The sequence below is a fragment of the Alligator mississippiensis genome, chromosome 1 (assembly GCF_030867095.1).
Source record: "Alligator mississippiensis isolate rAllMis1 chromosome 1, rAllMis1, whole genome shotgun sequence".
Taxonomy (NCBI): domain Eukaryota; kingdom Metazoa; phylum Chordata; order Crocodylia; family Alligatoridae; genus Alligator; species Alligator mississippiensis.
In genome coordinates this window covers 147,125,322-147,197,410 of record NC_081824.1, presented here as the reverse complement: position 1 = coordinate 147,197,410, position 72,089 = coordinate 147,125,322, and the positions used below count along the sequence as shown (strand labels likewise).

The window sequence follows — 72,089 nt, the reverse complement described above, 5'->3', positions numbered from 1 at the left end:
CTAATTTACCTCACTTCCATGAAGAGATGATGGGTTCCACAGAGATGGCCACATTTCACAGCTGTCAAAGCAGCCTTCCTTAAAAGCAGGAGTCGCATCGCTCTCAAGCATTTGTGAAGGATGCCCTTCATTTTCCAGCATTAACTTGCCCTCCTGATCACAGTCTAGACTCTAGGCTGTCATAAAATCCTAAGAGGCACTGAACATCCCTCTTCCCCACTGACCCTGCAGAGGGGAGCTCTCCTCTTCAGATCTGTCCCACGGAAAAGACCTGCACAAGATCTACTGAGATATAATCTGTTCCCTTCCTCTCTTACCAGTCCCTGCTCCACCACCAGTACAGGCTTTTCCCCTACAGTATACTTTCCATCACTTTATCCACCTAGTATTTAAATAATTCACAAAAGGGCTTTCATTATGTCTCTTGAGAGGCTACTCCACAGTCAAACAGGCTGCTTGGTTAGGGCATTTTTGTCAATATTCATTGTATTATTCATTGTACCATTATTCATTGTCATACCATTATTTATCTTCATTCCTCCTTGTACCACCATATCCTTCTCCCTCCCTGGCATTTACAGTATTCGGATGCTGAGAGAGACTGATATTGCATTGGGGTCCCACACATGCCGCATAGAAAAAGACTGTCACCTTCCTGTTCCTAGTAGGGATACAGAGGCATAACAATGCAGCCGGGTGCCCGGGACAGCTGCAATGCACATAGTGCACCACCATTGTGACCACGCAGCTGTGGTGGTACCCATTTGTTTCTGTTCTGCCCCCCACAAGTTGGCACCTATGGCAGCTGCCACTGTCACCTCACCCTGGTTACATCACTGTAGGGATATGTCTGCATATACAACTCCAAATAATACTGCATTTTGTTTCTGCTGTGTTTCATTACCAAAGCATATCCAATTACCTATCCAACATCACGAGTGGGTCAGAGTTTTCCTCCTCTCATCAAATATCTGTTTTCCTGTCAGCAAGTGCCCCATCTTTGATTTCATTTTGCTATGCTCTGCCTGCCTTTCTGCCTGCTCTTGGTTGGCTTTGTACTGTTTCTTTGTCTTCAGTGGGGTTTGAGTTACCTCCAAATTTAATATCATCTGTGGATCTAATGTGTAGTTTATCTCAGCCAGGCCTGGAGGCACCCCACTGGATCCATCCCTCAACCACTCCACATTCCCTTCATTGTAATTAGATTTTACAAGCTATCGGGTCTGTCAGATATAATTGGATTCCTGTGAACCTGTTCTGTGAGGAGCCTGATGTATTGGGAAGAGCCTCGAATGAAGTGCCAAGAAGTCTTACATTTTGATACCTGTTCTGGCAAGTCACTTAACCTCCCTTCCTCTGTTTCCCCATAGCTGAGGAAAAACAACAGCCACTGCAACATGGAGATAATTACGCCTACCTGACTCACAGAGGTGTTAAGGATTAACTGACTTTTTGACAAAATGTAACAGTATGTGCTGTTATTTTATTCCCTTGATTTCCATCAAGGTTTAGGGCTTTAATCCAGCAAAAGATTCCAACTTCATCAGTGTTTACTTAGACCCACAGGCCTCCCTGGGGTTACTCAAGTGTTTGACTTCAAGCACACGCATAGGTACTTTGTCAAAGCTGCACCTAGGCCCTTGAACCTTTTGTTCATAATTGTTCATTTTCCCTTTGGTTTAGAATTAGTTGTACTTGAAGAGCAAATTCACCACTTGCTCTTTTTAAAATCTGTTCTGCAGTCCCATTTCAACCTCTCTCCCTAGTTCTGCATACCCTTGGCTTTTGTACGTGTAATTGCCTATGATTTGTAATAAGTTCATTAGCCACTTCCTTTAACGCCCTGATGTGCATTTCATCTGGACTAGCTGGTTTATGTACCTTCAAGACTTTCTAAGCATGCCTGTTACTGCTTTTTCTCCACACAGCTTTGCGGATGATTAGAGATGAATGGTAATTATGGGGTGACCATTCACACATGTTGCAGATCACACAATGATTTGAAGAGTCTCTTACAAAAGGAATCACATGTGCACCCATTACACTTCCTTGGCAACTATTCCCAACTGTGTGTGTGCTTGATATGTTCCATAGCTCCAGTGAATTTGTGTATCTGATGTGAGCTTTGTCATGCCTTTGAGTCCTGGCCCTTATTGGCATGGCCTGTATTGGCCTCCTCCCATTGGGAATTCTGGATGCATCCTGATTCGGAATAATTACTTGCAGGCAAAGGCAGTGTATCTTCTGCAACACATTTTTATAAGATGCTGCATATGCCATCCTATTTGATTCGTGCTCATTGGCCCACAGGGCATAGGAAGGAGAGGTCAGTGCGGTAGACCAGGGCTGTCCAATGGGCACCTTGGGGGCTGCATGCAGTTCACAAGGGGTTAAATTGCAGCCTGCATGATTTATTGGCACAGCTGTCAGAGCCTCTGCATTGGCTCTGGAACTTGGGGTGTGAACTCTGCCATTGCTCGCTCTCTCCCCACCGCCTTACCCCCCACCCTAACAAATTTGGGGTCACCGTTGGCAACTAAAATCAGTGGCAGGGAACCGGGGGGAGCAGCAGCACTGGTCATGTCCTGGATTGTAGAGCCACAGCAACACAGCAGTTCTAGCTAGGGGTGCACTGATAGAGATTTTTTGCACCGATACTGATAGCAGATTTTTAAGGCGTCATATCAGCCAATACCAATCCGATTTCAGATATGCAGCTCAGCATCTTGAAGAGCAGTGTCCTGCTGGTAAGTCTGTTGTAGTGGAAGGGGTAGGGGCAGGAAAGGGGCATGGGGTGCAGATTGAGGCCCCCATGGTGAGGGAGGGAGTGGGGCTGTGACAGAGGCAGGGGAAAGGGCAGGGGCAGAGGCAGGAGCAGGGGCAGGCACTGCAAAGCTGGGGAAGAGTGTGGGATGGAGCTGCAAATGACTTGTCCAAGGGATGCGGGAGGGAGGGGGCAGCTCCCACTGCTATGCGTACCCCAGGAAGGCATGGGGAGCATGTGCCCCTGGATCTGTGCATATGGTGGGGAGGGCTGTCACTGCGGGCTGGGGTCAGGGTGGTGCCGGGCTGTTCCTGGCATGGGCCTGGGCTGGGCTGCACTCAGGGCAGGCAGTGGTGGCACTGGGAAGGGGGCTATGGGAGGGCTGCAGCCACCCCAAAATTTTCCATAGCCCCCACAACCTGCCCTCCCAGCTCCACTGCCACCCACCCCAAGCACAGCCCTGACCCAACCCCCTGCCAGGAAGAGCCTGGTGCCACCCCAGACCCAGCCCACAGCAGCAGCCTGCCCATGCCCCACACACAGATCTGGGGGCACATGCCCCTCCATGCCCTCCTGGGATGCGTGCAGTGGCAGGAGCTTCCCCACCCCCATGCCCCCCAGACAAGCTGCAGCTCCGTCCCATGCCCCACCTCATCCTGCCCCATCCTGGCTGTGCAGTGTCTGTCCCTGCCCCAGCCCCACTCCCTCCCACACCGTAGGAGCCTTGATCTGCTCTCCCATACACCACTTCCCTGCCCCCACCCCTTCCCTCACAACAGACTTACCAGCCAGACCTAACTGCTTTCCGCACTGCCAGGCTGCCCTTCTGGCCGCCTGCATGCTGTGTTGTGGCTGCACATGTGCATGGGGCATTTATTGGCCACATTATTGGTCACATCAGCCACAAAAAGGCAACTACTGATACAGACAATTTTCCTTATATCGGTGCCAATCTGATATGGGACCAATGTATTGGTGCACCTCTAGTTCTAACAATCCCATTGATAAGCTGCTGCCCCACCACTGGCAGGATGTTGTCTGGTCCAGAAGAAGTCCCATGGTCCAGATCTGGGCAGTGGGGCCAAATGCACTGAACCATGCAGGGCAATGTGTTTTTGTATTTCTGGCAAGTTTTTTTTTATGTGCTTCCCCCTTCACTTTTCCACACCACTTTCTGCAAAGCTCCAGTTCTGCAGATGTTCATACTATCTTTTATTAGGCCCTTTATGTTAAGCATGACTCCAGAGCTGGGCAACCTGTGATATGCATGCCATAAGTGGCACAGGCAGCCTCTGTGTGTGGTATGGGGCAGATTAGGGAGGGGGCAAGTAGCACAGTGCCAAACAGTGAATTGAGCAGAAAGCAGAGCAACAGATCAGGCAGGCAAAGGGGATGCAAATGGTCCATGCGGAGGGTGGGGGCACGTCTGCCACAATGGTTGGCCCCTATTGCATTATTTTATTGCCTCAGTCTTCCTCATGAGCAGAACATCACTGTTCTCTCTCCCTCTTTTATTGCTTAATGTAAATATAAAGTTGTTAGGAGGCCTGGCAAAGAGCCCTAAGCTAACCTGACTTCATACATTGAAGATATCAGGCTTATTTCATAGACATTTGAACCAGCTGATGCAGTAGAATGGATAACCGAGTTCCTGCTAATAATGAGACTTCGGTTCAAGTGGGATGATACTGACATAAGCAACCAGAAAAAGTTGGTGAGGGTGATATGTGTATTGCTGACTGAGAGTGGGTTCACCTGGCATTTGTGATACAGATTTGCAGCATCTTGCTGTGAGCTTGGTTGTTGCTGGCTGCTCGGGAGCAGTCATGGTCTACAACAGATTTCTGCTGCCTGACTACTGCAAGGTGCTTTGTTTTCGGATAAAACAGAAGCCAGAGCTGCTGCAGAATAATGCAGAATATCTTACCAAAAGTACTTAAGACTAAGATACACTTGCAACCTATGAGTTTCCAAGTAGAATTCAGGGTGTTAGCATTGATCTTTATGTGCCTAAAAGATTTAGGACTAGGCTACCCAAGGGACTGGTCCTCTTTCTCTCTTCGAAACAGCTGTCCCCATCCCCGTCCCCCCTAACCTGTCTCTCACTCACTGACTCCTCAATTTACATCTTCACTGACTGGCTTTCTTGCCTGCATATCAGCCTTTGGCTTCTTTACTATTCATTCCATCCAGGAAGAGCACACACCAACTGCAGATGCTTCCTCAGCCTGACAAAGGGTATTTATACCTGAAAGTTTGCTAAGAAGAATTTTTCCAACTATTTGAGTTGGTCTAATAAAAGATATCAGATTTACCCAAAGAACCTTGTCTGCCTATGCCCTTAGACCAACATGGCTACAACCTACACCCCTGAGAGCAGTAGAGTCATTTAGGAGGAAGCACATTCATTGCAAATGGCAAGGAATTGCCAGCAGAGCTCCCCCTAGGCTTTAGGTTTATTTTCTTCCCAACCTTCATTCAGCAGAGCCTGATTAGCTCCTCTTTCAGGCAAAGTTCATTTCTCCTCTGCCACATCTGGGGAGGCAATGGCTATGAGTTTATTACTGGTTTGTTGTATGCAGAAGGTGTATTGCTCTTTTTCTGGTGGGTGTTTATTAAGACAAGGGAAACTGCATTTTGTGGAATTTGCATGTTCTGATAATACATAATCTTGTTTATACCAAGGCTCCCAGAGCAAGTTCTGGGTGGTCTGAAGATTTCATATTTCAAAGGAAAATATCAAATGATAATGATTTCATGTGTGTCTTGCTACCTAAATGAGTAAACCTGCTCATGTGTGTAGGGTTTACAGACTCTAGCCTGTAATATGATTTACTCAGCCACCTTGGCTGCATTTAATTTCATGTCTGCCAGTTGAGAAGCATGAACAGCATTATTTATTACCCTGGTGAATCTAAGGCACATATACATAGTTATAAACTCCCGTTATATGGTGCTACTGGCTAGCACTGGAAATGATCCCACTGCTGAAAATTGGGTCTGCTTTAATTATGGTGTCACCTAGTTCAAAATTTAACTCAGCAATGTATTTACTTAATGCAGTTTGTCTTACTTTCTCACTCATGTTATTTGCTGTTTTATTCAATACAGTATCAACTAAGCGTAAATGCTGTTATGTCAGCATCGTGTCTGGGAGGGGGATGTCAGTGTGTTGCTGAACAACAGCTTGCATTGTGACAGGGAATTTGTTAATGTTTTGCTTGAAACACCTTTTTTCAGAGAACTATAACACAAGCATTCAACTTAATTATTCCCGAGATGAAGTTCAGCATATATCTGAGACAAGGAACGATTTATTTTTGAAGGAGAACCAACAAGTTCTTGTGAAACGTGTGCTTTCAACATTGTTCAAGATCCTGAATAACTCAACAGTCTATCTGTTAAGGCATAAAGGACTCAGTTATGTGCCTGTAAAGCAGAGCTACACTGCCTGAGTCACTTGCCTTTGAAGGCAAGGGTAAGCCTACAATGGGCGAGGGACAGTCAAGATTCAACAGGGTGCCCTGGAGCCCTTCATCTGTGAGCCAGTGACCGTACAGGGACAGAGCCACTCCCCTGCCCTGTTCTGACATGTTCCTGCTGAGGCCAGGCAGTTTTATGAACCCTGAGCCCCTCTGCCCTACGGCTCAGTTCTCCAGGAGCTGAAATCAATGAGAGCAACTTTTTTTGCAGCAACTGGACAAGGTCCTGGAGTACTAGCTGCCATGGCCTTCTACGTACAAAGTCTGGGGAAGGCTGTCTCTGCTCCCTCACCCTGCACAAAGACACCTGTGTAGGACCTAGGCCTTGGATTTCCTGCTCTGCCACAGATGATTGTGACCATGCTAAGTCTCTTAGCTGCTCTTCCCTACAGTTTCCCATCTATTAATAGGGCTGTCCATCTGGCACCCCATGACTGTGTCTGTCTTGGGGTAGTTGATTGTCTGTATTGGTTCTTTCCTCTCCTTAGTCTGGTTTTGTAGGTGTTAATTGATGGCAATTAACTACATTAGCTAGGTCCTATGTATTGAGCTGGTCCCTGAGTGAAACATGATTGACTGGTAACTGGTAACACAGTAGCTTAGCAGCCAGGCCTGCAGTACAGTAGTGTCTTCCCTCCCCGCCCCAAGACAGAGACAGTCAGTCCCACAAGTACCCATGGCACGAGTTTTGCCTGTTAGCAGCTAGGAATGCAGGGTCCCAGAACCCCCCTGCACTGATCTCCTCGACAGCTGGCAGGCGTCATGGCCTCAGCAGGGGCCACCATCCCTGCAGCTGTCACCCCACTGCACCTTAACGCAGTGTCACCCATGTCATGTTTTCGTGTCCATAGCTTGAGGGGCAGTTCCCCTCAACCCCCTGCACCAATCTTCTTGAAACTTGGCAGGCTTTGTGGCCTCAGCATAGGCTACCACCCCTGCAGTTTTCACCTTCCTGTGTTGTAATGTCTAGATGTGACATGAGTTTTACTTTAAAGAATTTGGGTCATAGTTCCCCCCAAATCCTTGCACCGATCTTCTTGAAACTTAGCAGGCTTCATGATCTCTGCAGATTGTACCACTCTGAAAATTTCATCCAAATCAGACAAAAAAACAACAAAGTTATAAATATTTTATTGTTTCCCCATTATACCCTATGGCCAGATCTCTGAGGCATCTCCGAAGCACTTCGGGAGCTCCAAACTGCTTCAGGAAACCGAACGAGGACAATGCTTCGACCCAGATGTGCTACTTTGGACCCCAAAGCATCCGAAGCGTCTCCAGATCTGAAGCTCTGTCGGAAGCCTCGCACAGCCCTATCAGATACTATAGTACCTACCAGTGGCTACAACAAGCACCATAGCGATGCTGGTAGCTCAGGATAAGAAAGAGTCCTAATAATGTGAAAATGAATTTCCTCCTGAACTGGCATGCTATGGGCCCAGTTCAACATACTGAGCTTCCTTGCAAGAGCTGGTGATTTCACAATCACCTGAATCAGGTACGTGACACAGGGGAACTACTGGTATTCTCTGCTTCAGGTCCCTGCTTTGTCATCGGCTGACCTGGCTCCTTCTGCAGATTTCAGCATGATTTTGGTTCTTGTTTGGACTGCTAGAGGCTTTATGAACCATATCATTTTGCAGTTATGGACATAACCTTTGTAAGCTAGAAATAGAACATACCTGAAATATGCCTGGGAGGGATCTTTTAGTGTTTTCCGATGACAGCATTTTGAGACACAAACAGCCAGAAAATCCTTGCTATAGAGTTAGATATGTTAGAAGGATCTGATGATGATACCTTCCTGAGCAGCAGACAGGAAGCTGCATGCCTCCAAACCATTAATTCCTGACAGATGAGATGTTACTTTTCCAATCTGGAAGAGTAATTGTGCCTTTTCAAATGCAAAGCAAATGAGGCCCCTGAAGAAAGGTACATGGTTTTCGGAAATTCATCACTTCCTTGTGAGCAAGATGCAACCGTGGAATGTTGTTTTGACATGTCAGGATTCAGGTAAGCAATGCAGATGCATCCTCCAGATTTCATTCATTTATCTTGCCACATAATTTATAAAGGTGGCCTAATCTAATGGAGCTGTGCAAGGGGAGAGGGTAGTGGAGGATAAGTCCCTGGCCCCACCTCCTGCATAGTTCTTCTGGGTTGTAGCTTGAGGCACAAAGCGATCAAGGCTGAATACCACAGGCTCCTCACTGAGACGAAATGGTGAAGGAGTGAATGGAGCCACGGCTCCTCCCTGTGTCCCTTTTCTTCCTATTGTGTACTGGCTAGTGGAGCTATGTTTTTCTTGTATTTTTCTTGTCCTTGTCAGGGTACTGTTGCTGCTTATTCCCACTAGGTGAAGAAGGTTGCTCATTGGCTTCAAATAGGTCACCAAAAGGTAGAAAAACATCAATCATGGATGAGCAGAAATTGGGCATTTGGGGTAGTGTTGTCAGATCTGACTGCATGCAGCTACTTAAGTATTCAGACACCAACAAAAACATCCTCAAACCCCATTGAAGCATCTGCTAGAAATCTTAAGAGCGTGCATGTTGTGGGTGTATGAACTTCACCGTATAAGTTTATACCAGCTTTGACTAGTGAATGCTAAGATTTGGCATCAGCATTATCCAGAGTGATCCTGCTGCCTCTGGGCAACTAGGGTAGCTTCATCACTGCAGTATCCTGCATCTCAAAGAGAGATGCAGGATGCTGCAGTGGTGAAACTACCCTCGTTCTTTGTGTAACCATGAAAGCAATAAACTCAAAGTGTAAGTTTATATCAGCTTCTAACCCTGGAAGTACTAAAGCACAGTGCAGTATGGGCTGTTACTATGCTGTGTGCGCATGATTAGATTTTGCTGCTATGTCACCGTAGCAGCACGCTATACCAGGGGAGTGTGCTGCTACGGTGATGTAGCTGGTGATCATGTGTAGACCTGTGTGATCACTGTGTTGCCATAGGGCAATGTGTAGACACACCCTAAAAGTATAAATAAAACTTGATTTAAACTTGGGTAAGGTAGGTTGCTCAGTATAAGAGCCTGTTTTCTGTGAAGGAACCCATTCCTTTTAAGGTTAAAAAAAGATTAGCCTGGACAGACACTTGAGAGAAAAGACCTGGATCTGTATGGAGAGGGCATCCCTATGGCTTTGATAGGAAAGAATTGGGAGCTTCAGGACAGGCAAATATGAAAAGGAGCTGGTTCTCTCTCAGAACCCCTTGCAGACTCCTTCTATGGGAGGGCACTGGCTTGTCAGAGGAGCTCAATTCCTCTGACTTCAGAAACGGGTGAGCAAAATCTAACTGTGCACACACAGCACAGTAACAGCCCATACTGCACTGTGCTTTAGTACTTGCAACGTTGCCGTACAGCAACGTGTGGATGTGCCCTCAGTATGCTGCAGCCAATACTGGGTGAGCTCAGTTTGAACACATCCTGGGAACTCTGAAGCTTGGATACTAGGCACTGATATTCACTGATATCCAGCTGCCAAATTTCTGGACTTGTGAGACAATGCACAAGCCAGATGACACAGCTCTGTGGGCCAGATCTGGCTCATGTGCCAGAGGTTGATCACTGGTGGTTTAGGCCATCCCAGAATGGACAATGTACCTAGTTGCCTTATGAATAACTTTACACAAAACCAGCAAAGCCTCTATTTGAACACTGACAAGTTCTTTGTGTAACCATGAAAGGAATTAACTTCTCTCCAAAATGTAGATATAGTATGTTGTTATATATGTTGTGCTCCCTCCTTGTCTGTGCTTCATTGTTGTGAAAATAGATCATCTGATCACAATCTGCAAGAAGAAAATGGCAGATGCAGAATGCAGAGAAACCTAAGAAGGGGACAATGTCACAATAAGATAACAGTAGGGAGATGGACGCTAGAGACATTTTCTGCCCTGTTGTTCAAGACGGCAGGGATTATGGCAGTGACATCCTCATGCTCTCTGTAAGTAAACGACTGTCCATCAAGGTATGAGGAGATGCAGTACAGCCTAACTCTAAGAAAAGGGGGAAAGGCAACAGGGAAAGCCTTTCAGATTTCTGCTAGGATGTCATCCTAAAAATACTTGGTCGGGAAAGGAAGCCGGTCTGCCCTTCCAGAAGGGACTGGCCAGGTCAGCGAGGAGGGAGCAGTGTGTGGCTGGTTGTACAGGCTCATGGCACAGGGAAATGCCAGGGAGGGAGAGGAAGGGAACATTTAACAAAGAGAAGAGAACGAATAGATAGCATGGGAGGAAGAGAATAGGAATGCAGAAAAGCCCCCTGTGATGGATAAGTTTTTTGAGTGAAAAACAAGCATGTGTCTGTATACAGTTCAGGGTGCAGGAAGGGGAACAAGCTTGAGGACATCCCTTAGTTAGTGGGGCTGTGAAGATTTATCCCTGCTGAGTGTTTGGGACATGGCACAGCAAGCTCCATGGGTCCTGATATATCCCTGGAAATGTTGATCCTTAGTTATTTCCTAACTGCATCAAAAGTCAAGAAAAATATGATACAGATTATAGTTGATTAGAACATAATAAAGAAAACAGTTCTAGTTTTCCTGAAGGAATTTTAGGGTCTGGGGGAATTTGGCTACATGGATAGCTTGAGGCCTTGACTTTACTTCCAAAAAGATGTATCTTTTTTACAGGGAGGTCATTTACCTGTGTGATTTGCTTTGAGGTAAGCCACCAATGAAGACAAGGCACTTTTAAGGTTACTGCAAGGTAAATCAGGCAAGATCAGCACTGTTCCCTGTTAGAATTGAGCTCAGCCATCTTACTCATGGGAAAAGGGAAGTGCCTTACTTTCACTGTGATTTTACCTCATTAGAGTTCAAATGCATTAGATAGCCTGAAGTTAAATGCATATATCAATGGGCTTGGTCTGAAGGGATGAGTGCAGAGATAGAAATGGATTCGTGGCTCCCCTGGGCTCTGGTTTGGGAGAAAGATTAGACTGGAGGCTGAATTGGAGACCTAGGGAGTCAGTGGCATTACATTGCCTGGACAGACCAGAGAGGCCAAGAAACAGAAATTAAATCACTGTGTCTTCCAACCTAAAGAGAGCTTTCTCCCAACCCCTAAAGCTGTCAGTCAGAGCCCCAGGAGAGTGCAAGGGATGTCCAAAACCATAGAGATGTTTGGCAGAACCATTGCTCTGAAATCCCAGCAGGAAAAGGAAAATTAGCTTCAGCTTAAAACCACCACAACGACATTCATACTGGAATCAGTAGCAAAGAGCCACGTGGAATTCCCTCATGCTCAATGTGCTCTCTGAATTCATGAGAATACAACCAGGACTAATGGTGAGGGCAGTGGGAGAAAAGCACTTTTACATTGCCCATAAAAGCATAGGCGATGCGTAGAGGGGGGCACAGGGGGCATATGCTCCCCCCCCCCAGATTGGCCTTTGCTAGCTGGGCAGTGGGGATGCTGAGTGAAGCACTGCCCAGTGTCCCCCAACTAAGATTGGTGCTGGTGGCACTGAAAGAAGTGCCAGTGGCCAGAGATGACCCGAACTGGGTGGAAGGCCAGGGCAAATCAGCCGGTGCGGGGCACCACCCCCGGGCAAAAAGAAGCTGGCAGCGAATTCAGTGAGGGGAGGGGATGCTGAGCAGCCAGACATGAAGCTGGCAGCAGCATGGAGTCACCATGCCACTCTGCCCGGCTCCACAGGGCCCCCCAAAGCATGAGGCCTGGGGCGCTCACCCTGATTCGCCCTGCCCAGGGATGGCCCTGCCGGTGGCACTTCTAGTTTTGCTGCCGGTGCTGTGATCAACCACTGGGGGACCTCCCCCCTGGTTGACTATCGGCTGGTGGTGCCCCCCTGACTCTGGAGGCACCAGACACTCATGCACAAAGGCAGCAAGTGGATGATTTTCATGGGGTTATTTGCTTGTTGAATGTGGACAGCAAGGTTCACTCTTCGGCAGTTGTATGAAAAAGTTGTCCATAAGGAAAAAAAACTAAATAGAATCATAGAAAATGAGGATTAGAAGGGCCCCATTTGTAAACATTGATGGCCAGTCCTGACCCAGTGCCCCTCACTCCCGACCTGCTGCCCCTCACCCCCATGCCCCAGCCCTCTAGTGTGTGGGGTAAGTGGGGGGGGAGCCCCAAGCAGCCTCTTGCAGGCTGGAACTCTACTAGCCTGTAAGGGAAAAGCCACGGTTTCCCACATTTTTCTCCTTTGAAGGAAAATCCATTTTTGAAGTTTGTTCACAACCCTTTCATATATTCTTGTGACTCACTTTTGGGTCACAACCCACGGGTTGATCTAGCCCAACCCTCTGCTCAAAGCAGGACCAGCCCCAACTGGATCATCCCAGCCAAGGCTTTGTCTAGCCGAGTCTTGAAAACCTCCAAGGATGGAGATTCAACAACTTTTCTGGGTAGCCTGTTCCAGTGCTTTACTACCCTCCTAGTAAGGAAGATTTTCCTAATATCTAACCTAGACTTCCCTTGCTGCAACTTGAGACCATTGCTCCTCATTCTGTCATCTGCCACCGCTGAGAACAGTCTAGTTCCACCCTCTTTCAAACCCCACTTCAGGAAGCTGAAGGCTGCTATTAAACCCCTCTCAGTTTTCTCTTCTCTAGACTAAATAAGCCCAGTTCCCCCAGCCTCTCCTCAGAAGTCATGTGCCCCATCCCCCCTCACCATTTTTATCACCCTCTGCTGGACTGTCTCCAATTTGTCCACATACTTTCTGAAGTGGAGGGCTGTGACAGGGGTGCCTCTTCTGGAGTCCGTCTATCGGTGACTCCGCCCTCCTGTTATGGGCCAACCGCCCACCTTCTTTCCTGCCATGCCTTGATCTTAATTAATTAATGGATGTTAATTAGTGGGAAGCTGCCCATTTATTGCCCCGAGGCCAGAGGGCTCCATCTGCAGCTCCTTTTCCTCCCCTACACCGCAGCCCAAGCCTCACGGATGATACTGACGTGGTTTGATCTGGGCCTCGTTGTAATTTGGCCCTCTCCTTGTCCTCCCTAGGCTTTCCACAGCCCTACCTCGTCTGTCTTGCTCTGTGCCTTCCTGGTGCTCAGGCTCTCTGTGGCCCGGTCTTGCACTGCGCCTCACCGGCACTCACTGCCCCCTCTCTCTGGGCTTCTCACCACCCCCTCTCTCTGGGGCTTCAACATGATTCAGTCCCTACCAGGGAATACTCCATCCCATAACAGCATCAGGAGCTGGTCATGCAGTCAGTCTTCTCCCCTTCGCTTGTTCCAGCAGAGCTCCCTTCCCCGTTGGCTGCCAGCAGAGAACTGCTCTCCTGGCCTCAGGCCTGGGATTTATGTGGGAGCCAGGTCCTGCCCCTTCCGGTTAGCTGACCAGGTGCAGGTGCGGCCAATTCCCTCCTTAACCAGTTGTCCCAACAACCAGCACCTGGGTTCCTGCCTCTGCTCTGAGAGTAGCAGGCACCTTAGTGTCCTGCTACACACCTTCCCCTCTTAAGGCCCTCACTCACCCGGGTGGGTTCTCTCATTTGTGGGTACCGCTTTGGTCCTGGGCTTCTCTCGGCCTTTCTTCAGTCCTGGGCTTCTCTCGGCCTTTCTTTGGTCACCTGGTAACTCAGGAGGTTTTCAGGCACCTCCTATTCGCCTTTTCCCCAAGGTCGCACCATGTGGGATTTGCTGGGAGTTACCCTGCCACAGGTAATCCCCCCACATTAGCCAGCCTTGGTAGGGTGCCACTTAGGCTTGTCTTTTCTCTACACTTTTAAATGATCGTGAGGATGGCCCCGGGCATGGAGTATTCTTCTGACCGAGATGGCAGGTGCATTACCGTAGTTATTGGGAGTCCGTCTCTCTGCCACCCTCTGTCCTTCTCTGTTCACCCTTTGTAAGATCTTGAACTTCCTTCTCCTGTTGCCTGACTGGCTGACCCTGACTGGAAGGTTCCAGACTGAGAGGGGTCACCCTGCCCCTTAGTAACAGGGTTAGGGTTCCTTGTTACACATCCCCCTCTCTTCTCTCTTGTCTGGGATCCCTCTGTTTCTCCTAGCCCCTCTTCTTCCTTGTATTGTCTTGAGAAGAAATCAGCATTTATATTCTGGGTTCCAGGGTGGTGCTTTACCTCAGATCAATATGGTTGCAGACTAAGGGCCCATCTTGTCAGTCTTGCATTGTCCGTTTTCATGCTCTACAACCAGCATAGGGTAGCATGATCGATCAGCGTGAACCACTGCCCTTATAAATAATATCAAAGTGTTTCAATAGCCCACTTAATTGCCAAACACTCCTTCTCTATCGTGGCGTAACTCCGTTCCGGTGGGTGTAATTTCCTACTTATGTAGGCTATAGGACACTCTTCTCCTCCTTCTCTGAACCAATACTGCTCTAATAGCCACATTTGATGCATCGGTCTGCACCAGGAAAGGTTTATTAAAATCCGGTGTATATAGGAGTGGTTGTAAGCATAGTGCATCCTTCACTGCTCGGATTGCCTTTTCCGCCTCCAGTGTCCATCTCACTTTGGTTGGAGCCCCTGCTTTTATCATCTCTGTCAAAGGTACTACTAAATCTGCTAAGTGAGTGCAACCGGTGGGTTGCGTGCGGGGTACGGGGACCCCAGCCCCAGTGAGGGGGCACTAGTGAAATCAGCCCCAAGAGAGGGGGCGGTGATGTGAGCCCCATTTAAGGGGGGAGGTGTGTGGCAGTGCACGGTGTGTGCCTGCCACTCGCAACCAGTGGGTTGCGTAGCCCCGGTGTGAGGGGGCAGTAGTGAGAGGCCCCGGTGGGAAGGGGACCACCGATGAGGAGCCCGAGAGGGGCGGTACATCGAGCCCTAGTAAAAGGCCAGCACAATGATAGGCCTCGAGGGGGCTTGGTCCTGCGGTAGCAGCCTGAAGGGGAGAGTACCCTCGACTGGCCCATGCTGGGGCCAGGACCAGGATAGTCAAAAGGGACGGGAGCCCACCGCGAGGGACGCCCAAGAGCCGGGGGCCTGGGGTCCCGACTGGCCTTGAAGTGGGCTAGGGCAAGAGGCTGAAGGTTCCGGGGGAACCACACCCGAGAGGGGAAGATAGCTTCGGGGGGGGTGAGGTAGCCCAGTTGACGGCGGAGTGGCCGCCTGAGTAGAGAAGACCATAGTGGGGTCTTGCATAGAAGATTCTGGGGCCCATTGCGGGGGCTGGTGAGGAAGAACACTGTAATGCCATCTGCGAGGCTTGGGCTGCGGTATTAGGGGAGGTCGGAGCCGCAGAGCGCCCCTGGGCATCGGGGCAGTACGAAGGGCAGCCTCCTGCTTAATTATCATCTTAATTGAACTAATCATCATCAAAGGCGTGGCGGGCAAGATGAGCAGGCGGTTGCCCAGAGACAGGAGGGCGGGCCACAAAGAGCTCGGCCCTGAGTAGGCCTGCTGTCACGGTGACAGGCAGGCGGGCCACAGAGTTCAGCCCCGGCAGGCCCCCTGTCACAGTGAGGTATAAACCTTCTATAATAACTGGCTAGCCCCCAAAAAGCCCTCACTTGTTTTTTAGTATGAGGTGCTTGATATCTTTGCAACACCTCCACCTTGCTCAACAACAGTCTCACCTGCCTGCTTCCTACTAGGAACCCCAGGTATTGGATTTATTTTTTTCCTATTGTACATTTCTTCAGGTTGGCTGTCAGCCCGGCCCTTCTCAAGTCTTGTACTACTGCTCTCAGTGCGGTGAGGTGTTCAGCCCAATTCTCAGTGTATATAATAATATCGTCAATGTATGCCATGGCATAACCCCCATGGGGAGCCAAAACTCTGTCTATTAACAGCTGAAACGTACCCACAGCTCCATATAACCCAAATGGCATGCGTCGGAACTGGAAGAGACCTCATGGGGTGGTGAATGCTGTCTTTTCTTGATCTTCAGGCGCTACTGGGACCTGCCAGTAACCTTTTGTCAGGTCTAAAGTGGAAATGTAGCGAGCTTGCCCGATGTTTTCCACCAGTTCGTCCACTCTCAGCATCGGATAGGCATCAAACTTAGCTACTGCGTTCACCTTCCAGAAATCAATACAGAGACGGATTTTTCCATCAGGCTTAGGCACTGCTATGATGGCGCTCCATCAGTCCCTGTGGGATTCACATACGATACCTTTCTCTAGCATCATTGCAATCTCTGCTTTTATGTGGCTTTGAAGTCACTGGGGAATCCGTCTTCAGTTCTCATGGACCACCTGGCCCAGAGGAGTTTTTATCCAGTGTACCACACCCCGAGCTTCCCCAGGAGCTCCCTGGAACACATCTCTATGCTCCCTTACTAGCTCAGCAGCCTGTCTTCTCTGTTCTTCTGACAGTCGCGGGGCCAGTTCTACGTCACCCAGTCCACCTCCCTCTGTCAGCATGGGTCCCAATTCTAATTCCTCGGGATGAGGGGCTAAGTACATACACTCCCGGTCTTCCCACTTCTTCAACATATTAACATGGTATACCTGCTTCTTTTTCTGCTTATCTGTCTGATACACCTCATAGTCCACGGGCCCCACTTGGCGTGTGACTTCATAGGGTCCCTGCCGCCAGGCAAGTAACTTACTCTCGCTGTCCGGCAATAGAACCAACATGCGGTCCCCCACGTTGAACTTCCTTTTCCAGGCACCTCGGTTGTAATGTCTCACTTGTCATTGCTGGGCTTCCCTGAGATTTCCTAAAACCTCATTCCAAGCTGCTTCCAGGCATTCCCGCAGTTGGATCACATATTAGATCACTTTCTGGTCTTTACTCTGCTGTTCTTCCCAACTCTCTTTAATCAGTTCCAGGACTCCCCTTGGTTGCCAGCCATATAATAATTCAATGGGTAAAAACCCAGTTGAGGCCTGGGGTGCCTCTCTTGCAGCAAACAACAAAGGTGGTATCATTTTATCCCAATTCTGAGGACTCTTGACCACAAACTTCTTTAGCATCTGTTTCAGTGTCCGATTAAAACGTTCCACAAGCCCGTCCATTTGGGGATGATACACGGCTGTCTTCAGGTGTTTAAACCCGAAAGCTTTACTTACTCCCTCAAACATGCGTGATGTAAAATTCATTCCCTGATCAGTCAGTAGTTCTCTCGGGAGTCCTACTCAGGTGAATATCTTCAAAAGTTCATTTACCACCTTTGGTGCGGACACTCTCTGCATCGGCATGGCTTCTGGGTACCTGGTTGCATAATCCAGTAAAACTAGTATGAACTGGTTTCCAGTGCTACTTCGGGGAAGTGGCCCCATGATATCCACCACCATCCTCTCAAAGGGAACCTCCACCAGAGGCATCAGAATTAAAAGAGACTTTGGGGGGTGCCTTGGGTTCACTTTTTGGCACACGGGACATGAAGCGCAATACCTCACCACTTTCCACAACAGTCCTGGCCAAAAAAATCTTGCCTGAATGCGGGCTTCAGTTTTGTCCTGGCCCAAATGTCCACCCATAGGGAGCTCATGAGCCACCTTCAATAAGGCCTGTCGATATCGCCGAGGTACCAACAACTGTACAACCTCCCCTCCTTCCAGCTTCCCTTGCTCAATTCAGTATAAGAGGTCGTTTCTTACCTCAAACCTTGGGGTTATCTTCATCAGCTCTGGTTTCAATACCTCGCCGTTTCATTGGGCTAGGTGTTCCTGCAGCGTATACCAAAAATCTGCCTCCTGACTCTTCTCCAACTGGAAATGTTTGTCTTCCCACAAATGTGCGACATCCACCCCTTGTTCAGCCTCTTCCTCGGGAGGAGATTGTTAGGTTTCACCCGCGAATCCCTCAGTGGTCTCCTCTCGCCCCACACCGGCTATCTCTTTTAACAACTTGGGCCAGTCACAGCCCAGTACTACTGGGTAGGGTAGATGCTCGCGACCCCAACTAGCATCTGGTGGGTCTTATTGCCTACTTGTAGGGCGACCCTCACCCTGTCGATTTCGAGGGAGTCCCCACACCAACATTGCACCATTGCACAATCCACTATTTCCCTGTCTTTTGCTGGTAACACGTTGCTCCGCACCATAGTCTGCAGTGAGCCCAAGTCCAGCGTAGCCAATACCCTTTTTCCCTCCATTGTCACTTCCACCAAAAATGCAGGTGGCCCGTCCCCCGCCTCAGAGTCAACTTGGGCTCCATAGCGCACATTCCTACCTGAATCTTTGGTCGGATATGGATGCTTCCGATCACGTTGGCTAACAGTGCCTGTTGTCTTGCGGCTTGATCCAGTAGGCCTTGTACTGTTTGATGTAGCTGATCCAAAACTTGTTGCCATGACTCTGGGTTTGGGATTAGCATCTGTTCTCATTTCTCTCTCCCCATGGACCCAAAGTTTCTTTTCTTCATACAGGCAAACCAGGATCCTATGATGCATACTGCCATATAAAACTTTCCCAGTCAATGCACCATTGTGACAGGGGTGCCTCTTCTGGAGTCCGTCTATCGGTGACTCCACCCTCCTGTTATGGGCCAACTGCCCACCTTCTCGTCTGCCACGCCTTGATCTTAATTAATTAATGGATGTTAATTAGCGGGAAGCTGCCCATTTATTGCCCCAGGGCCAGGGGGCGTTATCTGCGGCTCCTTTTCCTCCTCTACACCACAGCCCAAGCCTCACGGATGATACTGACGTGGTTTGATCTGGGCCTTGTTGTAATTTGGCCCTCTCCTTGTCCTCCCTGGGCTTTCCACAGCCCTATCTCACTCTCTTGCTCTGTGCCTTCCTGGTGCTTAGGATCTCTGTGGCCTGGTCTCGCACTGTGCCTCACCGGCACTTGCTGCCCCCTCTCTGGGGTGTCTCACTGCCCTCTTTCTCTGGGGCTTCTCGCTGCCCCCTCTCAGGGGCTTCTCGCTGCCCTTTCTCTCTAGGGCTTCTTACTGTCCCCTCTCTGGAGCTTCTTGCTGTCCTTCCTCTCTGGAGCTTCTCGATGCCCCCTCTCTGGGGCTGGGGTTCCCACGCTGCTGCAGGTCCCCTATGAGGCCTCTTCTATCCCCTAATAGTCTCACCCAAACCACCAATAAAAACAGCAACCACAAAACACAAGCCCCTGGGCTATAACAAAAAAAATCCAAGCCACCCAGCTAAAACATCGTTCAATTCCTACCAGGGAATACTCCATCCCATAACAGCATCAGGAGCTGGTCATGCAGTCAGGCCTCTCCCCTTCACTTGTTCCAGCAGAGCTCCCTTCCCCCTTGGCTGCCAGCAGGGAACTGCCCTCCTGGCCTCAGGCCTGGGATTTATGAGAGACCCAGGCCCTGCCCCTTCCGGTCAGCTGACCAGGCGCAGGTGCAGCCAATTCCCTCCTTAACCGATTGTCCCGGCAACCAGCACCTGGGTTCCTGCCTCTGCTCTGAGAGTACAGGCACCTTAGTGTCCTGCTACAGGGGCCCAAAACTGAACACAGTACTCCAGATGTGGCCTCACCAGTGCTGAATAGAGGGAAATAATCACTTTCCTTGATCTGTTGGCAACACTCCTATTATTGCAGCCCAGTATGCTGTCAGCCTTCTTTATACCAAGGGCACACTGTTGGCTCATATTCAGCTAATTGTCCACTGTACCCCCAGGTCCTTTTCTGCAGAGATTCTGTTTAGCCAGTTGGTACCTAGCTTGTACCAGTGCATGGGATTGTTCCATCCTAAGTGCAGGACTTCACACTTGTCCTTATTGAGTTCATTGAGGCCGCTTTTTTGGTCCAATCTTCCAATTTGTCAAGGTTTCTCTGAATCCTAGCTCTACCCTCTAGCATATCTATTATTCCCACCAGCTTGGTGTCATCTGTATTGAGCTACTGCACAGTTAATGCCTCATGTAGATGCACCCATTGAATACAGTGATCCAACCAGTTATGTGTCTACCTCACAGCATTCTTATCTAGTCTGTATTTCCTTAAATTGTTAATGAGAATGTCATGGAAACCAGTGTCAAAATCCTTGCTGAAGACAAAGTATATTACATTCGATTCTCCCCCTCCCCCCGCTCCCATGCACAGAGCTTGTCACTTTATCATACAAGGAAATCAGATTGGTCAGGCATGACTCACTGTTGGTGAATCTATGCTGACTGCTCCTGATTTAACATGTACTATCCAGGTCTTGCAGTCACTGAAAACAGGGTTCTTTAATGGGGAAATGTCAGACAACCTTGACTCTAGTTACTACTTCCACCTCCAATTCTACTCTGTGATTAAGTTAACTTTCACGAGACAACCATAGGATGTCTGAGGCAATCCGTCAAAAAAGTCTCCCAGGGTGTCCAGTATGCAGCAAGTTTGCCAGTCCTGTTCCATCTGCTAGTGGGACTACATGGTGACTTTATGTAAGTCATGCATACCAGTGTAGTGAGTGGTTCCTTGGGTCTCATTCCTCCTCCAGAGCTGAGTTCTGCCCTATTCTGGAGGTGTCAATGGCACATTTAGACTATGATGTGGGTTAGATTAGCCTAAAAAGTACAGTGAACAGGAAGGCCCTGACTGTACCTCCTTTTCTCTTGTGTCAGGCTGTATGAGAAAGGTGACACAGAGGTGGCTATTTACCTGCTTGGAAGGCCCTGTGCACCTGTGTTAGGGTATTTGATAGCAGTTCTATGCACTATAACTGGCATAAAGGATTGACTGTGCAGGGATCACTTCCTCCCTGTGTCCTCTCCCTCCAGGTACACCCACTGCAGGGCCAGGCAGAATCTGAAGTAAAAAAAAAAATGGGGAGATAGAGCAATGCTATATTCAAACAAGTAAAGCTCAGGGAGCAAAATCCAGGCTAAAAGTCCTGGACACACCACAGACTTCTGATACTTTAAGTAGTTTATATGACTTCTACTTCCAGCTAGTATCACTGTCTACTGCAGTGCTGTGTGTGGGCTATTTAGCTCTGCTGAGAAGCACAGCTAATCAAACACAGCACAGTGCTGAATGACTGTGGCCATATCATTTCTTGCTTGGCCTGTATCAGAACTAATTGGGGGGCAATTTTTCAAGTTTGGGATCAAGCTTCTACTTCAGAGAGTCCTCAGGGACACTGGGACACAGCCCTGAAATTCAGGACTGTCTTGGAAAACAAGGGATGATCTGTCACATTACGCTTACAGGTAGAAAACACATACTGTAGGCCAAATTCTGCCTGAGTTACATCTGGGAAACTCTGCTATAGGTAATATGGTTACATGAATGTAAAGAAGAGGAGAATTGGGCTAGCTGTGCATGGATTTAATTCCACATGGGTTTTTTCATTTACATTTTCTGTATTCCAAGCCAAATTTGCCAAATCAAATTCTAAATCCATGAGTCAGAACAGAACCGTAAGTGGCCCTACTACCGGCAGACATCCTCCACCCTCACCAGGGGCTTCAGATGTTTCCAAATCCTTTGGTGGGCATCCTACTTGTGGGCCCAAGCCCGGAGGCTTGGGGTTCAGATGCCCCCGAGTTTTGCTTGCCCTCAGCCATGTGGCTGCAGGAGCAAGCTAGGGAGGAGTCTCCCCTTTCCATAAAGTGGGTATAAAGCCAAAACCTTCCCACTCCAGCAGCTAAGTGGGAAGTTTACTCTATATTACCTTGGCAAGTACTATCCCTGTGCCAGGAGAGTGGTCTTCCCTGGGTGTGACTAAGAAGACCGCCTCAGTGGTCACAGTGTTTCCCTTGCCAGGTAAGCATAGGACTACGCTTGATCTGAGCCGACAAGAGTTTATTAGCAACTCTGCAGCCTGGATTTGAAGAAGCCGTGTCAATAGCAATGTCTACCGGGTAGCATGGGAGAGCTCAGCTAGCAGCAGAGAGCAAGTGAGTCCAGAGGAACCCCCAGCTGCTACCACGCTGAGAATAAACAGACTGTTTTCCCATTACAGAACTGTTTGTGTTGTGGACGTACTAGAGGACACATTTCCAGTCCATGGCCCTGCATGTTTACTTGCTGTGAAGGGATTGGACTCGGGGCAAAGGCAGCATGACCTGGTGATCTGAAGTGTTAACTGCTGTCATTAACTTCTACCTTTTCAGCCCTCAGATGGAGGCGTGAACCCCAGGGGACATTAAAAAGGCCCCAGAGATCTGCTGTGGAATGCTGCTGATCTCCTGCATGATTTTGTGATAGGCTGACGCTTCTGGTAGACCCTTTGCTAAGTACTTAACTCACAGCTGAATACAAGTGCCAACATTTATTGCCCTCCTTGTCTTGTTACACAACTGTTTTCCTCATAAAAGTAGACTACAGATTTCTCTGCCTTGTTATCCCACTCTCTCTCGCTCTCTTTTCATTTCTTCTGATAACATGTTGTCCTTTTTACCCTCTCCTTTCCCTCGTTGTTTTTTGTTAAACACAGAAGAGGCCTTTGCAGACAAATATATTAATCCACCACCACGCCCCTTCCCCTCACCCCTGTGCACACATGCGCATATTCACTGTCTTCAGGCTGTATTGAATTCATAGGCACAAACCAAGACCACACACACTCAGAAACCTGGGTCTATTTCCTTGTTCTTCTTTCTGTTTTTGTGAAAGTGGCCACAGAGACTAAGGGAAAGGCTGGGATGATCTCAAGGAAGACGGCATTCTTTTCAGCTTCCCATGGGTGACAAATGACTTAAATAAAAGTGCAGGGAGAATTGGGCTCCTTTAGCTAAGCATCCCTCCTGAGGTACATTCACTCCTAGGTTCCCAGGCCAGCTAAAGTTTGCTATATTAATCTGTGACATTTATTACACATCACTGAGAAAGGAAAGTCTTTTATCATCATTATATCATTGCCATGTCATCATTGCCATTATAGTTGTACAACCAAGGCAAAGCCCTTGATTTTGGAAAAAAAAAAACAGGTTGGAAATCACAAGAGAGAGGTTTCCTGTGTGTCCTGCTTTCAGCTGGGTGGAAACGTTGCAAGAAAAGTCTTTCATCCACTACCCTAACACAATGAATGAGGCTCCAGCCGGAAACCATAAGTGCAGAGCTGAACAAAAATAAGTGAAAATCAGGTCATGTTTGGAAAGGCACCAATATGTGGGAGAAAAGCAAAAATACAACTCACTGGACATCAAAACCCCAGCTCATATGGTTGATTATTTTTCTCAGAAGAGACCCAGCTAGCTAAGCCTACACAAAAGAAAACACTCGTTTCCTTTTATAGGAGCTTGATAATGAAAACCAAGAAGTATAAGTAATCTTTCCCATGAACCCCTCCCATACTAATGTATGGCTAGATTCTAGCTTTCACAGCCAGACACACCCCAGAGGGGGGCAGAGAGGCCATGCTGTGGTTGATTCATCCAGAGATGTTTCCCAGGACTCTTAATAAACACATTCTGCAACAACGGTGTTGTGCCTCCTGCTGCCAGACCTTTTTGAGGGGAGAGTGGCTGTAGTCTTAAATGGGATTACATCTAGACAGTGAATATGGGAAAGGTGTGGATGCTTCTCTTTCACCTGGTCCTGTGGGTAAAGGCTTCCCTAAATCACCATAGAGGCTTTTTGTGGGTGGAACAGACAGGAACAAGGAGAGGTCCGAGGAACCATCAACATATGGAAGTGGAGGTGCTCTATTCCAGTGGTGCTCAACCTTTTTGTACCCAGACCCATTTGTAAGCAACAATGGCCAGTCCCAGCCAGTGCCCATCACTCCCAACCTGCTGCCCCCACCCTCAAGCACCAGCCCCCCAGTGTATGGGGATGTGGGGCCCAAGCAACCCCTTGCAGGCTGGAACTCTGCCAGCCTGCAAGGAAAAAGCCACGGTTTCCTATTTCTTTCCTTCTTTAAAGGAGACTCCATTTTAAAGTTTATTGATCTATTTTTAAAGTTTGTTTATAACCCTTTCGTATATTCTTATGGCCCACTTTTGGATGGCAACAAATGGGTTGAGAAATACTTCTCTGTTCCATCCCTATGCACCAGAAGGGCATGGTGCTTACGCCACAAACTCCTAGGATCCTAGCATGGAAGGGGCCTCAGAGATTATCCAGCCCCACTAGAATTTACATCAGTCCTGAGGATAAACTAACAACTGTAGGGACATTTCCTTTTCCTTTCATGACTTGGTTGGGAGTATCCCCACCCCACCGAACCCTTCATTGCGGCAGAGTTCCCCAAAAGCCAGCCAAGTTCTTTGGGCCAAATACCAAGGGTATGATTTGGGCTTTATTGCAAAAGTAAATGACTCTAACCATTTTCATTTATAAAAGGAAATTACTTTAAAATATATCTAATGGAAGTTTCATACTTATTTTTGGTCTCTGTCAGAGATCTTTTTCTAATCTATAACTGTTGATTCTCAAGGATTTGATTATTGATAATGAGCTGGCATTTACTTGCTTAGCATGCAAAAGCTGCCTTATTAAAACAAAGCTTGGATTTAAAGAGATAGTTACTTATTTTATCTAGATATTAAATGTTCATTAAAAACATATTTATGATGACCAATTATATGCTGACCTCTTCAAGTAACCCTGAGTCATACAACTATATTTTTATTTAGGCACATAGTCTGAATGAAATCAACAGGACTTCTCATTTGGGGAAGGGTTGGAGGATCTGGCCCTTAGGGAACTGTTTTTATGACTTTGTTGTTAACTCATGACATATGTTTTCAATGACCAAATGGAATTAATTCAGCACACAATAGTTTTTTAATTAACCTCTGTACATCAGATGCATATCCAGGAATCTTAATTTAAAGCATCAACATCTAGGCATCTAATCATCAGAATCACATTCTGCCTTGTAGCAACTAACTCTGTGCACATGGAAATAACTAATGGTGGGTTGATTTAGTTGGAAGATGACCCCCTTATCATGAGAAGTGGGAAAGACATAAGGACTATATACATCAGGAAATGGCATCAGCATAACTTCAGTTTTCTTTTAAAGTACCAGTTTCCTGCTGGCACACAGCATTTTTTAAACAAATTGGCATCCTGAGGTTCAGTAAGTAATTTTCCTTGAAACCAGAGTGGTTTCACATTTCAATGAAGCTGTTAGCTTTAAGGTCCCTATTGATGTATTCCTACCTGCCTCACCTCTTACAGTCCTCCCACTCCTGTCCCACACCTGGATCAGCCAGTATTTCTTCCTGTTAGCTCTTCATTGCTATAGAGTCATCCTGGAACCCATTAATTGCAGATGGGTAGTGAGAACACCTCTTGGTACAGGCAATAGCGAGGGCCCATATGTAGTGTAGCAGCCTTGCCCCTTACTTGCTACTCTGTGGCATTCCCCCTTACCCTCTTCAAGACTTGACTGCTCTTCTTGGAGAGGCACTTGCTCTGTCCCATCCAGAGAAGAATCACTGGAAGGCAGTGACACTGCAGACATCCACAAGACACTGTCAGTGCAAGTGAAGACCTGGGGCACTCCTGAAGCTGTTGAATAAAAAAAAAGGCTCCATAAGAAATATCTGAGAACCAGAACAGGACCACAGTAACATCCCCACTATCAGTCCATACAAAGAGGGACTAAAGCACATTTTTGCAATGTCACCATGGAGAACAATAGCTGGACAGTTTTCCACACAGCTCCCCAGCAAGCACCCAAGAGACTGCACCCAAGAGACCATGGCTGCAGATGCATTAGTAGCCAGGACTGTATCCTGGGCAGCCCCTCCTCCCACTGCACCATCTTTGCAGGGCTCTGGCAGTGGGTAGCACACAGAAGCAGCACTCAAAATTTGCTGCTGCTGAGAGAAGATATAAACTCATTTTTGTGCTGCAGACACCCATATCAAGGGGCCAAAAAATATTGGTTTTGGCAGTAAAAAAATGGGGTAACATCTTCCCCCCAGCAGCAGCTAACGCTACTGCTGCTCTAAAGTTGCTTTTTCCAGAATGCTCCTGCACCACTGCTGCTCTCCTGTTTGAGATGAGGCCAGAAGATTGCTGGAGGAACGAAGAGAGGGATGGGAGGGTGATGCATCCCCTGCTCCATTTCAGTGTCCCTCTCTCTTCATGCTAGCGTAAGGGTGATGCTGTAGCTGTGATGATTTGCTGTGCTTGGCTTTAATCAGAGGCCTGAGGAAGAAGGTCTTACATTTCAAATCATGTCTAACTTTATCCCAACTACATAGTTGGCCAGTAAAAGATATCTCCCTAAGAAATCCTTGCCTCCCTCCCTAGGCAGCACCCGGTGCTCATGTCCCACTCCCCTACTCAGTCTTATACTACTGCATGGCTAACACTCAAGTCCCTACAGAGATCTCCCTTCACCCAATTTATGCTACTAGACCTGACAAGAGGAGCGTCACCAAAGGAGCCAAGAACTGTGTGCTCCAGATGAGCTCCCTATATAAGTAATTCCTCAGGTTCAATCTTCCCATGCTCTGTTAGTTGTACTACTATAGCATCAAAAGCCCAATGGAACTACAGATCCAAATTCATCTCTGCACAATTCCAAAAACACACATGCCATTGCATTCCTATTAGTAAAAGTCATGTTAATAGCAGCCATCAGAGGACCGTGCATGCTTCCTGACAAAATTAATAGATGCCAGGCAAAGAATCGTGAGAATTTTGTTTTAGTTTCACCCCAGTAGAGATCCAACAAGGCAATGCAAGAAAAATCCCAGAGCAGAAGAGTGAGCTGCAAAATATTGCAACAGGGGGCATCTGCCCCGAATTATGAACACTTAATCTGAACAAGTGCAGAGCTATGCAGATGTGGTGCTTAACAAGGGAAGTACCTTAGGCCAGCATAACACAAGGGGAGGAAATGCTTCAGTTGGATATAATTCAACTGCTGTACTTGAAGTACAGTAATCTCTTTGTAGACATAACCTTCGAAGGAGAGTGGTAAAGATAAAGAGCATCATTCCAATTGAGAAATGAGGTTAATAAGCTTCATAGGATAAACTATATTAATTGCTTGGGGCCTAATCTCCTTTGCAAAATGCCTGCTGAAGTCAAGTGAAGTGAAATTCAATCTTATTTCTGGCTTTCTAAGAATATTAAGGTGGAACCCTTTCCCTCACAAGAGGACTTAACAAAAATAATTTTAAGTATGAAGGAACAAATAGTTGCCCCAAATTAATTTTAAATTCTGCATTTTGATGGCAAAATTCAATTTACAATTTTTTCCAGTTTGTCAATTTCTCAAAGCATCCAATCAAGAAACAGAAAACTATATGACTTGAATAACTTTCCCCTCCTTAATTTTGAATATTATATCATATATTCTGAATACTGTTCATTTGCAGTTCTTGTTATTGCTTAGTTTTTATTTTATTATTTATTAACTGAGTGGTCCAAACTGCATTGGCCAAAATATAAACAAGACATACAAAATATCTGCCCCAAAGAGCATACAGTTTATCTTTCAGACAGGATTCAACTTGTGGTGAAACAAACAATGAAAAAAAAAGATCAAAAGAAAAAGGAGCATGAGGGCAACAGAATAAAATTATGACATTATGTAGTTGCTCAGGGCTCTTTTGTGCATGTGTTTATTCTTTCATTAAGTGTGTGATTTCAAGATGCACATATGTATACAGTTTAGGTACCGAAAGAATTCAGAATAACTTAGATTGTTTACCAAGGCTAAGAGATGATAATTAAATATATTTGTGATAGCAAATTGTAAGCAATCTGAAAAACAAGGAATCCCATATAATTTTGATTAAGATATAAAGATTTCACAATTTGGAGAAAAACAGTTTGTGAACACCAACAATAATGAAAATCATTGGGGCTTTTTGTGTTTGTTTTTTAATTTGTTTTGCAAATTTTTGGCTTTTCTGCTAAACCTGGTCCCATTTAGGTTTTTTTTCCCCTTTTTGAAAAAGAAGGCAAGAAAATATTTAGCCTTAAGTGTCTCTCCAGACTGGAGGGAAAAGCAGTGAATATAACCTCAGAGAGGGGTCCTGATTGCCTGTGTCAAAAAGGACAAACCTCCAGAAAAGACAGATTAGAAAGTGAGCTGTAATAACAAATAGCAACAGTACTTGAAAAAAAAATTCCAGGCTCCCATCATACCAAACAATTACCCAGCATTATTGTATTTGTTTGCATACAAGCTGTGCCCATTGAGACTAATAGAAATGTTCAGAAAATGCCAGTAAAATCTGTGAGGGGGAGGATCCAGAGCCTGGTGAGATTTCTTTTTCCCACCAACACATAATTAATCAATCCCCTCCCCAAACAAACACAGACACAAAAAAACAGTGGCTGTCCCAGCCCTGCGTGTCAATGAAATGAACATAAGGAGATTTAGACAACTCAGTCTCTGTCTTAGCTGTGTTTGCTCAAGGAAGTGGAGGGCTTGAATTTCTGGCCAGTCTATTGGTCTCGTGATGCTTCAAACAGGACAGCCCCTAGGTTAAGGCTGGACACAGGAAAGGGATTTGTCTTTTGAAATGCCTGCGGTTTATCTGCAAGGTCTCTCAGAAGGCCAATATCAGGTCATTGCTCGCTGTCCAGCTGGAAGCCCTAGCATTTCATCTTCTCGCTCCAGTGGTAAGACAATCAGCACTGGGTCTTCTGACTAAGCAAAGCAAAGCAAATGGGGAGAACTGGCAGAAAAAGAAATATGTGCTTATATAATGTTACCAAGTAAGTCCAGAAGAGTGGCTAATGGACTAGACATTAATTTCAGTAGTAAAAATGAACACTTATGAAGTAAAATGTTGGCATGGCCTTCTCTGAGATCCTGTTGTTGAATGTACTTACCTGCCACTGAAATCAGAGAGACGTGAGGATGCAGCTCTTCTTTACAGGTGATGCTCAGTACTTTAGCATGGCTCTGATTCAGGAAAGGACCCATCCTGATTATAGAGTGTACTTAAGCATATGCTTAATTTAAGTCACATGCATAAGTGTTGCCCTAACACAAGAGGCATTGAGGGAATTTTTCAGATGAGCTTTTTAAAAATGAGGTTCTGTTGGTTTAGTGTGGGGACAGAAATTTCCGGAGCATTTTTCCTAAGTACAGGGGTCTGCCCCAATAAGACATTTTTCCACCCCTACTCTTGTTGATGGCGACTGCACACCATGAGTATATGGGCATGCAAAGTACTATATAAATTTAAGAACTAGTCATTATTCATAAAAGTGGCCTACAATGCTGGTACATATCAATAGAAAATGCATTATCATAAGAGAAAACCCATAATGCCCAGATTCTTTTTGTTTTCAGCTTACGAAAAATATTAACATGGACAGGGATGGAGAGTATTCTGTAGTTTTTGGCTATACCATTGGCTATCTTCCCCCACCTCCTCATTTATGCCCAGGAAATGTCTTATGCCTCCATCGGGATATCCGTATGATTTAATTGTATTCCAACTGCACCTGCTGCTGTCTAAAAATATGAGAACATAAGTAATGCTGTAATGGATTCATCTAGCCCTGTATTGTCTCTTGCAGTAGCAGAAAGTGTATGCTAGGGTGAGAGAGCATTTATGTGGAGCCTATCCAGACTGATCCGTCTCCCACCCCACTTCTCCTACAGCTTCCAGCATTCAGTGGTCCACCACTAACTCTCATGGATTTTGAGGCTGCACGCCTAACTCTCATGTTTAATATTCGCTGTTGAGTATCCCTCCATGTTTAATACCTCCTGCTGGGTATTCCTGCATGAAATTCTCCAATCCCCTTTCAACTCTGGTTAAATTATCAGTTGCCACAATAGCCTGTGGTAACACCTACTTCAGGCATTAATAAATGAAAACACAAATACTCATAACACTATATTATTATTATTATTATTATTATTATTATTATTATATGCTAGAGGCCTACTGAGAACAGAGCCTTATTTTCATCCCCCAAACATCATGTTATTTTTTTTCTTCTGACTTAACTTTGAATTGGGGCTTGTCCCTGCTGTGCAGCTCTTAACATCCTCAGGGTACTAGAATCACATATCAATCACTTCCTGCCCCTCTCATGCTGGAGAATAAAAATTAGCTCATATTTGGAGCTACCATTGACCTTATAGAGTCTACTTGATTATCTGACCCCAGGATCAATGTCACTTACTGTGACATGATCCATCAGTTCCTTCTGGATATCCTCTAATACTGGGTTGGTCTTGGGTATGCTGCAATCACAGGCAACATAGAACAGCCTTGAGACTGCTCTCTATTATACTGGGAGAAAATTTTAAAGCCACTTCTGCCCTGTTCCTTAGGTATTGTGGTAAGCCCAGTGGCCAGATCCAGATGTGCAGGCGTGTGCATTTCTCCAGAGACAAACAGCTGCGGCACAATATGTGCCACTGCAACTTGTTTCCAGAGAATGCCTGTGCACACGCTCTTACGTTGCCCTGGATGGGGTAGGAGAGCCTGGGGCCAGAACCTGTGCTGGCCCCAGCAGCCTTACATGGAGTCCTGGGGGCCTCCCAGGGCTCCGGCGGTGGTGATCTGGCAGCAGGGAGCCTGGCCCGCAGCTGAAGCTTGGCTCCAGCCAGCCAGGCTCTGGGTTCGAGCAGTATACAGTTCCGCCATGTGTGCCACCCTGTCCCACTTTTTTCCACTGTGGGTTTTTTTGACACCAGGATCTCCTGGTGTCAACCCCCTGCCTCCCTCCCCCACCAGAGCTGCAAATTAGCAGTGTGGAGAACCCCTGTATGTGTGGCGTGTGCAGTGTATGGCACCGCAGACAGGTCTGTGGCGCTGCATACTGCACGTGTGCTTGTCTGGATGTGTCCAGTATGTTTTTCTACATGTGGCTGATCTTTTATCTCTGGGTGCAATCCAGTCAGTAGTGTAGGGGTGGGTGAGTGGGCATCAGCCCCAGGTACCAACATATACAGTGGCACCAGAATGGAGCCCCCACAGGAATCTCCACTATGGCAACAGCTTCTGAAGCCAGGTGTAGGGATCCTCTTGTGCCTCCCTACTGCAGTCGCTGCTTCTCTTGCCATCAAAATCCCCACTGCCCATTTCTGGGGGCAACAGCAATGGTCAACACTCAATGGCAACAGCAGTTGCCATCAGTGGCAATCAGTGGCACTCCACAATGAGGGTAAGTGGCAGCACCTGGTGGCAAGGGTTAGTGGTGCCACCAGGATGTGGTGTCAGCACAGTAAGGGTGGGGTGCAAAAGTGCTCACCAAATGTGGGAAAAGCTGCTCCAGGCACAACCCTTGCCAGTTATGGCTCTGCATCCAGCTTAGTATTCAGTGAAAGTTATGAGCAGCAGTCAGGAAACTGACAGCGTTTTTATCCAAAGGTCTGACGTCAGCTGGAACAAAATGCTTGGCAGCTTTGACCTTGGGTGGGGGAGCTTAGGAAAGGCGAGGCTGTGCATGTGTTACATTCTTACTGTTAAATATTGCACCTGGAAATGGAAACGTTGCACCTGGAAGTTGAATCAGGAAATCCTTCCCTTTATGATTTTGTGTATCTTTAGCATTGTATCAAGGGACATTGCTTGCCCCTGAAACCACTGGGGGTACATAGATCAGGGAGGAAGAGGGATGTTATACTGCTGTGAACTGATCCAAACCTGAAAAGTGGCTTCGGCTTAGAACACGTGAAAAGTTCAGGTTCCTTTTAATTAATTCTTCTCCTTTTACCCTCACAGGTTTGTGTGTCCCTCTACATCAAAAGATAAAAGTCTTTGCATTCATGTCAAAGGTACAGCTTACAAATAATCACTTAAAGCACAGAAATAAACAAATTAAAGGAAAGTAGGTAAATATTCAAATATCTTTAGGGTGCCTATGGTATAAGGCCTTTACAGGTGAAAAATGTCACAGTATACATTCTGAAAATAACCTTAACCTCTTTCTCCCAGTATCTTCCCAGAAACGTTATATAACTGGCTGTCCATCATGCACATTTCAGTGTGGGCTATGAAGTGTCAAGGATCAGCCATTTGCTATCCTATAAGGACTTCCAGCCTCCTAAAGACTGCATTCTTTTAGTTCATCCAGCCATTATTGGGCAGACATGCCCACATCTTGCATGCTAACCTCCATATTCTCAGGACTGGAAATTTTCTCTATTCCAACTTCTGTCAATGATCCAGAGAACACAACACATCACATTTACTCTTCACACATTATCTAGTAACAATGCTGTTCTATTATGAGGCAACAAGTCCAATGGAAGCTATCCACCCTCCTAGTATCACATGAACTAGAAAACCTACTATGACTTCCCCCTACTTTCCCAATGAGTCACAGGTCCCATCTGCCACATATAAGCCACATTTTTTACTTTATCTAGCATATACACAAACAGAGGGCCATACTGTGGTAGCTAGCACCAGGCCTGCTTGGATCACGTGTCGCTTATGGAGCAGTTGGGTCCAAAGAAGGTATAATTTCTGCCTGAACAGCCCAATGTGTAAAGCACTGTCCAACTGATGGCCTGTATGCCATGTGTAATTCCTGGGTGGTTAACATGGGGCTTGCGGGCTCCTGCAGCTTGTTCTCCCACTACTGCAGGGGAAAGCTTAGGGTATTCCAGATACAGATGGTGCAGCCTGAGGGACTGGAGGACTGCATGCTGCTGGCCCTCCCAGGAGACAGGAGGTCATATGCCACCAGTGCAGCCTGCACAGTGGGGAAGGATCCCAGGGGGGTGCCTTCACAGTGTGTGACCAGCATGGTATGCAGCTCAGGGGCTGCATGCTGGTACTGTTTGTGGCCCCCAGCCATGCACAATTTAGACAGCTCTGGTATAAAGGAACTTCATAGCCCATCACATACACTGGTATCACAGAGCACATGTAATATAGTTGATATGACATTGGACTGTGAGACTGTAGCTCTACCACTGACGTACTACCTGACCCTAAGGCAAGGTCCTTCTTCCACATGTTTCTACTTTTTGTCTCGTCTGTGTAAATGATTGTCACTGAATAGATCTCATAGTTTCATGGTTTCATAGTTGGTAGGGTCAGAAGCGACCTGAGCAGATCATCAAGTCTGACCCCCTGCCATGGCAGGAAAAAGTACAGGGGTCAAACGACCCCAGCAAGGTGTTTGTCTAAACTCCTCTTAAAGACCCCCAGGGTAGAAGCCAGCACCACTTCGCTTGGAAGTTGGTTCCAGATCTTAGCCGCCCTGACAGTGAAGTAGCATCTCCTGATGTCTAGTCTGAATCTACCCTCTGCCAGCTTGTGACTGTTATTTCTAGTCACTCCTGGTAGTGCTCGGGGGAACAGGGACTCCCCCAATGCCTGCTGGTCCCCTCTGACTAGTTTGTAAATGGCCACTAGATCCCCCCTCAGCCTTCTCTTGTGGAGGCTGAACAGGTTCAGGTCCCTTAGCCTTTCCTTGTAGGGCCTGCCCTGCTGCCCCCTGATCATGTGGGTGGCCCTCCTCTGGACCCTCTCCATGTTGTCCACATCCCTCCCGAAGTGCAGCGCCCAGAACTGGACACAGTACTCCAACTGTGGCTTGACCAGTGCCGCATAGAGGGGGAGAATCGCCTCCTTGGACCTGCTTGAGATACATCTGTGGATGCATGACAAGGTGTGGTTGACCTTCCTGACCGCGCCCACACACTGTCGGCCCATGTTCATGTTGGCATCAATAATGACTCCAAGATCCTTTTCTGCCTCTGCACTGAGAAGGGGGTTTCCCAGCTTCTGTGTACTTGCACAATGCCCAGCACTATGGTGCCTTGATCTTAATTAGGGCCTGTTGGTATGGCCTTACAGTAATTCAAAATGTAATAACAATATCCCCTCTTCCAGCCTGCTCCAGGGGCTGGTGGAGGGGAAAGGGTTGCCATGACTCTACCTGCCTGTTTTCCCTCCTGCCTGGAGTACCATGATTGTAGTTTGTGTACTCCCCTGATCACAGACAGTATAATTGCTACAGTAGTTGTAGGGAAAGGAGAAGTGAAATGAGGCATAGAATTTTATTTCTGCACATGGAGTTTGAATCCAGACATCCTCCTATAGCATCCTCTTATAGCAACCAAATACCTTTAGGACACCATCACCAGAATTAGCAAGACCCAAAATGAGTATTGCCTTTCCTGCTGTTCTGTGGCTTTAAAATGTTCTAAACTGCAGCCACAAGTGAACCCCTTCTGGGTGCACAATGAGGCTATCAAATCACAACTCAAACCCTAGCCATTATGGGGCATTGAATGTGAACCTCAGTCTAAGCCAGACCGAGAGCCCACTATCTCTTCTGCAACCTCTGTAAATTCTAACAGAACAGACCAAATCAGCCTCCATTCCTGTCACTTGCCTGACACTTGCACAGCCAGATTGCCTTATGCACAAAGCTGTTTTTTATGAAGGGCATGGGACCTGAAAACAGAGTGCTTTTATTTTTGTTTTGTTTTGTTTTGCAATCATTGCACATGCTTTTAAAAGTCAGATGCACTCTGAAATATACCTGGCACACACTGACATCCCATGTCCACAACCAGTGCACTGACTTCTTGTGTGATCTCAGACTCAGACTGTGCATGAGGCACCACTCTTGATCAGCCCACAAACTCTTCTGTGGGTCTATTGTTAGGATGTTAGAACCTCTCAGTGGAGCTAGAGAAGAGATAACAGTTCACAATGAAGGATTATACAAGGCAATAAATTTTTTTGTGGGAGATGCCAAATTGAAGCAGAGGCATTGGAAAACAGGAAGAATACTCCAAGGCCACAAACATTATTCCTGCTACATAGCAAGAAAAACAGAAGATTCAACAGACCATAAAATTAAGGGGAAAAATCATGTTTTTCTTGCCTCAGGAGGGTTTAAAAATTCAGTGTGGCCACCGCCGTTACTGCCGCCATTAAAGACTTTTCATTTATGTCAATTCAGGGGCAAGGTTTAGATGAACAACATTTCAAGGGCATTTAACTCTGGAAGTGTTTCACAAACATTAATTAATAGAGCCAGGCAAATAATTTGCAGTGAATTATCCAATGAATGTAGTTGCTTTTTCTGCTCCCAGAGAGCTATCTGTGGTTTGCTCTGCTGAGTATAGACATGAGAGGGAGAATAGGCATGCTGAGCCCATTCTCATCTCGAGGAGGGCAGTCTTTGTTGTCCAGATATTTTCTCCTTGGGAGTGAGTTAGAAGGGGCCAGAAACTTGGTCCTCCCATCCTCTACCCACCCTGCTTCTACCACCTAATGCCACTGTAACAGGCTGGGCATGAGGGTTAAAATAAGCTGTACTCTTTCAAGGGTTTCAGTAATTTATTTTTCCTCATCTCTGTTATGAGAAGGGAGCAGGGGCAAAATTGTGTCCAGAGGAGTGCCTCTGGGTTACATCTTCTCCAAGCACAGGCTTTGGGAAGGCACACAATGGATGGGATGAGCCACCCTACCTCAGTGCTGGGAAAGCACCAATAACCTGAGCCAAACACTACTGGTGAGTGCCCAGCAATACTCTAAGGCAGCTACATCACATCCATTTGGGGTTTTGGTGCATGCAGGGCAGGTACAGCATGCTTTGCTGCGCTGCCTGCTGACACAGGTGATGATGGCAGAATCAACTTTTGGGGGGCTTCTACGGTGTCTGTCACATTGAGGTTCTGATCAGGGTCTGAGGTGAAGGAGGAGGAGGAGGGGGACAAAGTCTATGAATTGATAAGAGCATAAGAACACAAGAGATGCCATATGGTGTCTATACTGGGTCAGACCAGGTCCTCTAACCAATTACTCTTTATTTCATAGTGGGAGACAGTGGATTATAAGAAGGGAGAGTATTTATGCAGGGCCGATCCAGACTGATCTGTCCCCTGTCCCCCTTCCCTCATAGCTTCTAGCATCTGGAGGCCTAGGAAGCTCTAATTTGGAGATTGCAGCTCTATCATGTCTAATACCTACTGATGGACTTATCTGTCTGAATGTGCCCAAACCTTGTCTTGAACCTGATTAAATGATCAGAATCAACAACATCCTGTACCAATACATTCCACAAGTTATCTACACACTGCGTAAAGAAGAAGTGCCTTTTGTTTGTTGTAAACCTGCTTTCTAATAATTAAGTAGTACGTCCCCTAGTAATGTGAAATTGTAAATGGCAAACCCGTTTACTTTCTCTGTGCCATACATTTTTTTATAGAGCTCTAACATATTCTGCCTCAGACATCTTCTCTTTAAGCTGAAAAGTGTTAACCTATTTAATCTCTCCTCCTATGGAAGGCTCTCCATTGGACATTCACTGAAAAGGTTCAGTATCTACTGTTTGAATCCATTCAGTTAGGTATGTCTAGTCAGGTAAGTCACATGGCATTGTTTATGTTTCTTGACTAGGTAGGCCTTCTCAAAAAACTTCAGAGCTCACGTACTTATCCAGATGTTGGGTCCTTCCCTATTTTCAACATGCTTACGAACACTGCAAGAAGAGTTTTTATAAAGCTATATTATCACTTTGATTTCAGACATTCACTAAAACAAAATGAAACTCATGTCAATCTTCAAAAACATTCCTTTGGAGCTGGTAGCGAACATTTGCATGATCTCTTTCATAACTTTTCAAAAATGTAATTGCTTATGCTGGTTGTTTTCTATTTTAAGTTATTATGGTATTTAATGAAGCTCTGCAGTATAACACCTTGCGTATGTTATAATCCCTTTCATCCATACATCTCAATATACTTGGCAAAGAAGAATTTGTAAGTATCATCGAAATCCCAGTGATAAAGATAGGAAATGCAGCATACCTGCTCAAGGTAACTTAGTGGGGCAGTGACAGCAATTGGAAGAGAACCCAGGTGTCCTGAATCTTGGTCTAGCAGCCTTATGTCACTAGGTCACCTTGCTGCTGGTCTGAATCTTGGAAGACCTTAGTTCTATGGCTGTCTGTATCCATCAAAACAAGTCACTTGCCTGCAATTCAAAGTTCACTTTTTATTTTCTGAGCAAGTGCAATAATGGTAGAAGCAAATAAAATTTCTCATCCTTGCCTTGCCAATGTTCCTAAATCTTAATCTGAAACAGTACCTGCAAAGGTGAGAAGATTTTCAAATCCTAATAATAGTACTCCTTTCTCCATTTCATTATTATTTATTCTTACATACCCTATGTAAAGTGGGAGCTGGGAAAACTTAATATACCTGCAGGACAGATTTCTCTGATTTTTTATATTAACTAGGACACAGAGTCTTTTATTGTGTGTCTTCATACCAAAGGAGACAATAGGGCAAAGAAGGTTGAGAAATTCAGAAGGGATAGCTGCAATTGAGTGTCAAAGTCATTTTCATTAATCACAGACAAGCCTTGGGCTAACACTGTGCTTCATTCTGTGGGATGTCAAGCATCTTCAATTCCCACTGAACTCAATAGATACTCCAGGAGTAAATGCTGCATAAATGCCAATAAGAAATAAAATCAGGAGAGAAGATCAGGCTCTTTAATAGGAAATATTGGTTGGTCAGTATCCAGGTTTAATAATCTGAGAAGAAAATGCTAATTTATAACCCTATCCCTACAGAACTGCCTTCCTATTGACACAGCAGTATCAATGTTGATTAACAGGATATGCATTAGAGCTTGCAATAATGTTTTAATCGGATTTATTGATGTCAAAGGTATTATTTGTGCTCACTAACCAGTCTGTACCTTGGTAGAAAATGTGATGCCTGCTTGTAAACTTCTAATTTAACATGTAAGGATGTCTAGGGTATTTAGTATGGTTACCAAAAAGGTCAGAGAAACTGTAAAGCAGAATTGTGGGAGAACAATAAACCCAGCTTTATTACAGACTGCAGAATAAAGCCTTTGTGCACCAGGACAGTAAATAAGTCAAATGTAGAATAGGTAAAGGTGGCATCAAAAGAAATCAAATTCTGCCTCATTGTCTCATTTTACAGGCATTTGCAGCTCAGCCCATCAGTCTGGAAGTGTCAGGGCTGGGAAAGGCTGCTGTCCATGGTGACTGCTTATTATTCATAAAGGCCCATCCATAGAACAATCAGGATCAGCTAGAGAGGAATATTTCCATTGAAAATGACCCAGGCTAATTGTTTTCTCTTTTATTCTTCTTTTAATAAAATCTAGTAAGAGCAAGAAGCAGGTGTGCAGTTATTACCCTTAACTCCCTTTCAGACCAACCATAGAAAAAGCAAAAGCGCATATGCTTCTCAAGGTCAAGCCATAATTTTTTGACAAAAGGGAACACCAAATTCAGACATACACACACACATTCATGCACTGATGCATGCATGCACACACACACACACACACACACACATACATGCGCGCACACAAAATCAGGGCTTCCCACAAGTGATATACCCAATAGAAAAAGGACAGACTCAACCTTCTCAGAGATGTGGGCCCAAACCAATTCTAAAAAAAGAAATGTACCTAAACTGGGAGTGCTTAAAATGCAAATCCAGACCTAGATAAAACTTTAACAAATGGTCCCACTTTTAAAGGGGCCTAAGTAACAACTGTCTGCAAATGTTAGTGTTTTTCTGTTCCTTAATTCACTATCGCTTTTTGGTTGCGAACAACTTTTGCTTCTGTGAGTAATTTAGGCCCTAATTAAGCAATCAGATCCAAGTGGACTTTTGCACTTGTTTGGAAGTACACTGAAGCCTATGAGGCATTTCTTAGGCACAGCAGTCTGCCAGTACAAATATGATTGCAGAATTGGGCTTTAAGGACCAGACTGCTCTTTCCTGGTAACTGAAGTGGACTATCTGCATAACTTCTTTGGGTTCTGCATACTTCTACTCCCATGATCCTATTAAATACTTCAGATTCCTCAGCTCCTTAAGCTACTGTTTAATAAATCCTTGAGCTACCTAAACAACTAATGGTGTGATTACTGATAAGAGGTAAAAAAAAAAAAAAATGGGTGTGTATGTGTATGTATACATGCACATATACTTGTTTGTATGTATGTATATGAGTGCATGTCTATTTATATTAAATGAAACATGTACATGTATAATATCCCATTGCATTTCTGTTGAAAGCACTCAAAAGTTTACTTCACTGAAATTTTAGCACTGGGTAAATTTCATCTATCTCTACGTGTGGCCTGCTATAACCTTCTAAGCAATAGTCTCCATGGAAAGGCTATAACTTCTTCCAGCTTCTTCAGTCACTTAAAGGTGACCACTGTCCTTTGTGCTTCTTACACATTCTTCAGAAGTATGTTATATTTTATAAAATGTTTAGGCCATATTTATAATTAAATAAGTTTGCCCCTTGAGCCGTCCATCAGCTATAAATAGAGCCAATTCATGATGGTTCTGGTATATTCAGGGATGTGGATGGATCCAGGCTTTACTGAAAGGGGGTGCAGCACCCATATCCTCAGACCATGGGAGGATTGAGGAGAGGCCTGTTGGAGCCCTTGGGCTGGTGGGGAGCACTGGGGAGCTGGGCAGGGAGCAGGTTCATGAAGGGAGGGACCTGTGCAGACCCAGGGACCTGTGCTATTGTCCCAGGGACCAAGAAAGCTCCAGAGCAACTCCATCCCTGCTCCAGCCAGGAGCTGTGGGGAGTGGCTGTGTGGGGTGCTGGGTGTGGGCCAGGGACAGTGGCAGTGGTGTGCGGGTTCTTTCCTCCAGTGCCTGCTCCCTACCCACTTCCCCCAAGGCGTTCTCCACTGGCTGGGAGCAGGCACTAGAAGGAGGAACCAGCCTGCCATCTCTGCTGTTCCCAGCTGAGCCTGGTACCCTGCCCGGCTGCTCCCTGTAGCCCATGGATAGGGCAAGGCAGAGCAGCTCTGTGGCTGTACCCCCTGCACCCACATGGCTGTGCCAGTCAGGTACAGCAATGGTGGTTTGGGACAGGTTCTCTGCCAGCATGGATCACAGCGGAGGAGCATGGATGGCAGGCAGCAGATGCAGGAAGAAGAAACTTGGCCTCTGCTGATTTTGTCCTCTGCCATGCCTGGCATCCTGTGTAGCTGCAACACATTGCTGGAGTGAGGCAGGGGCAGCTCTGAGGCCTGGGTCAGATGGGGACAACAGTAGCAGTGGAAGGGGAGTGTGACTGCACTGCCACACCCCACCTGGACCTGCCCATGTTCAGGGATACTAGTGGTTATGTTTTACATGAATCACTTTTGGCTCCAGTGCTAGTTCTGGTTAGTCAACCTGTCAGAAAGGATGGAATTGCTGGTGCTTCATATGCAGTGTGAACATACTTGGAGTTGCAATGCTAAGGCAGCAGACCAAACAAAGAGCAGAAGTACAGCTTTAAACAGGGCCTCTCTAAAATGAAGAAATAAGCACTGGAATGGTATATGGTGCTGCACATTTGTATACCAATAAAAGAAGAAGCAATGGTTTCAAGTTGCAGCAAGGGAAGTTTAGGCTAGGTATTAGTAAAAACTTTTTCACTAGTTGCATAGTAAAGTACTGGAACAGGTTACCCAGAAAGGCGGTGGCATCTCCATCCTTGGAGGTTTTTAAGACCCAGATAGACAAAGCATTTCCTGGGATGATATAATTAGGGATGGTCCAGCTTTGAGCAGGGGTTGGACTAGATGACTTCCTGCAGTCCCTTCCAACCCTAATTTTCTATGATTCTATGACTTAATAGGGTATGGGTTTGTAACCATGGTGACACATTGCATCACTTACTAGCATTAGTCCATCTAGAGCAGTGGCCAGCAACCTTTAACAGCCTGACTTGGTCTGATGTGGGTTTAGTGGTTTCAGTGGTGCTTCAAGGGTGGGAGGCTTTCCCTGCACCCATGGCAGGGGGAAGCACTTGGGAGCTGTGCTCTGATCACCACTGCCACTTCTCCCAGCCCCTCAGTTCTGGTTCGAGCACAGCTTCCACCCAGAGGGGAGCTGTGTCAGGGCCTGGCAGCTGAAAAAAGTGCTACTGCTTTTCCCTGTTCGCCCCCACACTTGCCTCCTGGCTGCAGTGCACATACAGCTGGAAGCTGCCTGGCCCTGGCACAGCTCCCCACTGGCTGGAAGCTGTGCCCATGCCAGAGCAAGGGCTAAAGGGAGTGGGGGGATAAGTGGCAGCGGAATGGGCCCAGCTGTATGCTGCCCAGCCCAGGTGTGGCAGCCAACCCCTGATCTATAGAGCAGCAGAATCATCAGCAATAAGCATCATATGTTTCTAAAGAGTAAATAGTGCCAGACAAAACCTATAGTCATTTTTTTTATTAGAGAATGCAGTCAAGGGTAATACATGCTTTTTTTTACTAAAGTATTTCATTAAGGGTTGCATGCAAGCTGACTTGAAAAAACAGTTTAGTTTGCTTGGATATGGCCTGGGCACTGCCACGATGACTGTAAATTGGCCAATGGTATTAAGCAAAGTGCAACTGAATAACACATTCCAGTGTATGATGTTTCTCAGGTGTCCTTTAGAGACCTCCCATTAACTTCAGTGGCCTTCAGATCTGGCCCTTATTCCATATCTCCATTAGTGATCAGTGAAATGGAATAAATGATGTGCCACATGGCATTACACTGAAAATGGTGAAAAAACTTAGGAGAAAGGAGAAATAATAAAATGAATTTAGAAATCTTAGAATTATAAGCAGAAAAAAGCACAGTTGAGCTATACTTCTGAAAACAAGCTAAAGCAGTGTGTAGGTAAATAAATTCAAATTCAAATATGTAGTGCAAGTGAAACATGGAATGTGGAAATATTGGAAGAGAGCAGTATGGGTGAAAGTGAACCAGAATTTAAGCATGAGTTCACAATGTGCTAGAGTAGGAAAAGTCCATTAGTTCTGGGCCCGACAGATATCTAAGATAGCTATTAGATTCTCTCTCCATTCAGCTTCAGTTAGAATACTGTATCCATTTATAGGCACCTTGTTATCAGAAATATATTGTTAAACTGGGTCAGTTCAGAATCTCAGAAATGATCAGAGGAATCTAGGAATTGAATCAGAAGGAGAAAAAAAGCTTAATAGTTGAAAATATATAACTTAGAGATGAGTATGAACAAAGGAATATAGGAAATTGCCATACTGAATCAGATTGTGGTCAGTCTAATCCAGTATCCTGTCTCCAGAGGTGGTTTACTGCAACAAGTGATTCACAAAGTCTCCCATTAACGTCATTGGGCACTGGATTGACCCCAAAGATCCTTTATAAAAGCTTCAATGTTTTCCTCAGGCCTCTGACCCTTTGGTAAAAGCATGCCAATTTGTCAAATGCTTTTTATTTAGGAATGAAATGTCTATCCGATTTTTTTAAAATGATGTCATAGTCAAGCTGATCTCATTCCTCAGTGAAGGCAAGTCATTTTCATCCTTACTCCACATTGCATCAATTAATGATCTAATGTATGCTTTCCCACTGTCTTTGTTAAGCTCTCCTGCTGCTTGAATCTGATAAAATGGTTTCTTGAATCAAACCACTGTATGGACCTATCAAAGAAGGAGCCAGATCTTGAACTGGTGTGAACCTGACTAGTTCTAGGCAGTGGGGCTACCCTTGTTTTCAGGGGCTGCAATACTTGTGGCAGTACTTAGCTTGTGGCAATACTTATCTTACTGTTTATTTACACTGGTTAAAAGTGAGTCAGAGTCTGACACCTCATATGAAAATAGCAAAAAATTGGAGATTTGCCTTCTTCCAACACTGAAGGGGGGAATTTATCAAAATAATGAACAGAGAAGTATCTCTAACCCTATACATAGGTGCAGCAATATCCTTTGAAGGGTGCTGTGATGTGGGAGGAGATAAGCGCAAGGGGATAAGCAGATAAACATAGGCTCAGGCTCAGTCCCTTCCTGGCCATGTCCCTGATCCCACTGCCTAGCTCCTCTGCAAGGAGATATGCACAGTAATAAATTAGTAATAAATAAGTTTTTAAAATGGGGTGCTGATCAATTCATAAAAGTTATAGAGGGGTGCCTTGCATGTACTAAGGTACAGTTTAAGTCAATGTGTTAATCATGACATAAATGGCAAGGATGCTACAAGTGCATCTGACTTAAGGTACCATAACATTGCAAACAGGACATAAAAATGTTCTACGTATTATGTAGAACATTTGTAGATGTAGAACATGTGGAACATTTTTATGGCTGGTTTGCATGACACCTTGAATTGCACATGTAGCGGGTCTAGGTCATGACTGGCAGTCAGCTGATATTTGGTCTCAGCCACAGACCTTCAAGAACCTGGCTTTCAACTTCCCCATACAAGGGGAGTAGGGGATCATGATCTCAGGTCCCCCTGCACTGGCAAGTAGAAATGGCATGATTGGGATCTAATCTCGATCCCCAGATCACATCCCCTGCCATGCACGTGTGGCATGGAAGGAAGTGAGATTGTTAGGATCAGGGATCAGACTTTGTGGTGCCTTTAAATGAATATGTGCCAGGGGCCTTGAACTACACTACATCTCCACTTAACAACAGTGCTCCCACTGAGAACGTCCCTGTGCTTCTCTTACCTGGCATCTGGCTACAGAGCCAAAGAAACAGTGCATGTATACAGCCGGAAAAAGTCAGAATTTTACTCTAACAACAAAGAGGAAAATTTCCTGTGGAACATGTGAGTATAATAGCATTTGTGAGAGAAAACAGTAAAAAGGGGAAATATAGTCTGAAAGCCAGGAAAAACTTCTTGACAGTATCATGATGTGGAACTTTCTCCTAAGGTAAAACCCCTATTAACTTGGGTATTTAAAATTAGACTGAGCCAGACAATACACTGTGGGGAATAATTGTGCACCGGCAGAAGGTGGATGACCTAACTGGCATTTTCCATCTCTTACTTTTCTAACATCTGTGCTTCTGTGATGGTGGCGATATAATTGTAAAATTCTCAGCTGTTCTATTAGAGTTCTTGGGATCTACCTGAATCTTGGGAATATTAAAAGAGCTTGAGAGGGAGATTTATAGAGCAAAGGTGTCTGAAGGGGTGAGATGAAGTAACAAAGTAAATTAAAAAGGGAGTTATGTAGATGCATTCTAGAGGATTGTTGTTTACGTTGCATTTAGGGTATGTGAACTCTTACTTAGTGGAACTGAAAGACAGAGGAACACTTTATCATATTAAACATTACTATGTGCAGAGAACAAGGTTAGCCTGTACTTTCTCTTTCTGCTGTCTCCAGGAACTAGTGACACTACTTGTGCATGTAAAATCAAGCATATGGATTTCCTCAGTGATAACATTGTGGCATCCTCCTACGTAAGAGCTGTCGAACTTGGACTCCGGACGGTCCCACCCATGGCCAACTCCCTTGATTAATGAGTTATTTTCAGAGAGGCATTTGCTGTAACTAACCCAGGCTGCTAAAAAATAAAGTTGCAGTCTAATTCTACAGCTTCTGTTTGAAGTGATTTTCTAAAGGCTTCATAAAAGAGCAGGCACACAGACATTAATGGTGTTGTAAACACACTAATGGTGTTGCAAATAGATGACAATATGTACTCTTTGCCTGCCAGCTTCACATGCACTAAGGAGCTCTGATCATTATCCTCCCATCATGTTACTGCAATCCAAAAGGAAAAAGCATTGCTGAGGTGGCTTGAAGTCCTGGAGCCATAACCAGGTCACTTCCTTTCTGGCAGCTCATAAAAGTGCCACAGGAAGTCTGTAACCTACACTGACGCTAAGTCATAAAGAAAATCGTGGGAGTGGGAGAGAAAGGAAAATTGAAATTAAAAAGAAAAAAACCTACAGATTAAAGACTGATGTAATCATTTCAAACAGGAAAAGAAAATAGTCACCTGCACATGTAACACTAAATTGCTCGTTTTCTTCCACATTTTGGCAGCCTCTGTGTCCTTTTGCTTCTGCTGCCTTTTGAAATCTCTAGGATTAGGGCCAGATCCTCTGCTCTGTGAAGTCCATGACAAATTCTCATTGACTTTCATGTGAGCAAGACTGAGTCAAAAGCTGGAAATGTTTTATTGGAAATCCTGCTGTACTCAAGTGCTGGGTAAGCAGAATTGTTTCTGGCAGCTGTATGTTTCTGCAATCACCGTGAACATGGGTGGGGTTTCATTTCTCTTTTCCCTTTTCCACTCTACATAAGGTACATAAAACTGCTATACTGGAATAGAGCAATGTTCGTATAGTCTGGTATCCTGCCTCTGACTGTATTTTGTACTGGATGCTTCAAAGGAAGCTGACGCCCTCCTCTGTGTCTCAGATGGTACATATGGTCAATTGTGCAATACTCTACAAGTCTAGTGGAGGGATTTCTGTGTGAACTTAGCTGGTGATCAGCTTATGGCCTGCAATGTGAAGATTGATAGCTCTCGTACTGTCTGTCCTATGTAGCAGATACTTTTCCTATCTGTTCAAATCTTTAATTTGAATTTTAATAGATGATGTTAGGTTTCTTTGTTGATGTCAGCCTTTTGTGAGAGACAGCTTCCAAGCTACAGGAAATACTCAGTGTTCTCCAGAGTCTCACTATAACTCTGAAGTACCGGAGCTGGGGACTGTTCATTAGGAGCTTATTAATGGAGGACCTTAGTCTTCTGAATTTTAAGCGTGGGTACCATTTTCTTGTATGCCCTGGTAAAGACACTGATGACTGCCTGAAGATTTGCTTCTGAATGAGCACTGAGGTGACTGAGGTTTTCAAATAACTTATCTAACTAACGACAAAAATGTCTAAAGCAAACATAGGCATGCTGCTGCTATGATACAGCCTGATTCTTCCCTCAGTTTTAATCTGGTTCCACTGGGTGTATGAAAGAGACTGCAAACCACAATTAGCACCTCAGTGCAGATCAACTGCTAGGCTGTGCTGCAACTTTGAGCTTTGTGCTGAATCTTCATCCTCTGTAGTACAAGGGGGCAATAGTTTGATGTCAGGGACAGGGGACAGAGAGAGAGAGAGAGAGAGAGAGAGAGTGCACGGGTGAAATAATTACATCTTTTAAGTAATGAAAAACACTCAGATCCTGTCATGCTGTAGCTAGCTAGTGGAATAGATAAATGCATCTAGAGTCCCTGATACATAATGGAGATCTAATGTGGTTTGTGGTACATGGGGCCTCACCCGTGGCAGGATTTCTACAGGTTAATTTTCTATTAGCACAATAACATAGGAACATAGGCTTAGGCCTGGAATATTGCCTGTGTCATTGGGTCACTGGCAATCATTTACCCAAGAAGTTCCTTAAATCACCACTTTGAACCCTCATACACAGCTCAAGGATCCTATACAATGCCATAAGAAAAAGCAGGGGTGAGGAAGACACTGCCAATGTCCTGACACTGCAACACAGGGACGTGGTTCATTAATACATACTCAGAATATAGCATGTTATTCAAGGCTCCATGAGTGATTTATTGAAGGGTGAGTCTTTAAAAAGTCTTTGAAAAGTAAAGGAAAAGAATAAAGGGAGGAAAGCAATGCTAAATGCAAACAACTTGTTTGCATCCAGACTGGATCCTACCCCCACTGAAGTCAATAAAAGGATTCCTTTTTGCCCCTTTGGAGCTGAGGCAGGCCCTGTTTGTATGATGTCCTCTAGTTCCTCCCATAAAACAAACTTAAAGATAACAGTTACTGACATGCTTTTTAGAGGAGTGGTAAAGGACTGAAAAGGAAATAAACTGACCTACAACTTGGATGTGGTTCTTCCAAGTCATGGTTGAAGCACTGTGAAGAAGCGTTTACTACTGTTTCACATGCTATACCTGTTCAGTGCTTAACTAGTGGCCTTCCATAGTTTCATAGTTGTTACAGACTGGAAGGGACCTTACAGATCATCAGGTCCAGCCCTCCTGCATTTGGACAGGAGAGACTGCTGGGATCAGATGGCCCCAGCAAAATGGGCATCAAGACACTTTTTGAAGATCACCAGGGTGGGTGACTGTACCACCTCTGGGGGGAGCCTGTTCCAAACCCTCGGTACTTGACTTATAAAGAAGTTTTTCCTTATGTCTAGCCTCCTTTTAGTGTTTTCAGTTTGGCGCCTTTCTCTGGGCCTCTATTTCACTTTAAGACAAATATTGTGTTGTACAATATAGATCTCATAGATTCCAATATGATTGTCATCTATGCTTTTCAGTTTTAAAACAAAACAGGCATCATCTTTTATTTTCTTTACTTTTCAATGTAAGGATTTTTTCCCCCATAAATAGCTATATAAAACAAAACTGGATATCTAGCAAGTTGGACTGAACCCTTAGAAGTTTATCATTTACTAGAAGCAGGTTACACATTGTAAAGTGATAGAACCTAGGCTCATGTTAACTTTTAACCAGAAGCTAACTCTACTACAGCAGTGTTCAGAGATTGGACTTGCATTTGGTCAGCTAGTGTATTAACTTTCTGAATTCCATTGTTTCTTGGGTCCAGAATGTGAGCCCTTTGGAGAAGGATGGTATCTTCTCTTATGGAATATGCAGGACCAAGATGAATAGTGCTATTTTGTGTTTAAAGTTTTGCATCAATGTAACATGCAGTAGAAACTTGCCAGGTCTTAACCTTCCATTAAGAATAGATGAACTAATCTGACAAATTAAGTACCAGCCAAGCCAAACTTAATGAGAAGCTTTTCAGTTCGAGTTTTTTCAAATGTGAAGTGGCTTGCATGATTCTGGAGGGCTTACTGGTGATCTTGTGAGATAGCTCGTCCTCATGTAAATTCCAGTGCAATCACACGGATTCCAAATCCTAGATGTTCAAAGAGTTCAATAAAGCCCTTAGGCAACCGACATTTGGGACCTTATCTGTGGTGATTATAAACCTTCACATTCCTGAGATTTGCACATCAATCAAAAATTTATGCACCACCATACTTTTTATCACATCTGTTTCTCTAACTGGTACATACTCTGAAGAGGACTTCTGTTTTATTGGACATGGATTGTGCGCACTGCTTTTATTAAACTGGTGGGCTTTCATCAGGCCACTCTCCTATTCCCTTTTACCTTTTAATATATGCAAAGCTTATCTTTTCTTCATATGTACTCCTATCTGTCTGTCACTCTATCAGCCATATCAGGTAAATGTGATTTAGTAGAAATAGAGAAGTATTAGCAGCACCTTTATACAGGGCACTGGCATGACTCCAGCTGAAATGCTATGTGTAGTTTTGGCCACCCATGTTCAAAACAAATCAATTCAAATGGGAACAGGTCCAGAGAAGAGCTGCTAGGCTGAGCAGGCAGCATGGAGAGCTTAACATACAGAAGGAAACTAGAAGACCTTGGCTTGTTTAATCAAAGACTAAGAGGGTGTATGATTGCTCTGTGTAAATACATCAGGGGGTGAACTCCTGGGGTTAAGAGAGTTATTTTAGCTAAAAAGCAATGATGGAACAAGAAGAAGTGTTTATAAACCTGTTAATTAATTTAAGTTGGAAATTAGATGAAGGTGCTTACTTATTAGAGCAGTGAGGTTCTGTAATAGCCTTGCAATAGAATTAGTGGGGGCAAAAAAACCCAAGAAGTTTTAAGATGGAATTCAATCAGTTCATAAAAGCGATTAACTGGCATAGTATTTAAGAGAGCAGAAGGTTGGATATGATAATCCAGGATGTCCCCTCCAGTCCTATGTTCCAATGTGTTACCACCATAGTGTTTAAGAACTGCATATAATTGCCTGTTTTCCTGCTGATCTGTCTATCTATCTAGGTTTTTGTATGTCCCCCATATGAAGGCTTATATGAAGGTCTCCTGTAAGTAAGGACTGGCTTTGCTACACTGAGGTCTTTTTAGTCCTTTTCTGTCATCATGACAAAAAACATACAGGGCCCATTTTCGGAGAGGAGTGGAATTTTTATATCTACCTGAGAAGGAGAGGAGGAGTCCAATAGCTAGGGGACTGGACTGAGGCATCTAATCAGTCATGTGTCTCAGTTTCACACCTGGAAAATGAACATAACATTTCTCTACTGTCTTTGTGTTAAAAAAGTCTGCTAATACTTGTAAGTGGAACTGAAATTCCCTTTCCTAGCAAAGTACAATATAACAACATTTGTTTTCATACCAGGACAAGTCAAAAAGTCAAAATACCCACATTTCCAACAAGTAAAAAGCCCAGAAAAAAATTCAATTTGGAAATGGCAGAATATCATGGCTTGGGTTGATATGAAACCACATCTGTGGGACATTATAGAACTTATCATTTGGGTGCCAAGTGCTCCTATTCTCTTCTCTAGTTTCTCCGTAGAAGCCTGTGTAAATGGACAGGATTTGGTTACCCGGGAGTTTTGTCTTGGCTAAGTTATAGATTCATAGATTCATAGATGTTAGGGTCAGAAGGGACCTCAATAGATCATCGAGTCCGACCCCCTGCATAGGCAGGAAAGAGTGCTGGGTCTAGATGACCCCAGCTAGATACTCATCTAACCTCCTCTTGAAGACCCCCAGGGTAGGGGAGAGCACCACCTCCCTTGGGAGCCCGTTCCAGACCTTGGCCACTCGAACTGTGAAGAAGTTCTTCCTAATGTCCAATCTAAATCTGCTCTCTGCTAGCTTGTGGCCATTGTTTCTTGTAACCCCCGGGGGCGCCTTGGTGAATAAATACTCACCAATTCCCTTCTGTGCCCCCGTGATGAACTTAAAGGCAGCCACAAGGTCGCCTCTCAACCTTCTCTTGCGGAGGCTGAAAAGGTCCAGTTTCTCTAGTCTCTCCTCGTAGGGCTTGGTCTGCAGGCCCTTGACCATACGAGTTGCCCTTCTCTGGACCCTCTCCAGGTTATCTGCATCCTTCTTGAAGTGTGGCGCCCAGAATTGCACGCAGTACTCCAACTGCGGTCTGACCAGCGCCCAATAGAGGGGAAGTATCACCTCCTTGGACCTATTCGTCATGCATCTGCTGATGCACGATAAAGTGCCATTGGCTTTTCTGATGGCTTCGTCACACTGCAGACTCATGTTCATCTTGGAGTCCACTAGGACTCCAAGATCCCTTTCCACCTCTGTGCCACCCAGCAGGTCATTCCCTAGGCTGTAGGTGTGCTGGACATTTTTCCTCCCTAGGTGCAACACTTTGCATTTCTCCTTGTTGAACTGCATCCTGTTGTTTTCTGCCCACTTGTCCAACCTATCCAGGTCTGCCTGCAGCTGTTCCCTGCCCTCCGGCATGTCCACTTCTCCCCATAGCTTTGTGTCATCTGCAAACTTGGACAGAGTACATTTCACTCCCTCGTCCAAGTCACTGATGAAGACATTAAAGAGTATCGGTCCAAGGACCGAGCCCTGCGGGACCCCACTGCCCACACCCTTCCAGGTCGAGACCGACCCATCCACCACGACTCTCTGGGTGTGACCCTCTAGCCAATTCGCCACCCACCGGACTGTGTAGTCATCCACATCACAGCCTCTTAACTTGTTCACCAGTATGGGGTGGGATACCGTATCGAAGGCCTTCCTGAAGTCTAAGTATACGACATCCACCCCTCCTCCTGTGTCCAGGCGTTTCGTAACCTGGTCATAGAAAGAGACTAGATTGGTCAGGCACGATCTGCCCGCCACAGACCCGTGCTGGTTTCCCCTCAGCATAATTTGCCCTGCCGGGCTCTCACAAATGTGAGCCTTGATAATTTTTTCAAAGACTTTACCAAGGATGGAGGTGAGACTGACCGGCCTATAGTTGCCCGGGTCCTCCTTCCTCCCCTTTTTGAAAATGGGGACCACGTTAGCCCTTTTCCAGTCCTCCGGGACTTGGCCCGTGCGCCATGAGCATTTGAATATTCCCGCCAGTGGCTCTGCAATGATGTCGGCCAGTGCCTTCAGCACCCTCGGATGGAGCTCATCCGGGCCTGCCGACTTAAAGGCATCCAGTTCTTCCAAGTGACTCTGCACCACCTCAGGGTCTACGTATGGAAGTCTGGTGCCTTGCTGCTGCCTCTCTACAACCCCAGTGAGAGACTTGTCGTGCCCCTCACTTAGGAACACTGAGGCAAAGAACTCATTGAGGAGTTCAGCCTTGTCCCCCCTGTCTGTCACCAATTGTTTCTGCCCATTTAGCAGGGGTCCTATTCCTCCCTGGGCCTTCCTTTTACTCCCTATATATCTAAAAAACAATTTCTTGTTGTCTTTTATTTGGGTTGCCATCCTCAGCTCCATGGTAGCTTTGGCCCGCCTAACTGCCTCCCTACAAGCACGAGCAGAGGAGGTATAGTCATCTTTAGTGATCTCACCTTGTTTCCACTTTTATGTGCTCCCCTTTTGGCCCTTAGGCTGCCCTGGATTTCTCTGGTCAGCCATGGAAGCCTCCTGGCCCCTTTCCCTCTTTTGCCTCGCTCGGGGATTGTCTTGCTTTGTGCCCGAAGGATCGTTTCCTTAAGGCACAGCCACCCTTCTTGGGCTCCCATCCCTTCAAAACTCCTACTCTGCAGTGCGTCCTTGACTAATCGCCTAAGTGCATTGAGATCAGCTTTCCTAAAGTCTAGCACTTTCACCCTACTAGTTACCTTACCCACTCGCCGTCTTATGTTGAATTCTATTATTAGGTGATCACTGTCTCCCAAATGGCTACCGATCTGGAGGTCCCCTATCATGTCATCCCCTGTTGCCAATACCAGATCCAGTATGGCATTCCCCCTAGTGGGACCATGCACCTCCTGTGTCAGGTGGAGGTCCTGTACACAGGTTAGAAACCTGCGTGAGGGATGGGACCTTGCTGTCTGCGTCTCCCAGCAGATGTCCGGGTAGTTTAGGTCCCCCATGACTACCGTCTCTTTAGCTTTTATGGTCTCCGAGAGTTGCCTCAGGAGCCCCGCATCTATTTCTTCCCCTTGGTGTGGGGGTCTGTAGCAGACCCCTACCACCAAATCCCTTTCTCCTTGCTCCCCATGTAGCCTAACCCACAATCCTTCTACTTCCTCAACCTTGGATTCTGTCTTGATGAGGGTTGATGTATATTGCTCACTGACATAAAGTGCAACCCCCCCCCCCTTCTTCCCCGACCTGTCCTTTATGTACAAAGGTTCCCTGCACTTTAAGAAATGTTTAGGTTTGAATAAATCAGTTCGTTTGCAGCAGAAACACCTGTCTTAAGCAACTGACCAAAAGTCCAGCAAAAGCCTGCTAGCAATGAGATGTGTGACTTTAATGAAAAATGGAACAGAATTGCATACATTCACTTTCATTTTCATGGAAATCCTCCAGAAAAAGGGGCTGTTACCATACAACATAGAAACCATAGTAAGAGGCTTTGAAATTCTCCAAACCTGATGGCAAGGGAGGAAGTACCAACTTCCAACCAGCCTTTATCACCATGAAAATCTGCTGCTTCTGCTCAAAAATGTTTCAGCAACATAATTTAATATATTTATAGTGTGTATCCAGAAACTGAGCATGCTCCTGGGTATGTGGCTCCTGGCTCATTCATACCCTAGGAAAGGTGAAGACCAAATAATTGGTTCAGCTGCAATGCACTATAGTTAAATCTATCTTTTAAACTGATGCTTTCTAATTGGTGCCAGCTGGTCCACATTTCTCTGCTTCAATCAGATGAAATTCCCCTTGATGAAGATTTGTAGCCAGGATAAAGGAGGACCAGGGCAAACTCATGCTTGGATCTTACTATCTTTCTCTTATTATCTTTCATTTATACCTTGCTTTTCACTATAGTGGCCAAGTCATTTAAAATAACTAGTGAGCATATCTGCTCAAAGTTTCAGTAAAAACTGAACTAAAATATGCATGAAGTTAAAAAAATCTGTTAAATTCCCTTTTCTCTCTTCTCTCCATTCTGTTTAATTTTTGTGTTTGTTTTTAAACTTCTGGGTTTTCATTTGGACCAAGAATCAAAATATAAAGCAGAAAAATGCAGTTCTCAACTTCACCAGAAAGAAGAGTTGCTGGAAGTCTTGCCAAGAAGCATAAAGTCATGTGATTTCAGCACAATTTTGTGGATTCACAGATATTTGAGTCACTTGACCTTTTGGCACTTTGTATAAATGGAACTGCTGAAACTTTCAAGGTTCGTCCATCACCAGTTTGTTTTTTCTTCAAGTAATGGTAAAAACAAGACAGAGCCATGAAAACAATTGCTGCAGAAACAGGGCTGGGAAAAATGGCATTCTGCAAAAGACCTAAAAAATCCCCCTGCCACCCCCCACTTTTTTTTTTTTTTTTGTGGAGAAACCCAACCTGCCAAGTTAGGCTTGTTCTGTTTCAACAGAATGAGCTTGTTTGTCCTTGATTTATCTCTACAGGGGTCTCTATGTTATAAGCAATTTATTTTGACCATAAACTATCCAAAAGGAAGCTCCATTCCATTAAGTTCACTTGCTCTTGTTGATTCATTTGAACAAAGTCAGAATTCAATGGCTTTTTTTAAATCTGTCTTATACACTGACACTTTTCAGTGTCCAGGGCTTTCCTAATTTTCCCTTCTCCCAGCATCACTATTCATTTTGGCAAAACGGGGGGAGGGGATGCTCCCTCCCCCTATTTTGGAGCATAGTCACTGATTCCATGGGTGCTCTGGGGCTCAAGCACCCACTGAAAAATAAGAGTGCTTAACACCCATGAGCCACAGCGGTGGTGGTTACAGATATTAAAAAACAAGCAAACCGTGCTTTATCGGAAGATTTAGCTAAAGCTGTTTCAATCAGCTGTTCGATAAAAGCACCAAAAAAAGCCCCACTAAAGCATCTGATCTTTAAAGATGCTGCAGAACTTGGTTGAGGAAACGTGCTGGCTCTTCTGGGCACGTGTGAGGCTCAGGATGGAAACATGCTGAGTTTAAAGCACTGTTTTGAGGTTTTGGGGGGGGGGGGTTGTCTGCAAGCACCCAGTGGCAAAAACTAAAGTTGGTACCTATGAACAAAAGGGTAGCCTAAATAAAAGAAAGCCATAGAAGACATTCTCATTCTCACCCCCTGCTACATAACACTTGTTTGCTTTTGTTAATAATAATAATAATAATGATAACAGGAAGAATAATAATTTAAATAAAGGACTAATCTCCTCCCAGATTTAGCCATGCTTTCCAGTTCTGTAGTTGTACTGCCCAGCTAAATACAAGAAGCAAAGGTTTGTTGGTGATATTTTTTTACTGGACCCCCTGTACAGCTGGGGAGCCATTGCACAAGATTTTAGGCACAAGTGATCTTTCTCAGATTTGAAGAAGGGCACTTGTGCCTGAAAGCTTGTTTAACATTTCTTCCAGCTATGCAGTTGGTCCAGTAAAAGACACGGAAAGGAACCCTTACTTCCCATATATTCCTTGGGTGAGCACAGCTACAACAACACTCCAACCTTGCCTAGCTAAAGGCATTTCAAAGTAAGTGATACCTCATGAAGTCTTCAGGCAATAAATCATGCCCTCCTGCCCTTGTTTCATTTAAAAGCGAAGGGTGCTGAGTTTTATTAGGCCCCCTCTTGTCATCACAGTCTGTGATTTGCGGTCCCAGGGCCAGACTTCTCTTTCCTTTTTTCTCCCAACTGCCACGGTATCTGATTACATTAGTCGGAGAGATGTGTGAGGTCACAGCCCTGGTCACCGTCGCCAACTTCCTGTTTCCTGCAAGCTCCATACGTGGGAATATTTTTACTTTCTTTTTTTCTTCTGGAAAGGTTGTTGGGGACCTCACCCAGCCAAAGGCGATCACAGAAAGATGCTCAATCTATGAGGGGGCCTGCACTTATGAGCCAGGAGAGGGAGAAAGCTGAAAGGGGAGGGAGAGACTGAAATTATAGCCTTGTGACTGGAAAATGCATTTCATACTGTAGCACCATTTGTGACAACTTTTCAAATGAATCATCAGCACTGCCACAATGTACTGCTGTTACATGGAGCTTCATGCAGTTGGGCATGCAGGTAGTAATTGTTCCAACTGGTGTTCCAGGAGCTACCAGTTAATAAACCTTAAGCAAAATATACCAAAAAAAACACAGAACACCAATGGATCTTTTGGGAACACTGTCCACCTCTACACATGCGCTTAACTGCAGAGTAGAGCTGTGGAGTAAAGCATCAGTGTCTACACGTGGAAAGGTGTTAGGCTGCGGTAAACTAATTAACACAGCAGTAAGAAAGCACTGATGGAGACAGCACTATCTTCCACCGGGGCTAATTTACTTTGATTAAATGCATATGTCGATGCTGGCCACAGATGTAAATTGTACCCTGTCAGTCCAGCCAGCCAGGGGCCAGACTCCTGACTGTTGCCTAGTCACATGGCTCCACACTTCCACTATGTGCCCAAACCAGCCCCTTCGCCACCCAATGCCACTACCTGGAGCCTAGGGCTGACCCCATTGTCCCTACTGCCAGCCCAGGTCTGCTTCACCCCAGTTCAAATTGCTGCTGTCTCAGGAGCACATGTAGGGCACTTGTACATGTTCATGGGTTTCTTTAGACTCTGCTCCCGGGAGTACTTTACTCTGACTCAAACTGCTCTGTAGTTTATTGCTTTGCATTGATTGCACATGTAGATGCACCTACCAGGTAGAATGGAGGAGAATGGCACAAAATACACTTCTGTATATAAGCTTATAATGTAAATAAAGCACAGCTGACTGGTAGATGGTGCTCAGAACATGTTTGCCTGCAGAGACACAAATTAATATTAAGGTTGTCAATCTTCAATAGCTGTCAGTCTTAACTGCATGCAGGGCCAGACTCTCAGTGGATGTAAATAAACATAGTGTAACTCTTAACTTCCAAGGGAGTTCAATTGATTTGCACCCACGGAAGACCTGGCTCAGAGAAGAAACCAATTCTACGCTGCAGGGATAATGGACTAGGTAGCTCAGTGGACCTTTTTCATCTTTTGCTCCCTGATAATATTGGTGAATAACATAAATTTCTCCAGGACCGGTTAGAAGATTTGAAATCTTAGAAGAGTTTGCCCCCCAGTGACTTATCCAGCAGGTTATGAATTACAATCTCAGTAGCAAGATCATTAACAGTATCATTCCAGCCTTGGTATCTGAAAACAAAGACAGGTCCCCTCAGGGGAGTAGGAGAGTTAAACGATTTTCTTTCTTCTATATCTCCTGGACTAATCCTTCATGAAATGCTTGTCTTCAGTGCTAACATAGCCCACAGCCTGAGCTTAAAAACAGGTCAGCTTTATCAGGCCTTGCATTTTAGTTCACTCTTCTCTATGGAATCTGTAACAGGAAGGGATTTTCTTTCTTATCTGGGAACAGAACCTAAAATTGCTTTTCTTCCAGGCTTCTGGTCTGGTTCAATGGTATTTGCCATGAAGAAAAAGAAAAAAAAAAAAAAAAGAAAATGTAATGTGTGAAAAGAGATGCACATGGATGTTGGGAAGATCAAGAAGATGATTCTAACAGCAGCCATAGTGAAGGGAAAAGGAGAGAAAATTCACCTGAAATTATTTTTGTAGAATTATTAGCAGAGCCAAAACTGTGGAGGGGAAGGGGGGAGAAGGGGGGGGGGGGGGCTTACTTCTCCCCTAATCAAGAATCTGAGAGAAAGTAAAATGTAAGTGGTTTGAAAAGGTGTCTTTGCCAACTTGTGATTTTATCATCTCTCAATATTTTGTGTTTTTTTCTTAAAGTTCCAATTCCTGGGGCTGTACCATTATGTAAGAACCTCCGGCTTCATGTTTTTAAATACCTTGCCCTTATCCTGATAGGAAAAAAACTTGAAAACCCTAAAGACTCAACTAGAAGAAAAGAAACTTGAGCCAAACAAAGCACATATGTACTCCACCTATGTGATATTGAGGGGCCTGACTCATGATTTTTGTGTAGTTGGGGTTGGCAATACTATAAGCATTCAGCACAGGCCTACTTTTGCTCCCACTGAGAACTCCCATTGACTTCAATGGGAAAAGAAGTAAATGATAAATACTTAGAAAAAAACCCTTCACAAGATGCTTGTTTTCTGCCATGAGAACTGTTAACCTAAGAAATAGGGAAGTGACTACCATGGCATCTCCTCATCTGTGCCATGACTGAATTGTTTTTAGAGCACCTCTCTATGCTTGCAAGCAGTTTCTGACATGGTTACATTGGGTACAGCTTGAGGGGGAGGGAATAGGCAGGGCATGTTTTCACAGTGGTCTTCCCTAGCATGCTTGAATGTAGTGTAGAGAAGCCCTAAAAGTTTCTCTCTGGATGCAGACACACAGAACAACTCAACTGGTCCAAAACGTCACTGACTGGAAACCATTTCGCAGTGGTATGAAGTGCTGTGGCTCCAACATCAGGAGATGGGAGTGAGCACCCAGTTCATCATGCTTTGCAGTAGGTGAGTGGGGATCAGGGGGAGTACTTGCACCCATGCTTTAGGAGGTCCAGGGAGTGGATGACCTGTATATGGGGGCATTGTTCTTTTTATGCTTTCCCTTAGTTCCTAAACATAAGCTCAATAAACTTCAATAGTCTGCAAGTCAGCAAAGTCTGAAGTGTGTTCCTCTGACTTGCAGGGAGGGTTGAGGGTGGGGGGGAGGGGAGTTATACTCTTTGGATCTATGCTTTTTGGTTCCCAGGGGTTGGGGGGTGAGGTATGGTGGTGGGCTGAGGTCAAGTAGGGTGTGAGAGCACAGCTGGTTGTCAAAAAAAATAGTTTTTATTGAATATGAAGTGTGGGAGAGTTAATTGATAAAAAGTGCCAACAAAAGGAAAAAGGGGGGCAGTACAATTCTGGCTACATACCAGAGAAGCCAGTTGCATCAGTGCATGTGGGGGGTAGGGGGTGAAGAGCGATGCTGTGTGGAATGCCTGGAGGACTAATCAGACCCTTGTCACAGAATGCTTGTGTCCACATACAACCCTGAAGTAGTCCACAGTAAACCTATTCAAAATAGTACTTGATTTTCCAGGTACCCTTTTGAACCATTTTAGGTGAATTTAAATGGGTTTAACAGGCTTGTGTACCTGTCTGCTTCAATTTTAAACTGCATTTAAATAATTTTAAGTGTTATGCCTGTCCATGCCCCCTGTATCTGGGTTCCATTAAAGCCAATATAGGTGTGACATGAGAATAAAGATGGGAAGGAGTTTGGAGTTCAAGTAGAGGAAATGGTTGCTTATACTGAAGGGTTTTGATTAAAAATCCCATGACTGCTATTCTAAAAAAATCTAAGCCTAATTTTCTGCTTCAGGAAGGTGGACTCCACCATAATTGGCTCGAGCAGTTTCCGCCCAAGTCGGAGATCTCCGGGGAGGACCTCATTTAGGGGGACTCCGCATCCATCTCATGGAGAACTCTGAGCCACGTGGTAGAGCCTAACAAACTCTACGCGTGTCTCGGAGCTGACCGGTGGTTTGATCAGCTACCAAGACTCTCTCCCCGTTGCCACATGATCCCTCGATGTACCCTACCCTGCCCGCTCGTCGAGAGTCACCTTTCGGACTCTCGTTTCGGTTGTTCCACGAAGCCTAGCAAACTCCAAGAGTGTGTATCCAGAGCTCTGTTCGTGTTTGTTTTGTGGAGCCTAGCAAACTCCACGTGTGTCTTTTTGTAACTGCAACTCAAGAAAGTTTTCCTGCCTGCACCGCGACCACCTATGGTGTAAGTAAAACAATCTTTAATCAACCTCTACACGTCAGTGCCTAATTCTAGTTCGCCGTGCCAACCTTTTCCCTGGCCCATGTGCCCGGGCTGCTGGCCACAGCCCCTCGGCCCCGACAGTCCCCACTTGGGGTCCAGTGGCAGAGCCTGTCCCAGCAGCAGGCAACTCCCAGGGGTATGGAACAATCTCCAACCTCCTGCTGCCCAGCTGACTGGGTGCATATTTGATCCTGGTCAGGCACCTGCACATGCCCTACTGCACAATAAGTAATCTTGAGTAAATTTGCTACTTGCATTTGCACATAGCAAATTTACTCACAATTGGAGCCAAGTACTGCACAGTAAGCATCTGCACATGTAGATGCGGATGGTTACTATGCAGTAATTAGCTCTACTGTGCAATAAAGCATTTCATGTAGATGCGTCCACTGTAAATCAAAAAGCAATAGAATTTGGTAAAAGCCTGGATGAAGATGGCAAAGGACAAAGGAAATTAAATCAAACTAATGGCAGGGGGGCAAGCTAGCTGCCAGAAGATAGTGGGAGTTATCAGTGATATAAGAGACAAGGGAAAAGTGATAGAGGAAAGAATAGTTCAGATTTGGCCTTATGAGTCTACATTGGCAATGCAGATCCCAGCTGAAAGGATGGAGTGACAGAAGTGGATAAACCAAGGCAGACAGGTACATTTTAAAATTATTCAGTATGGAGGTTGTAGCTGAAATGACAGGAGCGAGTGAAGTCACTCAGGGATAAAGACAAAGAGGGATGAGGCCGCAAGCTGTCAGTGAAACCAGAATAAGCAGTGCTGTAGCAAAGAAGTTTGGTGCCCAGGGTAAAGCCTGCAGCGGCAGCCCGCCCTTGCCCTGTGCACAGATCCGGGAAGTACATGTTTCTTCATGCTTGCCTGGGAGTGCATGCAGTGGTGGGAGCCGCCCTTCTTCCCCCATCCCTGCACCCCCCCCAAATTAGCCACTCACAGCTCCGTCCCACATCCTGCCCTGGCTGGGCAGCACCTCTTGGCACCCCTTCACTTCAGCACCCGGGGGGGGGGGGGGGGGTTGCCTTTGCTGTGGCACTGAGAAGAGGGCAGAAAAGGCAGGGCCAACTGAGAGTCAGCGTGACACCCAGGAGAACCCAAGGGGCAGGAGCTCAAAAGGGAAAAAAGATGAGATGTGGAACAAGTATCGAGATTGAACTCTTGTTGGAAAAGTGGGTTCATTCAAGCCAGCCTCTACCCTTCCAATCCACGTTCTATAGGGATAGGGAGGATTCAGGCACCATTCACGAGGACTGGGCAATCCAGCACCTGTCATAAGCAATACATTAACTAAATAATTATTCTAAAACAAACTGGGCTGGGAGTAAAATACAGTGAGAGATGTGGAAGCAGAACTGCTTGAGAAGCAGCGGGTTAGCAGTGCAACCAGGCCAAGGGGCAGAATAGCAGTCCCTGTCATGTAAGAGTGCAGGAGGACTAGTGAAGAGAGCAACTGAACTCCACCTGGAACAAAAGCAGGCACTCAGCAGGGATAGTCATATTTGCATGTAGTCCTGAATATCAAAACACAGAGGAGGCAGGTAGGACAAATAAACAAGAAAAAGACAAAGGGGGCCCTGTCTAACACGGGTCAGGCACAATGATGCTTAAAAAAATCATTAATGGATAGTGAAGCTTTATTCAAAGGTTTATCTTACAAACCTGCTCGCACATGATAAGTGGGTTGCATGTATCTAGACCAATTAAGTACAGTACAATACCTTGACTTTTCTGATAGGAGACCTATTCTTGGTCCTCTTTGATTTATGAAAGGCTGTTTCTGGGGAGAGCATGGAGCTGGTTAAAAGAAACAATGCACTGCTTGATTTACTCTCTTATCCCACATCAGTTTTCCCACTCCCTGCCGTAGATTTGGCAAGCTACTGTAACACACCATTGTTCGGGACACATTCATTTGCCCCTTTGCTTCAGAGTCCCCCACTTGCCCGCCTGATTGAACAATGAAATCTGCGACGGAGTTTTTAACTCTCATGGCAGCAAGAGAGTGAGCATGTCAGAAAACAGATGGAAGCAGGAATGCGGTGGAGGGGAGAATTTGGATGAATCAAGGAAGTTCAGAAAAGACCAGCAAAATGATTCAAAGAACACATTAGAAGTGTGGTATTTTCCTCTCCCTTTTCTGGTTGTTTTCCTGTAATGAATATCATTGGGAAGGGGGAGACAAGGTGTTTGCCAAGTCTACCCCTTGCTCTTCCTATCCAGTTACACTAAAGCCAGGAAAATAAAATACCTTGTCCCTGGAGGGATGGTCTAATGGGCATGTGGCTCTCCAACTGTGCACCTGACAGTCACTTCTACATTGTATTCTCTCACTATTTTGCATACTAGAATTACACATGGTTCTATTCATCACAATGTGGCTTGCCTGGGGTTCATTCACATCAGATCTCAGTATAAGAGACCAACACGTGTCAGCACTGTGCACACCTCCCTGCAATGCAACCACAAAGAAATGCAGGTGGGAGAGCCCAAAACTTCTGACTCTTTTAATAGGTCCATATCCTACTGTAGGGCAAAGCCATTAAACACTGTCTGGGGGCAAAACTGGATCGTTGGCTCGGATATATGAGACTCCTATGTCCTTTTGTAACCTGGAAAGCCCTTAATAGAAAGTACTTTCCCCTGCCACACTGGTGCCTGTGCCATTGGGAAATGACAGAAAATCATGGAATAATCTAATTAGCTTCCTAGCAGAGATGGGGCATGGCAGTTCACATTGACTGGGATAGGTCTTAGCTATACTGCAGTCTAAGTGTGACCACAGTGTTGCATAGACACCCCCAAGTTAGCATGAAAGCAGGAGGCTCAGGTGCTGCTGGCAATATAACTGCAGCTGCACAGAGTTCAGTGAAGGCTGCAAAATCCACTAGAGGAGTTAAATAAAGATTGGGATGGTTAGTCAACACTGAATGCCCAGCTGCTTCAGCAACACTGCTAGTGGGACCTGAGCTAGCTGACTGAAAGGTAACAAGAGCATGTCCATACCATGCTGCACTCACACCTTGACTGCAGTGTAGACAGGCAATAGGAGGATGGGTGGGGAGCAGAGCAAATGAGAACAGCAGATACATAAGGCTGGCATGTGTGCTGCTTTCCTTCCATACTTTTCCCCATGCCACCCAGAGAGCCAACATTTGCCCTCTGACATGCAGCACAGACCTCATTAACTCAAGTGGGAGCTGCAAGTGGCTGTCTCAGGGCAGGATTTGGCTCACAAAGCACTGTTCACTTCTCTGCAGCAATTTTTCTATACCTTGCCTGCACAGAGCATTTGAAGTAATTCTGATTTCCATGGCAGTCCCATGGGGAATGAGAGGAAGCCTCAAGGAAAGGCAGAAAATTGAAGATTTAATGACTTATTGATGCTCGCTCAACCCCCTGCTCACTGCTAAGATTAAAGGCTCGACCTGTTTCCTGTGTATCTCATGGCTGGATTTTTGTTTTGTTTTAACAGAGCAGTGCTGAGCCTGTAATACCCGCTACTCTGTCTTTGGTCAGGAAATTCACTGTAGGGAGTGAGAATTCATGAGTCAAATCACTCCATGGGCCAAAAGGGCTTTAGAGAAAACAAATGGAATCAGAACAGCTTTAAAAGTGGGCTTCAAAGTGATACACAACATGCTCAAATCTGCTTTACAGTTGCTTTAACAGTCCTGAATCATGAGCAAGTTCCAGATCTAAATTCTGTCCTCACACATGCAACTCCATTTAGTTCAATAGAGTCTCATGGGCTTGTGGGGAGAATTGGGGCCTAGAGTTTAAAATGACTCACAAATGTACTTCAATACAAATTAAGCAAGATCAATATATCCTTTAGGATTTTGTACATAATATTCTGTATTTTCCCTGCCACAAATAAGGATTATCATGAGAAGGGATATTTGAATCAGTTCATTTAATCTCAGTACCCCATCTCTCATCCCCTGCCGACCCTCCAAACAAAGACCAACCTCATCATATTCTGTGGAGCTGTGAACTGGACTGCTCTTAGATCTAGAGTAAGACAGATGAAAAGCACCCCAAACATATGAACTTCCATCAATCTGTGACACTTCATTCCTGCCCTATGAAGCTCTCTGAACCTTCTTAAGGATCATACCTTGTTAGCACTGAAATACTTCTCTTTGACCCCAGCTGATGCCAAATTCAAACTTTGCACTTCACAGGACACATGGTACGTCACCCCAGCACATGGGAAATTCAATTTCAGTGATTGTGTGGGCTACATAGAAAAAAATGCCAGGGGTTCTGTTGCATAGTGAAAACCTCTTCTGTAGTGTCTTCTCTTAAAAAGAAACAGCTGGAGGAGTAAAAGACAAGAGCGTCAGGTCACTCCCTTAGAGATTTGTGGACTTTCCAAACCAGGCCAGTGTTCCAAAATAGCATTAGGGACACCTGTTTTCTTGTTTTAACAAAATTTCTTCCTTAGTGTTAGAAGAACATTAGTTTTTCTGTGATTCTTTTCATTGTCACATGAGAGAATAAGCAGTTCACTAGAAGAACTGAATTAAAGTATCTGGCTAAGTATTCAAACAATAAGTACCATGTCCAACTTTTGTGACCAGCTGATTTAAAATGGGCCTGAACTTTGAAGTTTATGAGGTTCATCCATTGATAAGGGCAAATGCTTGAAGGGGTACTCCCAACACTGTTTGGTTTCTTTGTGATTGTATTAGATGTCTTTCTACCACATTCCCAGGCCTTGTATGAGATGGCTTCAACTGTTGCAGCAGGTACGCCAACCTTCATCTCAACCTCTGCCAAGTAAATGAAGGTCACATCTCTTTTAAGATAATTAGCTCTACAATGCACATATATTTTGAAACTCCAGCAGTGTGCTGCTCTGTGAAGTAAATTTTACACAGGAGGTTAGGCAAACCTTTTTTTCAGTTTCATTTTGAAGAGGCTTGTATCCCACTGAATTTAAATCTGAATTTCTCAAAGCAAACTAGTCACAGCAAAACTCAAACCAAGGCACTGTTATCCGAGGTATGGTCTTTCACTAGGCAAATCCAGGATTCTGTGAAATTTCATCCAAATCAGCCGGTGTTCTAAACCTCTGGAATGCTTGAGGGGCTTGTCCCAATCTGGGATTTGCATTGTAACCTGAAACTGGGAGTTATACCAGGCATCCCTGTAAAAGTGAGACAGAGGTTTAATTTTTAAACTAACAGAAAAACATACAACAGAGAGGCAGAAAGTCAATGGAATTACCCTAAGAATGACTTCTTCTCTGTAACTCTTTATGATTCCCTGTATGGGTGCAATGCACCCCCAAACACTTAAGCATGTATACAACCTAAAAAAAAAATATTGCTGGTGAAGCCATTCATTGCTGTAAATTACACACGGAGTAAAATCCTTTGCTGGATCAGGACTCAGCTGAGCATGACAGTATCTGAAATCTAACCATATAGCATCACTTTTAAAATACTTCAGAGCCTTCTAGCTGTACTCTGCATTGCCATTTTAAATTTCTACTTCCTCTCTTTTTTAATAGAGCATTTAAAAGATTTCCTAGTTCCATTTTCAAAAGTCTTAAGCCAGCTCATATTTCAACCAGAGAAATGTCAAGCAATGCAAAAACTCTTTATTCTTCCAACCAGCATAATCCCTCCTCCATTCTGGAGATATAATATCTCCAGTGACTTACAAGGTCACTCTGTTATCTTATCCACCCACATACAGTAGCATCTCCATATACATAGTAGCTATAAGCCAAATCCATTTTAACTTTTTTCTTAGAGAACAAAGGGTTTCTGTAGCTAGCTGTAAGCATGCAGGGCGTAGATTATCTACGTATGTGATGATATGATATTACATGAACATGTATATGTGTATGAGTATATGACTGTGAGCTGTACATGCATGTACACTCACATGTGCATGCACACACACACTCTTGGAAGAAAGGTTAGCTTCGCCATAAAAATCATTCAATTCCATGCCAGCTATTTAGGTGAGTGCTCACTCAGGCATTTCAAGCAGTGAGTAGAAAGGTCTTTCCAAGCTAATATCTAAGGCTGTGAAAATGGGACATTTTCCTCATCAGAGCTGCAATAATCCACCATGCAAAGCAGGGTTCAATTTTCTCTTTCATCATATGCCAGTCACTCTGAGTGCTGTTAATGTCTGAAATCATAGCATCTCCCCAATTTGTGTGATGCTGTGCGCTTTTCTTCCTGCCTTTCTTTTCTCGGTGGGTCCCCATCCCCCATGAACCTGTCATCACATTAAATATGTATTATTTAACACGGCCTGTGGGAGAAGCAGTGACTGTGTTGTACGTTAATGGCCATATTTGCAGATGGATTACCCCCTGGGGCTCTACATGGTTCATATCTGGGCCCATGACATACTGCCTCTAAACATAACCATAACCAGCAAATTTGCACCTGACTCTGTAAAATATTATTGCTCCTTTTCTTTTTCATTCCCCTCTTAATTTCCTCTACCCATCCCCCACATGCCTGCACACTGCTCCCAGGCTCCAAGAGAGCTAGCCAGCTGACCCCTGAGAGCGTATCAAAGGAGAAGACATACAAGTGACAAGACTCATGGTATGTGCGCATGTGCACACATGTTTGTGTGTATATATGCATATGCACAGTGGTTATGGATTTCACCCATGCAAAAACACTGGCAGTTAACAATATCTTGTTTTTTCCTTGTAGTACATGTTAAGAACTTGCCATGAAAGTTAAATAAGAAATCAGGGACAACCTGAGACAATGATTTCAGTGTGCATCTCAATGAATGTTTGCAATTCACTTTAACAGGAAACAGAGGTGGGCCTCAGTTGCAAAATTCAGATTCAGGTTTGGATTTAAAGTCCCTTCCAACATTTGGAACTGTTCTGATTAGGGCTTGTTATTCATGCCTGTCACGGCAGGGTCCGCCAGGAGGGCCGTGATCTCCCTACGGCCCCCTCACTGTGCCAAGTCAGCCCAAGGGCACCCTCAAATTCTCGCCCGCCATGTCTTTGATGTTTATGTATAGTTGGGAGGCTGCCTACAACTCCCTGGGCACGGTTAGCTAGGACCTCGGTCCCCGTGTGTTCCTGGACCCCCTGGGGGTCTCCCAGTATGATGGGTGCTCCCCAGGCACCCTAGCCTTATGGGCTACGTGTGGCTCCTACCAACCCCTAATACCACGCCCCAAGCCTCGCTGATGTGCTGGACGTTGGTCTGTCACGATACACGCCCGTTCTCCTGGGCCTCCTCTGTAGTCTAGCCCACGCCTGGGCTCTCTCTAATACACAGCCCCTCACTGGGACTCTCGTCGACCCCACTCGAAAGCAGGTATTCTGTTAAAAATTGCAATCTGTTGGCCTTGTTTTCATTTTCCCCAATAAAATAAATGTCAGAAAGAACCTAAAACAGACAGGGCGGGGAAAACAGACAGATAGGTAGGGATAGATTAAATAGAAAACAAGGAGCAGTATTTTGAAATAGGCCTAAGTGACTTAGGAACAGGAGTCCTAGTACATTTTAGTCTTTTCAACACAAAATATTGGAAGAAGGTAAGGGCTGTTTTGTGCCAATATAGCAATTCTTATTATTAGCATGTTCCAAGTATATCTGAGCATAAGTATAGAGTAACTCCAAAGGTTTGTTGGTGTTTTTTGGTTTTGTTTTTGATTTTCACAGGAAAAGAACCAAGAAGATGTTTTGATAGGAAAGCTAGACGTATCATCATTCTTATATGACAGCCACCACTTTGGCTAAAGCATCAAGGATTGAACTGGAGTACTTCCAGAGTTGAATGCATGAGTCAAGACAACCTTATCTGGGCAGAAAATGTGTGGGGGGAGACCTGTACCCCACATCACTAGAGGGTTATATTTGATTCTTACAAAACTACTTGGAAGTGTAGGAGAATATAAAGTATTCCCTAAAAAGATAAGACAACCTTACACAAAATATATCTTTAACTCCTATCTGATCAAAGCAAGAAGCTCAATTCAACATTTTTCATATAACAGACCTGGTACATTGCCACCAGACAGCTACAAGGTTCTGGTATAACATTTTTCAAAAACCAATGGATTATCATTTTTGTTCCATTGCTTTCTATAGTTAGAGGAATTAATTTCTTTCAGGTTTTCTTTTTCAGTGGATATCTCTACATGTGAATTTATGCTGGCTTAAATGTACTGTGCAGTAAGTGGGAATAGGCTGGCATCTACACGTGCAGGCGTTAAAGCATATTAACACTGCGTGCGGTCTTAGTTGTGTTAGTGTTACTGCAGAATAAGGCATCTACACGTGCATTATTGTGCAGTAACTAATTCAGCGTAAATTTGATATCTGCATGATGCAGGTATCAAATTTATGCTCAAGTCAGCATAAGCCACTATATTTACTGTGTAGTACAGGTGTGCATGTGTAAATACATGCCCATACTGCACAGTAGTTTCAGTTACCTCGCAGTAAATGCACATGTGTAGACATGCCCAGTGAGTACCTCTTACCTAATACTGTTATTAAAAGTGTTTTGAAACAATGATATTGGGTGCTTTGATGTTGTGCAAATAAGGAACTTTGGAAGCCTTGAAGGTAAAGACTACATCCTGGTTTTCCAAGAGTCCTGAACATAGGATGCATATAAGGGAAGGTAACATAACATAAGTCTCAGCCCACTACAGCAGATGTAATGACTAGTGATCTGGGGCAGAGTTATGGCCCTGTTCAACAAGGGAAGTCATACATGTGCAGAGACTGCTTCCACCCTATACTTCTATCCACAGTGCAACGCACCCTGGTACTCTCCTATGAAGAAGCATTAAGCAGGCCATGAGAAACAGGGTCAGTTATCAAAAACTGACCCCTTTTCAGAATATGACATGCTGACATTAAATGGTAATTGACTTCACAAGAAGTCCCACTGATTTCAACAGTATTTCTAATGGAGCAAGAGACTCTTCAGCACAAAAAAAAATATTACAATCTGGCTTAGATTGAAGTTTCTGAGCCAGATCTGCAGCTGCGGTAAATTGGCACAGCTCCACAGTCTCCACTGGAGAGCTACTTTGATATACTGGGAATCTGGCCCTCTGTCTTTAATAGGAGCATAGCTGAGGGTTAGTAAAGCTGCCCACATCTTTTCTTGTTTTGTGTTATTATGATTATCATTTTGCAAGGCAAAGTTCACTCCAAGAGTGTCACCTCAAATACTCAAGATATTCTACATCGAGAACAGAATAAAAAGCATGAGCAAACCATAAAGAAGGTAGAAATTTTCTCCTGAAAAACAAGCAAAACAAAAAATGGAAAAAAAACCAGGATGAGGATTTCTGCAGAAAGAAATGTTTTAACCTTCAACAGCTATAGGAAGTTAAAAAACCAGGAGTGCTTTGGCCAATGTTTATGGATTGTACTAAATTAAAACTTCACTGCAAAATTTTTCACCTAAATTTTCATCTGGTTTCATTGGCATGCTATCATTTTTGCCTGCCTTCCTGAAATGCCACAGGATTTTGATACATTCCATGAAATTTGAGAAGAAACCACTTGAAAGAAAAATCTAAAAACTCAGTAATAAATTAAGAAACCTTTAACTTTTTTTTAATGTAATTGGAGAACCAAAGGATTGATGGACTGTGGCCTAGAACTAGCTCAGAGCTTTCAGTGGGAACATTTACAATATACCTAGAGCAGTGAATACATATGCATTGTTTCCAGAACTGTCTATTAATACAATAGATTAGCCTAAAAGTATAAAAAAATGATTGAAGATGAAGTAAGAATAACTAAAGAAGCAACCTGGATGTATCCATTCTGTTGATCTTATTAATTAACAACAAGGAAAAGGGAAGGAAAAAAGGGTAAATGAGAAAAAGATACAAAACACCCTGGGAAAGGGTTAAAATGACCAGAGGAAAGAGCTAAGAAAACTATTCTCCGCTCTTATTATTTATATTGTGATAGCATGTCATCACGAACAAAGATTATGGCTGCATAGGCACTTTACAGACAAATAACACAAAGACCATTCCTCCCCAGAGAGTGGCAGTCCATTGTACCAGTCCTCACCTCTCCCTCTAACTTTGAAAACAAGTTATAAAGAGACAGGAAAGATAAGAGATTCCATTCAGTGTGGAAGCTTACAAAATCAAACAAAAAAAAAATGGGTGCTGCATTTTGGGCCCCTGGTATACCTTCATTTAAAGGCACCATGGGAGCTGAAGGCCAGTCCCAACAATCCTGGTACACATGCATGTCAGGAGGTGAGATTTTGGGATTAGGGTTCAGATCCCAACTGCATCCTAATTGCCAGTAAAAGGGATCGTGATCCCAGGCTCCCCCTGTACTGGCAAGTTGAAAGTCAGGTGCCCACAGGTCTGGTCTTGAACCAGGTTCTGGGACTGGGGCCAATAATCACTGATTGTCAGCCCTAGCCTCAGACCTGCCACACTTTTGGCTAAAGGCACCAAACAAACCAGCAATAAATACATTCTATATTATGGGTAGAATATATTTGCATGGCTAGGTTGCCATCTTACGAAGTTTTAAATTGGGGGCACATGTAGCACCCTTGCCATATATGCTGTAATTAACACTTTAATTGCAGAATAAATATAATGTGTACAGGGGGTCACAGAAACCAAACTTTGCCCTTGTAACATACCCAGAGCATTTATTGATTTTGTATTCATGCATGGCTCCAAGACAGAGGAAGCAAATTTTGTCTCAGATTTACCAACAGTAATATGATAGTATCTCTGCTAAATAGAGGAAGAAACTGTGGTTACCTCCAATACTTGGAGTGATAAATGATAAGCCTGCTATAGGAAAGGCACATTTTCTGTCATCTGTGACACTATCTAAATGAGTAGGAGTCAACTTTTTTGGCAGGTCTGCTACAGATTAGACCCATACACTCCCTGAGTGCCACTCCAGTCCTCTTCCCCTGCCCAGTCTGCCCATCAACTTTCTGTTCCCTGCCCTGTGCTCCTTGATTACTGTGTCTTGCTTGACTGGACAATTTATACAACTAGAGTAAAAGCTCTGTTATCTGGCATCCAGATAACAAAATATGCAGGCCCCATGGGACAGGGAGGTGGGCCCCGTGAAACCTGCTATGCCCCGGGCCGTGGGGGCTCAGCAGCTCAGGCTGCTTTCCCCGGGCTATGGGGGCTCAGAGAAACTGGAAGTGCCACAATGGGCAGTTCCAGTTTCACTTTACCTTATAAGCTGCCATGCCGGTTAATAGAGTACGCCCGCTTGTAAGGTGCCGGATAATGGAGCTTTTACTGTACCTTTTTCTAAAAAATGTTCCTCTTCTTGCAGATGTTATATATTTATGTCCTAAATGCCCTTTCTGTCTAACTTGTTTTTCCTCCTGATGGGAAGCATTTAAACGTGGTTCATCATGTGTAGTTGTCTATGATAAACACATAACATGAAGGCAGTCTACTCTCCTAAGAAAGAAAAGCCAAAGTAACTCTACTGGTTTAATAGAGTTATTAAAAATGAAAACCAACAGAACTTAGAGCCACCTAGAAAAAAATTCCTCAAGGACTGCACCATCAAACCCTTATACTTAAGATATGTCAACAATATCTTCATCATTTGGACACCTGCAGTGTCAGACTGATTTCCATCCAAAATTCAATAATCATCACCTCTCCATCAGACTCTCTCTTGAATACTCCAACACTAACATTTCCTTTTTAGACACTATGATTACTATTCAGAATGGTAAAATACAACCCACCATATACAAGAAACCCACAGACCAACATGCATGTCTGCACAGAACCAGTAATCACCCTAAACCCACCAAGAAAGCTGTAATATAAAGCCAAGCTCTCCAATACCACCAAATCTGCACTGAGAAGAACACCCATGATCATCACTGCACAGATCTCAAAAGGGCTTTCAATCAACAATGACACTCCAGAGAGAGATCACACTTTTTGAAAGAGCCACCCAGATGCCACGTAAATAATTGCTGCAGTACAGAAAGAAAATTCCCATGAACTGCACACCACTAGTTATGACATATCATCCTTCCCTTGAACCTATACAGAAAATCCTCAAACAATTGCAACCCATGCTAGAAGAAGACCCAATTCTCAAAGAGATCTTCCCAGAACCACCCATCATAGCCTTTAAACAAGTACTGAACCTCACTAACCTCATCACCGGTAGCAAACTTCTTACAGCCCAAAACACATCGAATGGATTCAGACCATGCCACAACAAGAAATGTAAAACCTGCCAACATATCTCCACCATCCCTACAATTACTATGCCCCACAACAGAACCATCACCATTCCTGGATCTTACACCTGCACCTCCAGAAATGTAATATAGCTTATCCACTACGCTGAATGCCTGGATGGAAAATATGTAGGAGAAACCAAACAACACCTGTGTACCAGAATGAATGCACACCAAAAATCTATCAAAGCCAAAAATACCCAATTACCTGTGGGGGCACATTTCTCACAAGAAAACCACTCTCCCTCCCATCTCTCAGTTCTAATCCTCAAAGGGAATTTACAAAACACCTTTTGCAGATGAGACTACAAATTTCACTTAATCAACCTACCGGATACAAAAATCATGAACTAAATATAGACATTGGATTTATGACACATTATAACCTGCCTAACATCTGATACCCCAGGTAACCACTCTACTATTTACCAGCTACATTTTATCACCAGATCTATATCTTCCCCCCACTCCCACCTGTTTCTCACCCACTGACTGCCTCAGTTTGCATTTTCACTGACTGGCATTCTTGCATACTGGTTTATGGCTTCTATCCCATCCAGGAAGAGCACAAAACAACTGCAGATGCTTCCCCAGCCTGACAAAGGGTGTTTGTACCTGAAAGCTTGCAAAGAATTTATCCAACTATTTTAGTTGGTCTAATAAAAGATATCGTATTTACCCAAAGAACATTGTCTGCCAGAACTCAGAGCAGAACTTGACCCATGGGTTTGAATTCCATGCACACTTGATGTCTGCTTGTTTAAGTGATGACCATACTCTACATCAGGAGTAAATAGCCACGAGATTGAGCTTTTAGTTACCTATCCTAAATTATTTGAAATTCTCTCCATGAATATTTTCTCTGTATCCTTTGGTTTGGATCTTTATCATACACTGTGGGTGTGTCTACATGAGATGCTAGTAGCGCAGTAGACTTATTCTACTGCATATTAGCATGTCACAGTAAAAGCCATGCTAATGCGTTAATGCACAATACGATGAATCTATTGTGCATTAGCATCATGTAAAAAAGTGTGCCAGAATTTACAGTGCATTACATTAGTACCCATTATTATAGGTACTAAGTTTAATGCATTGTAATTACAGCACATTAATGCATGAGTAGACATGCACTCTGTGTCTCATATTTGCCTCTTTCCAGATTGGGAGATATGTCCAATCTTACCTGATATTCTTCATTCCTTAATAGAGCAGAGTTCTCAATGGCAATCAAAGTCTATTGGGTGTGTTGGCTTGGTAAAGTGCACCTCTGACCCAGGTGAGGAAAACGGCCAGACTTACTCACCGTCACTAAATCAAACAAGTCATCCTGGGGTGACGGTGTTCACTCTCCATAAGAACTGGTGTTAGTCAGACTAATTTCCTGGGTGCAATGTGTGTAGAAACCTTTGTGTCCT

General features: G+C 44.8%; 2 long non-coding RNA genes across 2 annotated transcripts; one reads left to right on the top strand and one right to left on the bottom strand.

Annotated features, from left to right (window-relative positions):
* Window positions 1–24,776: 24,776 nt before the first annotated feature.
* On the bottom strand, window positions 24,777–54,322 carry LOC109281212 (uncharacterized). Its single transcript, XR_009461611.1, has 3 exons — window positions 54,185–54,322; window positions 36,731–36,896; window positions 24,777–25,521 (listed from the first exon to the last, which is right to left on the bottom strand). It is a non-coding gene; the product is annotated as an uncharacterized LOC109281212 (long non-coding RNA).
* On the top strand, window positions 43,380–58,380 carry LOC109281213 (uncharacterized). Its single transcript, XR_002087784.2, has 3 exons — window positions 43,380–43,507; window positions 56,990–57,116; window positions 57,973–58,380. It is a non-coding gene; the product is annotated as an uncharacterized LOC109281213 (long non-coding RNA).
* The last annotated feature ends 13,709 nt before the right edge of the window (window positions 58,381–72,089 follow it).